Source organism: Quercus robur, chromosome 4, assembly GCF_932294415.1.
Source record: "Quercus robur chromosome 4, dhQueRobu3.1, whole genome shotgun sequence".
NCBI lineage: Eukaryota > Viridiplantae > Streptophyta > Magnoliopsida > Fagales > Fagaceae > Quercus > Quercus robur.
In genome coordinates this window covers 2,785,857-2,846,804 of record NC_065537.1, presented here as the reverse complement: position 1 = coordinate 2,846,804, position 60,948 = coordinate 2,785,857, and the positions used below count along the sequence as shown (strand labels likewise).

Here is a 60,948-nt window from a genome sequence, read left to right as displayed (position 1 = left end):
AAAAAAAGAGATTAATCAAATGGTACAAAGTTTAATAAAACTACACTAACATAATCGTCTAACGTGAATGCTCTTAAATAACCTTTGCAAAAAGGTTTGGAGTTAAATACAACATTATCGTCACGTTGAATTTAATTCTCTCTCGAAACAGACAAAAATTATTTAAATTTTATTAATCAATACAAATATTAAATATATACAATAATTAGGCGTTTGGATTTGATTGAAAATTTGAAACTAGATTTTTAGTGGGCAATGCATACAAGGTTCGTATCTAAGTCAAGTTCTACTCCTAGTCTTTTATATCAAATAAAAGTTCTATCATGTTATTCATAAATTACGTTTCCCAACCCGCCTCAAACTTAAAAAGCCCTAACAAAGCAACTCTCTATTCTCAAAAACCCAGCCGCCTCTAAACTGAAGCCGCCACCCAACCACAATCAACCCTCCTCCTCCTCCGGCGGCGACGGCGAAGCCACCATGCTTTTCTTCACCACTACCATTATTATTATTATTAACTGAACACATCCCCCTTCCCTTTCTTCTACTTTCTATTCGGTTTTTGATTAAATCTCACTCTTTGCAATGGCTGCTTTGAAGTGCAATACTTTGTCACTCAGGGGCCCTGCTCTACAGTTTGCGCGTCCCACCTCTCCCGATAACTATAAGAGGTTTATCTTTTTTTATTATTATTATCATCATCATTATTATTTAATCAAATTGCTGTCACTTTCTTACTTTGTTAACTAATAAATCCATTATTATACTTTTTTTTTTTTTTATAATTATCTGATCTGTGATCCATTTTTGTTGTCCGTGGTGTTTGTTTCTCGCCACTTTAAAAAGAAATAGGAATAGGAAATTTTATGTGGGTTTTAGTTAGCTCAACCGTATAGGCTCTCTGATGATTGAACAAGAGATCTGAGGTTCAATATTTGCATATATCAAAGAAAGGAAATTATATATGTGTGTGTATATATATTAGCTATTAGGGCGCACACACACATTTTGTGCTATGTTTGAGTTTCGCAAACCTGTGAGCTGCATCTGCATTCTAATTGGATTTTTTCAGACTATGGAATGTTTTGTCTAGGTTGTTGCTTGCGAAGCTAAAGTTGAACTCCTGATTCTAGTAGAATGTAAACGGACGTGACAATGAATGTAATCAGTGCAACATCAATAATATATTAACGGAGACATCTATAGTTTAAATTCCCCTTCTCTAACTATCAAATTATAAAATAAGATTTTTGTGACATGAAGACATGTTAATAGCCTCCTCTTTGTTACTTATTTTTGGTTGATTGCATGTCACCCTCTTCAAAGCTGAGCAATTGGTAGTGGGTAATAATGTGTTTGGCAGATTTTTGGATTTTAAATTTGACGGAAATCCTAACGGTAGAGGGCAAAGTGCTTATTAACAATAGCTAAAGTGGAACATTTCTCCGTTTGAAGTTTAGGATGGACATTGTATCGATTTTGAAAAGCATTGTATAGGTTCCTTTGCCATTGTTAATGCTTACTTCAGCTAATTTTTGTTAGTCCAGGATGCAGGAGAAATCTTGTGGCAAGCAACTGGGAAAAAAAATTTGGTTAAAAACTGAAAAGTCTTTGTTTGATAGACAAGCTTTTAGGTGCTTAAAATTTTCATTTGAATTTAGAACATCACTTTATTGACTTGAAGCCTTCAACTGCCTTTTTTTTTTGGTGGGGGGGGGGGGGGGGGGGGTGTTAGTTGAGGAGCTAGAATGACTGCTGTGTTAAGCTTTTGTTTTAAGAATCAAATGAAATACAATTTCTGCTCAGCCACATGGTCTTGTGTACATTTGATTTATTTTTGCAATTAATTTCTCTTGGTTTGTTACTTTTTTACTTAGTCTTTTAGACAAATAATTGATCTTTGTAGATCAATTTATATTTGTATGGAGGGCTGTGCCTTTGCTGAACTCTAATGCTAACAAGTGCTGTCATGAAACTTGAGAAAGGGGCCAAGTCTTCTTGCCAAAAACTCTGTTTTGCTAATTTTGCTAATTTCATTTTCTCTGTTGCTATGAGGTAGGAATGCAAAGTGGAGGTCTCCGCAAGCGGCTGTAATACCTAATTTCCATCTTCCAATGCGCAGTTTGGAAGTTAAAAATAGGTAAATTATCGAATGACATTTTCTCCCTATAGATGCATCTTTATATCAAATATCTGGGCTGTTGTGCCATCTGTAGTGCCTTGTATTTAATGTTTTAAATGTCTGGCGTGTGAGTGTGTATTGTACTTATAGTTTGTCAGAGATCAGCTCTGCTTTAATTAGGTTCTGAAAGAAAAGCCTATATATTCAATATTTCTTTCATACCATCTGCATTTATTGTCCCTAGACTGAAGATATATACACTCTCGTAATTTAAGAGGCTGATGTTGGTGCATTCTCTGTATACCCCCTGTATACTTTGAAGTTTTTTGCTTTAATAAAAATTGTTGCAATATATTTGTATATACTCTCCTCCTGAATTGTTCAAATGGAGATTCTAAGTTCAAATAACTGAGGCACCACATGAACAGTATCTAAATCTATGGCCAAATAGCCATTGCTGGCTTGTGAGTATTGGAGTCATTTGTCTGGTATTGTGAATTGATCAAGTAAAATAAATTTTTTTGGTTGTCTTACTGACTGCTGGTAGTGTACTGGTCAGTTCATACAAATTACATTATGTTGTGCATTTGTGCTGGTGTAAGTGTGTGGTTGTGTTTTAACAAATCTAACATCATTAGTAAATAAAATGATGGAACATTTTAATTTGTTTAAAAAGAAATAGTAGTACTGTAGTGGTTGTCCTTAGATATACTTTTTTTTTTTTTTTTTTTTTTGTAGTGAGAATTGGTGCCTTAGATATTATTTATTCTCTTACTGTTTTTTCAGGACATCTACAGATGATATAAAGGCTCTTAGATTGATAACAGCCATCAAAACTCCATACCTACCTGATGGTAGATTCGATCTAGAAGCGTACGATGACTTGGTGAACATGCAGATTGTCAAAGGCGCTGAAGGTATTATTGTTGGTGGCACAACTGGTGAAGGCCAATTGATGAGCTGGGATGAACATATAATGCTTATTGGCCACACAGTAAACTGTTTTGGTGGATCAATTAAGGTTATTGGAAACACTGGAAGCAATTCCACGAGGGAAGCAATTCATGCTACTGAACAGGGTTTTGCTGTTGGAATGCATGGTGCCCTTCACATTAATCCCTACTATGGCAAAACCTCCAAGGAGGGAATGGTTTCTCACTTTGAAAGTGTTCTATCAATGGGTCCCAGCATCATATACAATGTGCCTTCGCGGACTGGCCAAGATATTCCCCCACGTGTAATTCACACTATAGCCCAGAGTGCTTACTTGGCTGGTGTTAAGGAGTGTGTTGGAAATGATCGGGTCAAACAGTATACAGATAACGGTATAGTAGTGTGGAGTGGTAATGATGATGAGTGTCATGATTCTAGATGGAGCTATGGAGCGACTGGGGTGATATCTGTTACTAGCAACCTGGTTCCCGGATTAATGCGGGAACTTATGTTTGGAGGAAAAAACCCTTCACTGAATGCAAAGCTCATGCCTCTGATGGAGTGGCTTTTTCATGAGCCAAATCCCATTGGCTTAAACACGGCTCTTGCTCAACTTGGAGTTGTGAGGCCAGTTTTCAGGCTCCCATATGTACCTCTTCCTCTGGCAAAGAGGGTAGAGTTTGTTAATTTGGTGAAGGAAATTGGCCGGGAGAATTTTGTAGGAGAAAAAGATGTTCAGGTTCTCGACGATGATGACTTTATCCTAATTGGTCGGTATTAGTTTGTTTTCCTAGTTCTGGATATTTGGGGGGTGTTTGGTACATGTGCTTAAAAATGTGTTTTGTTGTTTGAAAACATGTGTAAAAATACGTGAGAGAAAAAGTATGTGAAAATGCGTGTAATATTGTTTAAAAACTGAAAACATGTGTTTGAAATTATGTACCAAACGGCCCCTTGGTTTGGGTTTTGAAGTGCCAGTTTGAGTTTGTCTTTTGCCTTTCTCACCCGTTATAAATTCATAAATAAAGTTCTTTAGATTTTTTTTTTCAAGCTTAAGCTTATTTAGGCGATATTCCATAGTATCTTATAGTATATATGTCTATATATATAAAAAAGGTATGAGTACAATTTCTATGGAACATTTCCACTGATTTCCTTTTTGCAGGTGAGTCTGTTGATTTTGTAGGCCCAAATGTTTTCTGAGTTTGTTTTGCTGCTTCTCATTATAGTACGGATTATCATAGATTTTGCTAAAATGCTGGAGCATAGTCATTGAGTTAATTGCAGGTTAGATGGAATGCACATTTGAATCCAGCTGGCTGAATGTAACTCACATGCGCGGACACTATTAATCTTCAGTGCTTTTGGTTTTTGGAATATTTATTTGCATTTTAAGAGCTCTGTACTCTGTCAAGAGTATTGTGGTCTAGTGATACCTTTCGGTTCTCACACAAAGGAACTCAAATTCGAATATCTCTCCATCCTAATTCTAGAATGGCTCAATCAATACAATCTTATTTGGCATTGTAGCATTTAGGCTTCATATGGTTTCTCAGCACTCTCTATTTAGACAAACATTCCAGTAATGTAAATCAATATTTTCCTATTCCTTCTTGCTTCATGCCCCTCATAATATTTTATGGCTGAATTTCCTCGTCCGCTTGTCATTGCGTTTCTAAATATTGCTTCCCAGGTAAAGGGTTCTGTTAGAGTTTGAAATACAAGAGAATGATGAATTAAATGACAAATTGGCATTGGGTCGACGATTATTTTAACACCACTCACAAATAAAATACACATGCTCTTTATATCCTATATTCCTACGTGTAAACTTATTTTGGAGTGGATTTGAGACGCTCTGGGACTTATGTTACTACCTCATCCTCCCCAAAAAAAAAAAAAAAAAAACTCTCTGTGGCTCTTTCTCTAAAAACTCAAAATCACAGGTTTATATATATAATTACATGCATAGTTGTTGCATTCTACATTAAATTCCATGTAATACTCATAGAAGGACTCAAAAGTTGTACTATTATACATTATAATCCATGCATGTATTACTCATAAAAAGGCTAACAACCCATTTTTCCTTTATTCATTCCCCACCCTAGTTAATTATTCAAAGAACTTAAAGTCAACTCCAGAGTCCAAAGATCAAAGAACAGAGACCCCTATTCCTACCTATTCTTCTAATTAGTTTCTGCAAAAAGCAGTACATATTCATTTTAGTGATTGTTGTTGCTGTTTCTGTTGTTGAGAGAGCTTTGTTTGGAGCTGGAATAACAGGGCCTGATTCTCTTGGTGAAGCAGCAAAGCTTTCTGTCTCAGCTTCTCGTTCTCTTCCATGATGCTTCCGTTTACCATGAACAGTTTCAAGTTCTTCATTTCCATCTTCACTACTCTCACCCTTTTCTTCTCCTTTGCTTCTTCTTTCAATACTCTTCTTCTCCTGTTAGTTTACACAACTTTGTTGTTAGAGAGAGAGAGAGAGAGTTTACAAGGAAAGAACCTGTTAAGCCGGCGAACTCTAAGGTTGTCTCTTTGACAGCCTTGGATGTCGATAACTAGAATGGGATAGACGAAGTGTTAGTAAACATCTTGTTTTTCTCTCTGAAACTTCGTTTCTTGACTTGAGAAAGAGGTACTTCGATTCTACAATAAAAGGAGAGGGAGAGAGTGAAAGCTATAAGAGAGAAAAAAGTGGTTTGTAAGAGAAGGGCTTCTTGGACTTTAAATAGGAGAGTCGTTATTAGTAAGAGTCATACAGCTCATATATTGTGTTTGTATGGGCACATGGAGAGAGAGAGAGAGAGAGAGAGGCTTTTCGTAGCAATGATGGCACAAAGACTCATGATTACAAAGGCCATCAATAGGTGTAGAATGCAGAAGAAGAAGAAGAAGGTGAAGAAAAAGGCTCCCTATTCTTTGGCCTTTTTCAATTACTTTAACTTAATTAGAAGAAGAGAAACCTGAAGGGCTGCATCTTTATCATGTAAGAGTGTAATACATAACCTTTGTTACAATGAATTATAACATGAGTATATATAGACGACTAAACCCTAAACTATTCGTACAAATAGGAGTGAGCTTGGGCCTATTACATTGGACTAATATGTCTAATACATCTCTATTAGTCTCCAATGCCAAAGATTGTGTTGCGAAGTGCCGAAAATAAAATTTCAACATTCTGAGAACAACAGTCAGTGCTGACATTAACATTCTACCTGTGGTTCAGTTCCAATTTCATTTTCAGTTTTATACTGAGAAGACTACTTAAGACTATAAACAGAAATCACAAATGGATGAGAGATCCAAGAAAAGCAGAAAATGAATATTGTGAAAAAGGGAAAACTTACTTCTCAACCAATTGTACAAGGTTCACCAATTCCTCTTCAGAACAAACAATGTCAAAGAAATCATCAATCACTGTTGTAAGAACCCCATTTTTGGCCACGATATTCGAGCTTCAGAAAGTTCAGGGGAAACAAAGGTTGCTGCACCACAGAAGTAACAGTAAGCTCGCATCTGCCTAGCAAACTTTAGCTTTGTCTAATCTGCTCTGTGTAATCCACCTGCTTACATGAGAATGGAAATTTTACAAACAAAAGATGATATTATGTTTCCTTTTATTATCTAAAGCAAGAAGCTATCTCAATGACTAACAATCAAAGAAGAAAAAGGAAAACCACTGGTTCCAGACTAAGATGATTTTTAGCCAAAAATTTGAGAAAAAAAAATGGACTAAAAGTTGCTTCCAGTTCCATACGCCAATGAAACAATGAAAGTAGCTTCTAGTTTAGTATGCCTAGTTAATTATCATGTTACATGTGCCAACCTTTGACCCTGCTATAATGAATATCCCAAGAAATCCCAGTGACAATATCATGATAGTTGAAACTACACAAAGATATGCACCTTGCAAGATGTTTGAGTTCTTCGCGATGTATTGATTGGCAGATGTATTAAGAAACATTGCCGAAATTTGAAGAACATAAAAACAGTACAAGGATAAAGCAATTGTTCAAACTATGATTTAGTCTTCCATCAATTTTTTCCTTTAAACTATCATTTTTCTTAGAACTATCATTTTTCTATCCTTTGTTGACTAAACTATCTTCTTTCTCTTTCCTTATCATGTCTCTTTCTTTTTCTATGTCTTTTTCCATCTTCTTACATATAGTTTGTATTGAACTAGTTTCTTTATTGCCCTGTCTTTCCATTCTTTCTATCATTTCTTTTACTATTTCTTTCTTTAACATTACTATTCCTTTGTCTTCATCAATTATGTCTAGTTTGTCTTGCATTATTTTATTATGACCACTTTCTTTCTTTTCCATAAAAAGTTGTCTTTAAGTCTTTTAAGTCTTTCAAGTCTTAATTTTTGTTTTCTTTCTCATCCATCTTCTTACGTATAGTTTGTATTGAACTAGTTTCTTTATTAGTTTGTCTTTCCATACTTCTTTCATCACTTGTCTCTATTAGGCTATCTTTATTACTCTTTTGTCTTTCTAATCCTCGGAATACATAATGAGTGATAGCCCATCCCATAAACTCATATTGTTGGCCTCTTAATTTTGAACACAGATGAAGGTAACACCATGTTTAAAACTGAAACTTGTATCACATAAAAATTAAACAATCTTTTTAAATTCTGAAAATCTGCTATAATGCAAAATGAAAGGTTGAAGTCTTAATCTTTATTCATTAATCTCCAGTTTCAAGGTCAATCTACATTGCTTATTATTATTATCTACAGTTCCATCTTAAGAAGATTTTGGTCTAGATATTACACACACACACACAATATTTCATGAATGCAGTAAAAAAAAAAAAAATATATATATATATATATATATATACATATATTATGGATTAGGACCGGACAGACCAAATTGGACCAGTTTAAAAAAAAAAGAAAAAAAAGGACGGAGTGTAATTAGTCTCATTTCTTTCGTAAAATATTTTTACTTCTTCATTTTATTCAAGGTATGTGATAGATATGGTTTTTTTAACTCTAAATCCCAACCATTAAGAATAATTGCAATTTTCCAAAAAATGTTGGATTTATTTTTTAAAGAGTTTCAATCTATGACGTCTGCTTCTGATGATAGCTCTTTATCATCAGACCAAAACACCAATCAGTTTTTGGTATTAGAGACGATTGAACCTCAAATCTCTTATTCAACCATCAGATCTCTTAAACAATTATTTTTAAAATAAATGGTTTTATTTTTATTGGATGGGAGAATTGCAGAGGGGGACCAAGGCCCATGCCCTCAATTATTCAAAACCCTCCCTTTACATTTATTATTATTTTTTAAAAAAAAATTAGGAGCAAATTTTATTTAATGGCCCCCTCATAATTTTTCAAAATCCTCCCTCTCCCCCTATTTTTATTAACAAAAATTATTTTGTAATAGATATAATAGAATTTTAACTTATAACGACAACAAAATTTATCAATTAAGCTAACTAGAACTCATAATTTAAAAAAAAAAAAATTAATCTAATTTTATTAATGGATCCTTTATTTGTATACATATATACACACACACACTCATAAAAAACCATTTCTATCACAAATTTTAACACTTATTTTTCATTTATGCTTTTGTTTTGAAGAATGTGGTGGGCCTTTTTGTAATTCTAGGCTAGATTACTTCCTGCCGCTTTATGGCCCAATAGTTTTGGGGTAGGAGAGTCCGAATTGGCTTGACTAAAACTCACCCCAAGCTAGCTTGTGCACAAGCTAGGACCCCTTTGTTGGAACCTTGGTCACATGCCCACGGCAAAAGATGCTGTCACAAAAATGTTATAGCAGGAAGATATAATATGATAAAAATAAGAAGAATATGCTTGCTATCAGCCAAAGACAATGATTAAACCATTCTCTTAGTAAAAGGGGGAAAGAATACAGTAATATGAGTACGGCAAAAATAGTTTAATAACAACAATAAAAGAAAAGGAAAAAATGCTAATGCTTGATAAAGAAAAGAAAGAATGGTTAGTCTGCTGTGTTTGGTTTCTTAAGAGATTTAAGTCCAAAAAGGGAACCACCCTTCAATGTGGGCAATCTCACGAGGGAAATCTTGCCACAGAAATTGCTCACTTTGAAAGAATGTGCCTAGATGGCTTATCTCCAAATTCTTACTAAAGAGTAGGCTAATGAGAGTGAGAGAAGGGAGTAGCCTATTGGTACATGTCTTTACTACACTTCTTGTTTTCTCACTCTCTGTTTTTCCTTTCACTCTCCATTTTTTCTTTTTGATTTCTATGTTACCTCTTTTCTTTCTTATCATTTTGCTTCTTTTCTTTCTCGCTTTTTCTTACTTATTTCTCTCTATTATCTCTTATGCTTACCTTCCTCCCCCTCACTGTGCATAGCCAATGCCTTTTTATATTGCCTACTGTGATGGGTTTTACTGTTTTACCTCTCAACTACTTTTGTTTGGGTGTGGGTGTCCTTCCTAGACCACCCACTAGTTTGTCAGTTGCCTAGACATCACCACTTCCCTGTGCTGGCTGTGCCACGTTCCATTCCTAGACAAAAGAGTGTCGTTTTGTTTTCTTACTCTCCATGACATTCCCATCCGGATAAGAGTTGGGCATTCTCTCTTACTAACTCATATGGCACGCACCTAGTGATTCTAGCTCATCTTTCCCTCTTTTGGGTGGTATGTCATTCCAGCAGGACATTTCCCCCAAAAGAGTTAGAGCGGGAACCCCATAATGGACTTCCCCTTCTCCCTACTACCAGACCATACCCTCTCTTACCTCTGACCCATGGCACACCGCTCCTGTATTGGCTGGGTACAAGTGGGTGGTGCTTGAGCCTTGTGCGTGTTGCACTTCCATGTGATTCTAAAGCTTGTCTGCTATTCATGCGTTTGCCATGGCCTGGGGGCTTGTCTGGACTTTGCTGCTCATTTTACCACTCATTCTTAACCTCTTGTGGCGTAGGTGAATTATTGGGTTTTCGTTCTTTGTATCTTGCTTTCTCCCTGGGCTGGGTTTTGCTTGGACATAGGCCTTTCCTTCTTCAATCTAGCCCTTGTCTTCTTTGTAGGTCGACTGACACTTCTGCCATGCCGCCTCATTGCCTTTGCCATGTTGCATTTTGGTTTGTGTTCGCTGGGCCTCCTTTGGGCCTACTACACACTTTCCCTTTTACTCAGTTCATGTAGCCTAATACTACTGCTGGGCTTGTTCTCATACTATTTTGGGCTTCCTTGGCCTATTTTATTCCTTTGGGCATCCTCGGCCCACTTCATTCCTTTGGGCATCTTCGGCCCATTCTAATCCTTCATTCCTATGGGTTTTTGCTAAATCTTTCGGGCTTTCCTGACCCAATTACCATATCCTTTACTTTTAGGGTTTATTGGCCTTTTTACCAACCCTATTTACTAGTTCTTTCCTTTGGGCTCCTTTGGCCTATTTTTGCTTACTTTCCATTTTTCATAATTCTCATGAGTTTACTACTTCTTTCTTTGAGCTCCCTTGGGCCCGCTTGCTTTCTTTGGGGCCTTTTGACTATCTTACAAGCCCATGGACCATTATTCCTGCCATTCGGGCTTAATTGTTTGTTTGCATGTAAAATATGGTTAAACTTGTAAAATATTTTTCTTTGGCAGTAAAATCCTTTATCAAAAGTTGTTAAACATTTTATCTTTAAAATTTTGGTAAAACATTTTACAAAAACACATCGTGACTTCACTTCACCCCATATGATTGCTAGATCATCGGTTTGGTGGGTTAGGCAGTAGGTGCTAACATTCCAATGGTTGAAGCCACTGCTCCAATGATCGATGTCTTCGGCTCGGTGACCAGATTTGTTGTTCCAACAACTAGTGCTGATGGTTCGGTGGCCAGAGCCACCGTTTTGGAGACAAGTGCCAAAGGTTTGATAACCAAAGTCGTTGTTCTAGCCACTGGTGCCGATAGTTCTATGGCCAGAGACACCTTTCTAGCGACTAGTGCTAGAGGTTTGATGACTAAAGTCACTATTCCAATCACCAATACTGGCAGTCTAGTGGCCAAAGACACCGTTTCAACTATCGGTGCTTGCAATCTGGTCACCGAAAACGCCACTCCTATTGCGGTCATCGAAGCCACTGTTCTTGTCACCAGTGCTAGTTGAGCCATCAATTTTTGTGGTTTGCTTGAAAAAATTTACTTATCATGCATACAAACACCTGAAAATATTTTACTGTAAAAGTTTTACATGTAAAATATTTTACTTCAAAACAAACTAAGCATTAAAGAATAAGTAGTGAGTGCTAAGGGTACAATTGTAACTACCGAATTTGTCAAAAAGCAAATTACAACAAAACTCTCATGATTAATATTGTTTGCTTTTATGTTTTATTATTTACATTAAACAAAATCATCTCATTTTTAGTATTATTCAAAACTTTGATTTTTATATATAAATATTTTCTATAACTCAGATGATTTTTTTTTTTAATAAAATATTTATGTTGCAATCTGTAGGGGCCTTTTTTGTATGTATGGTATATTGGGCTGCCTCCTGCGGTGATGGGCCATAGTGTTTCTGAGTAAGGGAGCTGGGACCAGTCCAATTGTAACTCAACTTGGGCCGGTTTGTGCACAAACTTATGCCTCGTCTGCCAGGAGCAAATTTACGGCAAGCAGAACTGTTGCAGACGAGTTACGGCAGACAGATATAATAATAACTAAAACAGAGTACTTTGACTATTTAAATAAATGGCTATGTATTCCTTGCTAATAAAGCATGATTACAGTCATAATGATATCAATCACAGAAAAATGAAGAAAATAATATTGGCTATTCAAATGGGCATAAATTAAGTTTTAAGCTTAGTCTGCCACAGCAAAGCCAAAGAGGAGAGAACGCCTCTTCTCAATGCAAATAATCCCCCAGGAAAAAGATCCTGCTGTGGGGATTAATGGTTTTGAGGGAGTCAGACCTGAATGGTTATTGCCCAAAGAGAAAGAGTTCTTGTTTGCGTTTTGGAAGAAAGTAAGATTTAAAGGGGGAGAGAGGGAAACCGATCTATTGGTGCATGCCCATTGAACTAACTCTTTTTTTTCTTAGTTTCCTTTCTTTTCGTCTTTGTTTTCTTTCTTATCTTTTTTCTTTTCTTCTTGCTCTGTTTTTTTCTTTTCCTTCGTAAAATATACCCTGTTTTTCGATCCCCTCTTCAGGGCACAGCAAGGGCCTTTTTATAGCGTCTGCCGTGGCTAGTGTTTTACCGTCTTGCCCCTTAACTGCCTTTGTCTGGTCTGGGCGTACTTGCCGACCACCAGGACTGTGCGACATCCACCCTTGCCAGACAGAGGCAGGTTTGTTTTGTTCCTCTGTATACCATAACATTTCTTCCTGCCACGGTATTAATGCTTTCTCTCTTACTCTCAGAGCATGCACCCAACGGTTCCCCCTCAAACTTGCCTCTTTTGGGTGGTCTATCATTCCAGCAGGACGTACTTCCCAAAAGAGGCTTGGGTAGGAGCCGCAAATAGATCTTTTCCCCTCTCCCCACCACCAAACCATATCCCCTTTACCTTTTACCTCTGGCCCATGGCCCCACCATGTCCTATATTGACTGGGTACAGGCTGGTGGTGTCTGGGCCTTGCGTGTGCTTCTCTTTCAAATTTGTCCAAGAGTCTGTCTGCTGCTCATGCGTCTGCCACGACTTGGAGACTCTCCGTTTGCGTTTCCTGGCCTTTCATGTGGGCTTTCCTTTGGTTTTTCTCTCCATTCAGGAACTGGGTTTTGTATGATGATGGGCTTTACATTTCTTTGGCCCACTTTTGATTTTCTTTATTGCCTGCCACGTTGAATTGTTATTCATGCCATAATAACTTAATCTTGCTGGACCTCTTTTTTGGGCCAGCCGTTTATCCCTTTTCTCAGTGGCCTGTCATGGGCACTGTTTTACTTTTACTCATGGGCTCCTATGTCCCTTTGGACTTTCCTTTGGGCATCCATGGCCCGATTGCTTTCTTTGGGCTTCCCCGGCCCGTTTGCTAATTCCACACTCTCATGGATTTTTTACTAACTTCATTGGGCTTCTCCGGCCCAATAACCTTATCCTTATCTTTGGGGTTCATAGGCTTGCCATAAACCCCTTACTCTCTTAGTTTGCATTGTCTTAGGCCTGCGGCGGCCTTTTCTCATTTTTCTACCTCATACTCTGCCCATGGGATGCTATTTCTTTCTTTCCTGGCTTCTTTGAGCCTGCTTGCCTCTTCAAGACCCATTTATTTATTTGTTGGGCCTGTGATCCATTATTTCTGCCACTTGGACGTAATGAGTTTTTTGCTATTTATCTTGTCAATTCTTTGTGGCCCTCATTATTGGGCTTTTCTGTCTGCCTGGGCTTCCACAAATGGCCCTCAACACAATCAAACATGATTTTTAGTACTAGATAATCATAGTTTGGTTTTTGTTACTCATAAAATGAATAAATTATTACAATTACAACCATATATAGTTAGCATTTATGCATAAACTTTAGAGTTTAACTTGAAAAGGTTTCTCAGGCGTGGTGATACTTTACAATCTGCTTATGAATACTTGATAAAAGATACTTTACGATCGGCTTATGGACACGTGATAAAAGATAGTTTAGTTTTTTTCATGTAAACTCTTCACAGAGTTGTTCTTTCTCTCATGTTTATCAGCAAGTAATGTTGTTGCACGTGCCTTAATTAAGAGAACAATTTCTTTTTTACCTTTAAAAGTTTAGATTGAGTCTGTCCTTCAAACTGTCTTCCATTTGTTATAGCTGATTTACCAGCTAATTAAATAAAATCATCAATGATCTTTTTCCCAAAAAATAAAAAACTTGAAAAAGATACCAAAGAGGTTTATTGTACAATATTTTTCCAAATTTTATTACTAACTTGTTTTTATAAAAACAATCAATATAAGTGGTAAGGGAATTCTAACCCAAAAAAAAAAAAAAAACTATTTGTGTATTCTCAAAAACATGCAGCACATTTCGGCGCGCTTGATAAAGTCTCTATCTTTTTCTTCAATACCAGGCACCACTCTTCAAGAAATTGCTTCTTCTCGACCCAAAGGTTTCTCTCTGTGTCCTTCTAGTTGATTGAGCATCTGGGTATTTTTAAGACTTTTTTTTTTCTTTTCTTTTTCTATGTGAATATCTGCAAATTTTGGCTTCTGGGTTTGTCTGATTTTGCAGTATAAATACATGTAAAAGCCAAAAGAAATTATGCATAAATTTTGTTTCTTTCTGCAATGTATGAAAACAAATGGGTCATTGGAAACTTGGAAACTGTAGACGACCTTATCTTCTTCTTCTCCTTTTTTAGAATTGGTTGCATAGTCCTTCTGTATAATGACAATGGCTTTTACTTTCTTTTTAATGAGCCCAACAACTTAACTGGCTAGTTTTACTTACCATAGTAGGAAAAAAATTTTGGAAGAAGAGAATATGGGAAAATGAGGGGGACTGACAGTCAAGGCAAGTTGCTCTCTAAAAAAAGTTGATGATTTGGCTACATACAATTAACACCAACACAACATATTTGGATTGAGGTCATGACTAAGTTCAGGGTTTAAGGAACGCTCTTTGAAATATTATACTTTGTTTTTATTACTTTCACTTGCAAGTTTTTATTTTATTTTTTTAACTCTAGGGTGTCAATGTATTAACTTTGATTTATATTAAAATTTGAAGTCAGTGCGGTGTTGTGTCCATTATTTTAATGACTTCTTGAAGGGTTTGTATTGTTAGACCTTCAGATGATTGAACAATTCAATTCCCATGATATAGTCAATTTGTGCTCTTTCCTTTCATTTTCCTTTAGGGTCCTGAGAGTGTAAACGCAATCTGTGCTCATTTTGAGAGATTTTATTGGTGAGAATTCTTGGCGTGTTAGTACAAAAATCTGTTGGTGTCACAATTTTTATGATGCTATATTTTTCTGCTTTCTAAGAGGGCTGGTCTTGGTGCAATGACAAGTGTCTTCCAAACAAAATGACATGTCGCGGGTTTGCATCCGAGAATCAGCATCTCCTTTAAAAAAATTGGGGATTATGCTTCCTACCAATCACCTCTCGTAGACCCTGTAGAAGTGAGAGCTTTGTGCATTGGGGACAGCCTTTTCTAAATGGGACATTCATCCTCTCTTTTACCCTATGCTATAGATATTTCAAGCCCACTGCCTCAATTTGAACTTGAGCAAAATTGCAGTTTGGCCCAGTTGGTATCTTTGGTTCTCTTAACCTTTCATGTGGACGATGTTGGAACCTTACATCATTATCATCTTCTTTTGTGAAGATTATACTCTAAATGCTAAAGTTTTCTTTCCTTTCCCTTATACAGTGTCATTGCATTCTTTTTGCTGTGTCTATCTTGAGTAATGTCTTATATGGGAAATTCTTGTCTAAAATGTTTTAATGTCATTTAAGTTTGAAATCTTATTGTAATTGGTTTTTGTTTGGTAGGTGTTGCAAAGGTTGTACTAAAGAAGGGGAAGACACAGCTCTTTAAGGATGGTAGCCCAATGGTGTATAGTGGAGCCGTTGATAGAATAATTGGTAGACCACCACCCAGGACTGGAGATATTGTGCTGGTAGCTGATGGGACAGAGAAACCAATAGGGTGGGGATTGTATAATTCAGTTTCCATGTTTTGTGTTCGGCTAATGCAGCTAGAAGAGGAGGCAACGAGGTATTTACTTAAAAAGGGATTCCCCTTTCAGTTTTATCTCTTTCACAAGGATGTTAAGCTGTTACTTTATATGAAACAGAGATCCTCCGTGTGCATTGAACATGGAGAAACTGCTTGAAGCAAGAATTGATGCAGCTAGAGAATTACGTAAGAGTTTGGGGCTTCCCTCGGCCAATACAAATGCATATCGTTTAGTAAATAGTGAAGGAGACAGGTATTGACGTGATTAGTTAGGTGAAGTTTTTATTGGTGGCCTTTTTTATTTCTTAATAACATCTGCCATGTCCATAAAATTTACTATTTGATTTGAGGTTGAGATAAGAAATTGTTCATGTTCTTTATTCCCTTGCTAGTCATTAATTCATGTGTGTATACATGCATCATATACAAGCACACATGAAACTAAATAAGGTCTTGATTTCCAATCAACAAATGAGGCCATGGGTATAGCTCTCTAGAAAGTAACTACATGGGCAATTGACTTATACACTTTTCCCTCTGCTAAGAGACTTATAGACATATAGAGCTTTGAAAAGAATTCATATACAAACATACATATATGTGCTCAAAAATATATAAATATCATTGCTAAATCAATATAAAGTAAGCTTGTGGAGCGTTATTTTTTTTTTTTTGGGTGGGGGGGAAGGGGTGGGGGTGGTGGTGGTGGTGGTTAGAAAAGCTAAATGTAAGTCCTATGTGCACAGAACAAATGGTATTATCAGAACCAGAGTCCAACATATGTCCTGCATCCAGGACGAAATGGTGTTCCCACATTACCCCTCCTATTTGTAAATTAAATTGTTCCTGGAAATGCCAATACACTTAATTGATGTCAGTTCTTTATCTCAGATTGTCAGGATTAATTGTTGATGTTTTTGGAGATTTAGCTGTAATAGCATCATCAGCTGCTTGGGTTGAGAAGTACAAACAAGAAATTGAGGCTTGTATCAGTAGAATTGATGAAATTAATCATATAAACTGGAGACCTTCTGTTGAGATTTTAAAAGAAGAAGGAATAAATTTATCAGATTTGAAGGAAATGCGTCCATCTGCTTGTCCAGAAAGAACGAAGGTAGAAAATCCTTTGAAACATTACATTTTGCTCATTTCATTCTTGGCCTTTACCAATTTCTTTGATCACCATGGTGATAGCTTGACACTCCCCCACCAAAAACAAAACCCCGGGACTCCCAAATCTCATCTGGTTGCAAGCACTCACCTACTAGGGATGCATGCCTCTTGGTTTGTAAAGGTTTTCTGAAGCATTGCTGCTCTTGAAATATGTTTTCAGTGAGGAAACTGCCAATTTCAGGGACTATGATCCTTGCTAATCTGAAACAGTAAAAATATTGTCTGGATATTTCTATTTCTTACATGAATCAACTACAATTTCTTTTTTTAATTCCATTGAAATATTTGAAATAACTTAACTCAAAGTCATTGTTGCATTTATTTCTACCCTTGTGAATCCAAATTTGGTTCGTGTCTGGTAATGATTTTAATTGGCATGTATATTTTTAGGCCATTTCATCTTCTGTGGGCCTTCTAATTGACGCTAATGAACTCCAATTCAAACGGAACTTCCTCCTTCCATAATAATGAGATGGAGGGTGAGGTCATGGGTTTGATAACCATTGGGGTGTGTGTGTAACTTAACTATAGCAAAGGGCCTTCTGATTGAAGAATTCTCCTTTCATGGAATCTAAAAGATCTTTGAATTTGAACCAGAGTGATAAAACCTGTACTATACCTGAATATGAAGTTCTTCTTAGCCAATGTGGAGCTGGGTTCATATTCATGCAACTTGTATATAATTTGAACCTGTTCCACGAATCCAATTTGATATAAAATCTTGGAAGTGCCTTCTGGCTGAATCTTCTTGTCTTATGCCATTCTTTATGAGATTTGTTGAATGTCTTATGCCAACCTGTAATTTTGTTATGCTAGGTTATGGAAAATGGGATTTTCTATGCAATTTCATTGGAGGGCCAAAAGACAGGATTTTATGCTGATCAGCGTGAAAACCGTCAGTTCATATCAACAATTTCAGATGGTCAAAAAGTCCTTGATATTTGCTGCTACAGTGGTGGTTTTGCTCTGAATGCAGCACGAGGAGGTGCTGTGAATGTCACTGGTATAAGTTCATTGCTGACTGTCATTTTTCCTTTTCAATTCTTGCTGGATATGACTTATCTGTGATTCTTATTGTGGGGCTTTGCTTCACCATCTTATGTGTGACATTCCTAATTAAGATCTGAACTTCTTGAAGGCATGATTGACTAATTATGTGAACTTTTCTTTCCAGATCTTTTGTGTGTGTGTGTGTTGTGATTAGAATTTCATCTATTTAAAATTTTGTTTGTCAAAATCTGTTTAAAATGAACTTTGTAAAATTTAGCCATTGTGCATATAAGATCTGACAAATATTGAGCAAAAATTAATATACAATGCAAAACGTCTGAATGTAATATTTGGTCAAAGAGCCATTAGATGTTGTGCAATGCTTTTCTTATGAAACTTTTAGAAATCTTCCATACTTAACAATTAAATCATTATTATCAATACACGAGTAATACATAACCTCATCCCCTGCATTCTCATTGCTATCTCATATAATATTAGGCTTAGGAGATTTCATCACATGAGATTTTCATTATTATTTAACTTTCTCTGTATTGGTTCTTGAGAGTACATCAAGAATATGACAATGTATATTCTATTGGTTCTATTTGAGGTAGACATGTTAAGATTGCATGTATCGTTAAGCTACACGTGTTTTTTAAATATCTAGTATTCTTTTAGGTGTTGATACATCATTGCCAGCTTTGGAGCTAGCAAAAGAAAATATTGTTCTAAACAACATGGACCCTGGAAGGATATCATTTCTCAGAGAAGACGCAGTGGAATTTATGAAGGGTGCTCTTTCTAAAAATGAATCATGGGACGTAATCATTGTTGATCCTCCTAAATTAGCACCACGAAAAAAGGTATTTGAACATTCATGTTAAGTGATTCCATACAATTTTTTTTACTCTCTAATTCTTGTGCCATTTTCTGCTGATAACTGGGTCATTATTTAATTCAGGTTTTACAAAGTGCATTAGGCATGTATAGAACTTTAAACTCATTAGCAATGCAATTAACAAAGAGAGGTGGTCTTCTCATGACCTGTTCATGTTCGGGAGCTATGACCCAAAGTGGGATGTTCTTGCCTACTCTTCAGGTATTTTTTTTTTTTAGTACTCTTCAGGTAAATAATTATCTCTGACTTCTTCCTTGAGTATAAGTTTACATCGGTAATCAACTTCAAAGTACATGGATTTTTAACCAAGAATGATTGCTACAATCTGTACCATGGATGACTCTTCAATCTTCACTCTTTTCTTTCTCTTTCAATAATAATATATCTTAAACAGACTTGCTATGATTACATAATTTAAGAAATATTATCATGGCTTTACATTGGGATGGGAACATACATAATACATACCGTAGAAGGCCTGTCTGTTGAGTCAAGCTTATGCTTTTTTTTTTCTTTTTTTGTATATATATTTTTTAATAAGTTACATATGCACCAATGGCTCTTGAATCCATGACATCTTCCAACCAATTAGCTACAATGCTTTACTTGATTTCTCTTAATACAAGTTTCCTATTCCTTTCATTTGACTGGAATAAAGCAGTTGGTGAATTGATGCTGCTCCTTTTTCAGTGTGTAAAAAATATGCTACTTCCAAAAAGTTGTTGGTCAAAAATTAGAAATTTGAGGGCAAACATATAGCTAATTCTAATCTTAATTGGAAGTAATTAACACATTTCTCTAATTAACTTTGAAAATCATTTTCTTTGTGATCAGGGTGCTGCATCAATGGCAGGGAGGAAAATTACAGTTCTACGACAGGCCGGAGCAGCATGCGATCATCCTATTGACCCATCCTACCCTGAAGGCGCATACCTCGCTAACATTTTGCTAAGAGTAATATAAATGGACACAAACACAATCCCTATTGGTTTTTCAACTAACCTAACTGGAAACTCATCACGTGATGAAAAGAACCGTTAACTATGTTAAGTACTATTTTAAGAATTATACATGATTTCTTCTTCTTCTTCTTCTTCTTCTTCTTTTTTTTAAATTTAAATTGTGAGAAATTTCAGTCAAACAAATTTTAGGCATTTATACAATAGGACTCCAAACTCACCAATACAAATGAATACTTTTTTTTTTATTTTTTTATAAATTTTTTCTTTCTTTTTTTAAAATATTACAGATTCAAACTCTTCAAAATTCACATACTAGTTATTTAACTTGCTGAAAAGGTCCAAATTTTCAAGTATAAACATAACTTGTACTAAACTTGACAAACAAGAATAAAAAAAATATTTTTAGCCAGGATTGAAACATTTTAGCCAGACATGAAGTGATGACGATCATTAAAGTTGCTACTTGCTGCAATCTGCAATCATAATATGCCACAGAGCGGAATACGAATTTAACTTCTTTTTTAAATATAAATTTAAAAAGAATTTTGCACAAAGATGCACTCAGAACCATATAGGCACATAAAAACAAATTAAAAAAATTAATATGAAATACAATTGTATCCTAAGGTACAGCTTGTTCAAAATATGTTGCATCTACTGAGAGCATATATCAACATATCGGTACAACTCACACAAGGGTGAAGTAAGCATAAAATTACATCATGTAAATTATCCACCATGATTAGCTCAAGATAAGCCATCATAATAGGTCCAGAAACTTTCTTAACGCCCTCCTGGATTTCTGTTCCATGACAAGTAAGAAGGATCTCCAAGTCTCCTGAAAATAGAGGGAAACAGAAGTAAAATTTAGTAACAGGAGTTACAGGACATAACTATCTACATATTGCTTTTAAATCCTACTTACCCTCCTTTTGCCTAGGAATTCCTTATGAAAAATGTTTCTTCATAAAGAATTTTTACACCCCGGTGCACAGTATCCTACCCTACCCCATTGGCTGAACTAGGTATTAGCAGATCTTCTTATCTTAATAAGTTAAAAGACTTGATTCTTTCTTCTCTTATCTAACTCAGAATTATCCACAAGGATGACAAGATAAACAAGGACATTTCTTTAAATTGGACAAGAGCAATTAAGTAAAGCTCATCTAGAGCATGATGTGGCATACTTGACAAGTCCAACAGGAAAACTATATGAATCTTGGTAAACTAGCTGTATGATATGTTTGGAGGAAAAGCATGTCTATATAACAAAAATAAATGAATGTGCTATGCTGGATAAGGGGCCATATAAGAAAAATATGTGGATACCCAAAAAGGGGAAGAAATGAGGAAATGAGAGTGTGTCATTTAAACTGATACTCTGGAGTCACTCTAGCAACCAAGAACTGCACGTGCATCAAAAGACAAGAGGCAGGCCTACAAAGATGTTGAAGCCTGGTAGGTAATTACAAGATTGACAGCCAATGGCCAGGAAAAGATTCATTTCAATGACCCCATTAAGTATTATCTTTTTTCTTTTTCTTTTTTTCCCTTTTAATAAGTGAGTGGCCACTGGCCCTAGGCAGCACGGGGAGAATCCAACCAGCAACCCCTACACCATTACGCATGCTCCCATGTAAAGCTACTGATTTAAATAGATCATTCGTAAGGTTTTCCAATAAGTAAAATAAAATAAACACATAATTTTCCGAAAGAAGGTATTGCCCAAAAACTTGGGTCCAGTTTCTTTAAAAATAAAAAATAAATAAAACTTGGGTCCATTTTAATCAATAGACACTAATGCTAACATATACCTAGTTCTTACCACCCCTAAATTAAACTGAACATTAGCTCCACCATAGTCACAAAATTGTGCTGGAACAAGATGATTTTAGGCCATTAGACTAAATAACCAATTATGTAATGCAGATTACATAAACAGGTATAATATTTTCTCAATAACAACAACTATCTTTTGCATTAAATAAATTAATTAAAATAAAAAGCTTAACTTAATATATTATAAAACTTCAGTTTAACTATGTAATAGATCTTATTTAAAAATATTCAATTAACAAGGGTGGGTGTAAATTCTTAATTTACAAAAGACCAAGGGAAATGAGTTATTAAGTAGAGATTTATTTAATATAAATAAGTAAGAGGAAGAAAACTATTATATGCCTACATTTAGCTCACCCATTTTTACTACATAATAATTACACATGCTTGCCTAACAGCAGGTTAAAAGAGAGTAAGTTCCATGATCAAAAGCCCATGTCCAAATCTTTTTGAAATTATATAGAAATAAGACCAAAAGTTCACTTTCTGTTTCACCATGCCAATTAATCAATTTATGCAGGTACCTGGAAACAGAGACAACAAAGCCTAAAACACTAATGTACCCTAGTATGCTTCCCTAGAGTCTGGCCAGACATATTTAAAAGAAATAGGCTGCAAAAATGGAAAGCTCAAACAAGGGCACCAGCTGACAGCCTCACTCTTATAGAGAGTCCTAGATATTAAGAGCAAGATTATTGTGGTAAAGAAACTTACCTTGGCTTAACAAGATATACTAGAGTGAAAACCAAAGCCAAAAAGAAGCACAGCCCGCCAACGGTGAGATAAGCAATGCCAAGAAAGTCATTCTTTCCGCCAAGCCAGCTAGTGGTCGAAAGCACAAGCTTTTTCTTGCCTTTAAAACTGTAAGTATTATAGTTGTTCTGCAATGTGACACTAATGACATCATTTGGCTCGAGATCCACCTCTATTTTCCCATACAACTTTCTAAAGGTTGGCAGAGCAGCAGTTCGCATCCATACAATGAGGTCCTCCTGCTCACTCAACTGTTGCCAAAAAACATATTTGACCAGGTTAGCCACTTGCCTCATTGGCTGAAGCAGTTTTGGATAAGAATGACACCAAACAGCTATTCATATATTAGAGATATTAAAAAAGTGGGTAAAACAGGAGAAGTGAACTACAGGTAAATTTTATGAATTGGATAGTAAAATGAACCCAACTACAGCCATGGAAGATTGATTTACCGTTCTTTGTAGATTTCAAGATTTATTTTGTGGCTCACGTGCAACATCATATTGGGTCAATTCTTACATGGTTTTGAAGGTGAACTCTCAATAAATAAATAAAAATTTATAGGTTAAAACATCTTTAATTTGGGATTTTATTCCTTGAGTTTTGGTTAGTTTTTAATCATTCTCCATTCCAATGTATTAAGGGGATTTTAGTAATCGAGTCGAGTCAAAAACTTACAAAAATTTACGTGTCTTGAGAGTCCAAGTTAGCTTTTATTTGAGTTTTCCTTAGTTTCCAATTAAAATTAGGAGTACTAGTGTTAGTAGTACAAGAACAAGTGTCTATAACATATGTGTCATTGTACTCAAAATATTCCAGACTTTGGTATTGAATATAGAGTTAAGTGTTAACGAAAGATTGCCTATCATGTTCTTATTTTCTATTCTTCTTCACTGTACACTTGCCCTCATTCTCATAACATTTCCAAAACTCTAGTCAATCCTTGAACCTTAACCGTTTCTTTTCAGGTTTTTAAAGCCCTAGATCCACAAATTCTCTTAACCCTAAGCCCATCACAAGCACACAGACAGATCTCCAAAATTTATCCTCTGTCACAGTCAATCATTTGCTTCTGAACTGTTCAGCAGCTAGAGAACAAATGTCTCTGATGGTTTGTGAGAGTTCTCAGAGAGTTGGAGAGAGTGGCAGAGGAACAGCAACGTAGCCTCCAGAGCAGCATACTAAAAATGATGACAGCATCTAGAATAAACAATTAAAATAAAAAAAGAGCAAAGTATTTGACCACAAGGGAAATTCCCATTTATAAATCTCTTTCTCTGCACTTTTTTCTTTTTGTGGGAGATGCAATTCCTATGCATAAACTAATAAAATATTAGTAAAATTTTTGTTTGAAGAAAATATTACTTCAGTTTCCTTTATAGAACTTTTAGCTATTGTAAATTTTAGAATTCAAGAAGTTTTAGTTGGTCTCAATATTCTCCTGTATAGATCTATCTATTGGACATCCCCTTATTTTTAAGAACTGCTTATCAGAAAAATCTAGCCTGACTTCTTTTGTATACATCCTGGGTACCCCATTTATGCTCCTTTTGGATTTATCTCAAAAAAACATTTATCAGAAAAACATCCTAAAATACTAGATAACAGCAGACATCTTTCCTTATTCTGATAATGAGCACAACCGCTCCATTTGGTTTAGTAAGTCGACTATTGTGCAGAAATATGATACTGGTTATGCTTCAATTCTACCAGACAAGAAGTAATGAAAGGCTTACTGGTATGCTGGAATTGAGCGATGCACCACCTATAAGAGTTCCATTTGCTTGAAAGTTCGTAGGATAGACTTTGCTGCCAAACTTGTGGTCCCTATCACTCTTCCATGAAATACCTTTCTTGTTCACAGTTAATGTTGAGTTGTTGCGGGAGAAGCTATAGGTATCATTAAACAAACTCCAAGCTATAAGACCACAAGGAACAATTGGTAGTGATGCATTCCCATTGACTGTATCTTCAGGCTTGCAAGTGCTTGTGTCAGAAGCACTTGAGTTCTTTCTCAACTGCGCATCACTACGGCTCTTCACATACCTGTATCATACAAAGTCATGGTGACACTTGATTTTCACCAAGGAAACTTCCATTTTTTACAAAGTATATTTCATATATTTGTCAATGACAGTAAACTATTATTAAAGCAAGACAAAGAAGAGTGGGGCTGTGCCCATGTGAATACCCAATCTATAACTTGTTATATATTTTACATGTCATTTTAATTGACTAAAAAACCAAATATAGTTGGTAAGATGCACATTCTTACGCTCCAATAGTTCTGTGATGCTATTTTTCACGAATTAATGAATGGAATCACATCCCTGTAGTACAAACTGCAGTGATTTTTACCTACCAGGAAGCAGGCACAATATTGTGTTTTCAAATGGTAAGAAAACCATCATTAAAAAAATTTCATGTTACTGCACCCCCAATTCCAATAATCCTTTCTTAAATCATAACGTGCAGCAACAATTTTAAAAAGGTGCACTCTTCACCACATTCCATTATTGACAGGATTAACCATGTTCTATTGTCTACCCGCCTGCTCTTTAGAGATCTAAGTTTCAAAGGCCACCAAAAAAAGAAAAAAAGGATGCCATATTTCATGAAATAGTATCTTACATTAATCATATAGAAAATATTTGGAGGGTATGGCAAAGGCAGGGGAGAATACCTGCGATGATTCTGGTAGAAATTGTCAAGCTGATAGTACACATATATAGGCTGCTTCATTTGCTTTGGTACCTTTCCAGATAAACAAGAAAATAGAAGTTTAGCCATTTTGTAAACTTAGGAACTAGGAATTTCTTTTAAATTAAAACAGTCTATCACCTTAAAAACACAGTAGTTATCAGAGAATGATATTGCTAGAGATGTTACAGTAGCTTCCAAGATCCCCTCCTACTACTCAGCGTAGTCAAAGGTGAGCCAAGTACTCAACTCGACACTTAGGCAAGGTGAGGCAATGCACCACTAAGGCACCTCTGAAGACCTAAGGGAAGGTGCTTTTAGTGAAGCACTTGCCTATAGAGCCTAGGCAAGCACCTTACACTTTGTGAAAGGTGCTTGAGGCAAGAGTCTTAATGAAATTTAAGAAAAGGACCAAAGAGCTAATTCCATTAAAAGGGAAGTTCTGTTATTTGCCTAAAATAATTTGGTTGTGACAAGTTTGTCATAAACATTAGCAAAGAGATGCAACTGTTGAAAAAAAATGGTAGATGACAAAGGGCTCAGCAAAGACCCCTCCTCCCCCCCCAAAAAAAAAAAAAAAAAAAAAAAAAAAAAAAATCTTAGTTGACAGGTGTGAACAGGCCAAATCTCTCTCTCTCTAGCCAGCTCTCTTTCTATGATTCTCTCTAAAAAATAGGGGAAACAAAAAATTAAGTGAATATATCTTTATCAATTTAGAAACAGATTTTTATAAAATTTCAACCATATAATCGTTTACAGACCAACTCCTCTCCATTGGACAGAGACTTGATTATAATATTCCAATATAAATTGGATACATATAATTGGAGTTCATTAGGTAAACATCTCGGGCAAACACTTTTTAGCACCTCATGCCTCGTGAGATGCAATGACTTGATGCCTTAAGGTCGCCTTTTGGCTTTGTGCTTTAACTACACTGCTACAGCTTCTACAGCAATTGATTACTACTGTAGAAATATCCCTCTAATAACAAACAATAATAACATAGATGAGAATTGCATTCAGAGGCTTACTGTTATAGTTCGGTTGCATGGTTTATCTCCAGGGGTCTGTATGTAATTGACCGTATCATTTCTTTTCTCCAGCGGTATGCATTCGGTTTCATACCGGTCAACAATTTCAACAACCTGGTAGAAAGATAGAGATTCCAAATCAACTATATGTGGAACTAGAAGTAAACTGCAAACATTTGGGTCATGGTTGAACATACATCTCTGGAAGCAAACAAGGAAGCAACTCCAATGGGAATAAAGACAACACTAACAAGCAAGAATGCTGAAATCACCTGCACATGGAGATAGAGACTAATTTATTTTTTTTCCTTGAATACCGAGAACGTCACCTAGGAGAAACTAAAAATGAGCAATTATAAAGCTTACCCATCTTGGTGTGAGAATTGGTTTGCATGCTGGAAGTTCTTGCTGAGTAAACCTAGAATCTGAAAATTTTGTAAAGGCAATCTGCTTTAGTCCATTTAAAATCCCATGAAGTTTCATAGAATTTGCAAACAAGTTGCTAACATAATTGGAGCTTCTAAAGAAAAGTCAACTTTTAGCTGATTTATGTTGTATTGGATAATACAAAGGGTAAAAGGGAAAATCGTGGACAGCTTCACTACATGGTAAAAGCTAACTAATGCTCACCTTTGTGTATTAGACAAAAGTGAGCATCTAGATGTCATATCAATTGACTTCCTAAATTCTAGAATGCATAACAAAGAATACTGAACATAACTCTACAAACACCTGATTAAACACAAACATGTATTGAGATCAAAAGGCATGCCTGAAACTTGACCATAACTCTTAACACATAAATCACATACCCCTCCTAGTAGGGGCAAGGCACGTGACTATACCCAATAAAGCCACCCAATTGTTATCCTACTCAACTTTTCATTCATTTCACTTTAGCTACAAAAAACCAAGCTAAAAGGCTTAAAGCACTGGCATCAACATTGACAACACATTTAATTATAAACCAGAGAAACAATTTTAATTAGTATCTTACAAGGTTCTAGTAGTGACAAGCAAACTCAAGTTGTTATAGATAATAAATGAAAATCTCAAAATTTTGAGCAACAAAAATAGTAAAAATCTATATAGGTAGAAATAAAATCTGCTATTGTTCCTGAGATCATGACCATCCATCTTGTAATCTACAGATATGTTATTAAGACAAAAAGTCAACTCTTGTTAGAACACAAAAAGGCAAACAATCAATTAATTGTAAAGTTGTAAACCCTTTATTAACAAGTTACATATCAAGTACAAAATTGCATACCAAATCTATAACAGATTATTGTTAATCTAACAAAAACCAAACTCTCAGATGCACACAGATCAGCCAAAAGTAAAAAAACTCAGCTTTACAATACAATCAGAAGCTTCACACACAACATGAAAACAACCACAAAGCATGACAATCAGAAATTCATGAACAGTAACCAAAAAAATTCATCTGGGTATCTCTGAATTATTCCCAAAAGAATAAAAAAGTCAAAATTTTTAGATTTTGGAACTAAGAGTTACAACTCAAAATCTCAAAATACAAAGAAAACAAGCAAAACCCATGTGAAAACTCAACAAATTAGCAAGTGGGTACTCATGGATAGAACCAAAACTCCACAAAAAAAAAAAAAAAAAAAAAAAAAAAAAAAAAAAAAAACCATAAAAATCAAGTCTTTTGAGAAGAAATTACATTTGGGTTTCTTGGAATTTCTTCTGGGAGCTGCAGAATCAGCCGATCCAGCGACTCCTGCGCTAGACGACGCCGTATTGGAACTCATCATAGACGAAAAGATAAACAAAATAAAAAAGACACTGCTTTTTTTTCCTACTCTGTTTCCGTCAAATAAAAAAAAAAACAAAAACAAACCCACCAACCCTCAGAGTGAATTTGATTAAAAATCGAAGCCTTGGAATTTCAGAAAGAGAGAGCAAAAGGGTATTGGGCAATTTTGTTGTTGTTGTTGTTGTTGTTTTGAACTGGGTATTTGTTGCTTTGTTTTGTAAACGTTTTGACTTTTCAGGGGATCAAAAAAGACTGTATTTTTCTCTATCCCTATAGAGGCCGGACACACACACACTTATTAATATATATATTATTTTTTTCTTATGTTTCTAGAGAGAGAGAGAGAGAGAGAAACAATCAGGTCAAAGGGGAGAGAGAGAGACACGGTTGGACAATTGGACTGGGTACTAGTATTTTGATTTCAAATATGGTGTTTTTTGATTTTGATTTGAATAAAGAAAGAGAAAATTAGAAATAATTGGGCTTGGTTGGTGACTTGTGGTCTTGAACCAATAATAGTAAAGGGAAGTGAATGAATCCACACGTTTTTCCATTCTCTTTTTCTTTTCCTTTTTTTTTGTATTTTCTGAGAACATTCCATTCTCTTTCTTAAATGTATGGTAACTACTATTTACCTCGATGATAACAAGAGTGGCATTTTCTACGTAATCATGCTCAAGGATACAATATCCCCTAAAAAAAATGGCACAAAGATTTTCATAATGGTTAAGTGGAATATTGTGTTGGGGTTGCGTGGTGACTCTCTCTCCCCTGTAGGAGCGTTTCTCTCTCTTCTGAGTGCTCTCTCTCATTTTGAGTCTTTCCTCCCATGAGTTTGCCTCTGGGTGTTTCTCCCTAGAGTTTGACTCTCTTTCTCTCTCGCCTGAACTTCCTTTCTCAGTCGAGATCGACTGGTTTTCTCTCCTGCTCTTCATCGCCTAAGCTTCTTCGCCGACTGGGTTTCTCTGTTCATCATCTGGGTTTGGTTCTTTACCGACTGGGTTTTTTCTGCTTCCATCAGTTGGTTCCATTTGGCTGGTTGGGGTTACGTTAGTGAGTTCGGTGTCCTTCTCTTCCATCACTGCCATGGACCAAACGGTGGTGGAAGGGTTGCTTAATCTGCGACTCACCAAGGAAGAAGAAGAGGAAATTTCAATAAAGACAAGGTGTAAGTCCGATCTGCTTGAAGAATGCTCCCTTAGTCTTTTTGGTCGCCTCTTGACGGATAGACACCAAAATCAGAGGGCATTGAAGAACACAATGAGGGCGGCATGGAAGATGGGTTCGGACCTTCAAATTGTGGATGTGGGAAATAATATTCTGCAGTTCAAATTTGGGTCTGAGTATCAATTGAAATGGGTAGAACAAAATGGGCCTTGGAATTTTGATAATAATCTGTTGTTGTTGAGTAGATGGAGAAGAGGGCTTTCTGCTGCAAATATAAAGTTCACTCATTCTCCCTTCTGGGTCCAAATATGGGGTCTCCCTTTTGAGCTCATGTCAGAAGAGGTGGGTAGAGAGCTTGGTAACAGCATTGGGAGATTCATTGAAATGGATAGGCGAGCAAGGCAGGCTGATCAGGCCAAATTCATGAGAATCAGGGTTGATCTTCAGCTGGACAAACCCTTAAGGAGAGGGGGCAAAGTGGCTAGTGTTGAAGGGGAAAAATGTTGGGTAAGCTTCAGGTATGAAAGACTCCCAGTTTTTTGTTTTCAGTGTGGTAAATTGGGACATGATGAGAAGCACTGTTTGGACCTCCCAGACCAACAAAACCCCAGACAATATGGTGATTGGCTCCGGGCCCAAGGTAATACTAGACTGGGATGGGAGAAATCCAAATCAACCAGCAGTGGAGAACGTGATGGAGGTAGTGAGGATAGGATTGATGGAAATACAGATACCACAAGAAATTTCTCTGCTGGTTCAACTTTCATTGGAGGTGAAGGTCACTCCGGTAGTGCAGAAAAAAGGAAAAATTCAAATTCAAAAGAAGGGAACACAGAGTTGCATGACGTCAGAGGGGGTGATGGGTTTCAGAGTGAAGCAGGTGATCCTACTATTCTAGTGGGCCAGAGTGCTACAGGGATGTCAGGGTCACATGTGATGGGTACTTTCCCCACTTCCGGCACTCCACGTGAATTTGGGGAACTTAAGGGCTTAGAGGATGCAAATTCGCTTGTGGGCCAACAAGCCCAATCAGCAAAGGAACAAATGGAAGTGACTAGCCCAATTAAGTTCAAGGCTGGGCTTAATGAAGAAAAAGAAAATATGCCTGAGCCTACGGGAAAGGAGACAGTAAGGAAAACAAAGGCAGAGGCAAACTGGAAAAGAATTGCTAGAGAGAAAGGAAAGAAAAAAAGCCCAGGCTCAGACGTCCAGACTGTAAGCATTGGTTCAAAGAGAATGGGGAAATTAGTTTTTGAAGAAGAAGATATTGATGATACACATAAGAGGCAGTGTATGGAAATAACTACAACTCAAAATCATTATGACGAGGGATCGGCGGTGGCTGCAAGGCAGCACCGCCGGGAGCCATGAATCCCTTAAGTTGGAACTGCCGGGGACTTGGGAACCCCCGGTCAGTTCGAGCGTTGCACGATATGGTGCGACGATGGAATCCCAAAGTAGTATTTCTTATGGAGACAAAAGCTAAAGTTCGACGAATGGAGAGAATAAAATGCAGAATTGGTCTTGCAAATGGCCTCATTGTTCCCTGCGTAGGCAAAAAAGGTGGTCTGGCTTTGCTTTGGGCTAGAGAGGTAGACTTGGAAATAAAGAGCTACTCTCAGTACCATGTAGATGCAGTAATTAATGACATGGAACACAGTTTCAAATGGAGATTAACGGGCTTCTACGGCCACCCGGAAACGCACAAAAGGTATGAATCTTGGCATCTTCTTGCCTTTTTAAATAATCAATTGCATCTCCCATGGTTATGCTTAGGAGACTTTAATGAGATACTGTCTAACACAGAAAAATTAGGGGGTGCTATTCGATCTCAGCAACAAATGGATAGTTTTAGAAAAGTTGTAGATTACTGTGCTTTCCAAGAATTGAGTTACTGTGGTTCTGACTTTACATAGTGTAATATGCAAGGGGGGGAAAACAGAATATATCTAAGATTAGATAGGGCCTTTGCCAACCTGGAATGGGTAGAAAAATTTAGGGAAATGAAAGTTCAGCATTTACCTGATTCTACTTCTGATCATAGTGCCTTGCTGGTTTCGGCCCCTGTTTTTCACCGTCTAGCCCAAGCAAAGCGGTTCCACTTTGAGGCCATGTGGACAAAGAATGCAGACTGTAAATCTATTATTGAAAACTCTTGGGGAATGAACCTGGACCTTAGTACTCCGGAAGGGGTAATGGCTAATCTTAGTAATTGTGCTGCGGAGCTGTCGAAGTGGAGCTCTAGTGTATTTGGGCAAATTCCAAAGAAGATTCAAGCAAAAAGAAATGAGCTGAATTCTTTGACGCTCCAAGACAGAGATGGGGCCTTTAGTTCTGAAATTAGCCGGATAAGGAGAGAAATCAATGACCTCTTAGATGATGAAGAGATCTATTGGGGTCAAAGGGCTAAAGCACTTTGGCTTAAGGAGGGTGATAAGAACACAAAGTTTTTTCATGCCCAAGCCTCTGAAAGGCGTAAACAAAACACCATAACGGGGATATGGGATAGTCACGGCAATTGATGCATTGAGCGAGACAGTATTGCTCAAGTTGCCATTGATTATTTTGAGGATATATATAAGACGGTTTCCCCAACTAAGATCCTGGAGGTTACTGCTGCCATTCCTACAAGAGTGACTGAGGAGATGAATGAAAGCCTAAACAAGAACTTCACTAGTGAGGAGGTTGCCACCGCCCTCAAACAGATGCATCCCACAAAAGCTCCCGGCCCGGACGGTATGTCTGCCATCTTTTTTCAGAAATACTGGAATATAGTGGGTGGTAGCATTACTAATATGGCTTTGAATGTTCTTAATGATAATATATCTTTGTCTAGCCTAAATAGAACCAATATTGCTCTCATTCCAAAGACTAATAATCCCAAAAAGATGGCTAATTTTCGGCCCATAAGCCTGTGTAATGTTGTTTACAAGCTCATATAAAAAACCATTGCAAATAGATTTAAGGCCATACTTCCTCATATTATTTCTAAAAACCAAAGTGCTTTCACCTCTGACAGGCTTATTACTGACAATGTACTTGTGACGTTTGAGTTAATGCACTTTCTAAACCACAAAAATGCAGGCAAAGAGGGCTATATGGCTGCCAAACTCGATATGAGTAAGGCGTTTGATAGAGTTGAGTGGGGCTTTGTTAAGGCGGTTATGGAGAAACTAGGCTTCAGCTCCAAGTGGGTGGATCTTGTTATGAGGTGTATCACCTCGGTATCATATTTTGTTTTAATAAACGGGGCTGCTTGTGGGAATATTACCCCTTCTCGTGGGCTCAGGCAAGAGGATCCTCTCTCCCCAACTCTCTTCCTTATATGTACTGAGGGGCTTTCTGCTCTTATTCATGAGGCAGCCCGAAACCATAGTTGGACAGGCATTTCTATATGTAGGGGCTGTCCAAGAGTCACTCATTTGTTATTTGCGGATGATAGCATCCTCTTCTGCAAAGCTAGTGTTGTGGAATGTCAAGCTTTGAAGCAAATACTCCAGAACTATGAGGAAGCCTCGGGCCAGAAAATTAATACCGAGAAATCCTCCATTTTCTTTAGCCCCAATACATCTCAAGAAGTCAAGGATGAGATCTTTGCTACTCTTGGCCCTATGCAAGACTCAAGACATACGAGATACTTGGGCCTCCCATCCCTCATTGGTAGATCGAAGAGACAAATCTTCTCTATTCTCAAAGAGAGGATTGGCCAAAAGTTAGCCAGGTGGAAGGGTAGACTTCTCTCTATGGGGGGTAAAGAAATCCTTATAAAAGCAGTTGCCCAAGCCATTCCCACATACACTATGGGGTGCTTCCTTCTTCCCCAAAGCCTATGTGAAGAAATTGAGAGTATGATGAGAAGTTTCTGGTGGGGCCAAAAGCAGCAAGAAACAAAGATGTGCTGGGTGAGCTGGAAAACTATGTGCAAACAGAAAGCAAGTGGTGGAATGGGGTTCAGGGATCTACAAGCTTTTAACAAAGCAATGTTTGCTAAGCAAATATGGCGAATTCTACAAAACCCAAGCTCTCTTGTGGCTAGGATTCTCAAATCAAGATATTTCCCTGCTGGAGATATCCTAAATGCTAAGCTTGGCAACTCCCCATCATACTCCTGGAGAAGCATTCACAGCAGCCTTGACATTATTAGAGAGGGAACTCGTTGGAGAGTGGGTAACGGGAAACTAATTCATATATGGGATGACAAATGGATGCCAAACCCGTCCACTTACAAGGTCATTTCCCCTCCTAATGTCATCCCCGAATTCCCAATGGTCTCTTCTCTCATAAACCCAATGACAAAATGGTGGAATGTGGATTTGGTTAGGGCAACCTTTCTCCCGTTCGAAGCAGAAACAATCTTGAAGATTCCTCTAAGCCGCACCCTTCCAGAAGACAAAATTATCTGGATTGGAAATAGACGTGGAGAATTCTCAGTCAAAAGTGCCTATCATGTAGCCCACGGCCTGAGGAGAGCAAATGATCATGGTGAAAGTTCTAATGGGGATCCTTGTAAGCCTTTGTGGAAGCGGCTTTGGCACCTTCACTTGCCAACAAAAATAAAGGTGTTTGCTTGGAGAGCTTGTGTCAATGGTCTCCCTACGATGGAAGCCATCTCTAGAAGAGGGATTTCTCAAGATATGGTCTGCCCTGTTTGTGGAAATGATGCTGAATCTGTTGATCATGCTCTTCTTAGATGTGTTTTCTCTTCCTTGGTTTGGGACTTTTGGCTTGAAAATCCTCTTCACACTCAAGGATTTAAAAACTCCTTCCTTGACTTGGCTTTATCTATCCTCTCTCACTCAACTCTTCAAGATTTGGAGATCTTCTTTGCCACGGCTTGGGCCATTTGGTCTAACAGAAATAATATTCTGCATAGGGATGGTGGCCTTTCCCCTAGCCAAGTTTGGCATAGAGCAAGAAATGTAGTGGAAGAATTTATATGCTCTGCCAGCTGGGATTTTGACTTTGTAAGACCTGCCTCTTCTAGATGGAGCCCTCCTCCTCCTGGAGCTTTTAAAGTTAATGTTGATGGTGCTTCTTCAGAACAAGAAGGTTCTTCCAGTGTGGGTGTTGTTATTAGAGACTCAAATGGTCAAGTAGTGGCTGCTCTGTGCCTGCCGCTTCAGTCCTATTTTTCTGCAGAGCTTTCGGAAGTTTTTGCTTTGGAGCAAGGTGTCCTTACTCAAGAGCTTCAGCTGCCTCGGATTATTGTTGAATCTGATGCTCTGACAGTCATCCAAGCGGTTAAAGATAAAGCTACAGGGAGCATTTTCGGCCACCTCATTCAGGGAATTCATCAAGTTTGTGAGTCTTTTGAATCTTGCCATTTCAAGTACTTGAGAAGAAGTTATAATTTAGTGGCCCATGAGCTCGCTCAGCATGCTAGAAGAACTGGAAATTGTCAAATATGGAAGGGCGTTGCCCCTCCTTTTATTCTGTCTTTTCTGCAATCTGATATGCCCTCTAATATGTGTAGCTAATGTCCTTTGTCTTGCTCTGCAGACACTTTGTATGTTTTCCTGGTTGGTTTAATGAATACATTTCCATTTCAAAAAAAAAGTGGAATATTGTGTTTGCGTTAATATAGGCCCAGTTAACTATTGAATTAGGATATTTGTTAATGGATTATTTTAAGAAAGTTTTGATACTATTTTTGTAGAAAATATAAAAATTATAAAAAAAATAGTTTTTTTTTTTTTTTTTCATAAAAAAGTTTTTAAAAGTATTTCTTAACTCACAAAATCTATTATTTATATATATGAATCGTGTAAAAGTGATATTATACTATCACCGCATATTCTTAGTCTGATGGTCACCAGGGCCGGCTCTATGGTGGAGCAAAAAGTGCAACCGCCTAAGGCCCAAGTAAAAAAAAGGCCCCTAAATTTTAACCAATAGGATTATTTATAATCAATAAATAAAATAAATTTTTTATTAGATGAAAAAAAAATAAAAAAAATAGAGAAAAATGCAACGTCGTCCACAATATTTTTCACAACACTTGTACAACTAATGCTAAGTAGCAAGTTATTACAGCCTATTGTTGATGGCAAAAAAATAATTATAGTGATATTTTCAAATAAAAAACAAAAAACAGTTTAAAATCTAGGATTTTTTGTAAAAAATATTGTGAATGTTGCACTTCTAAAAAAAAAAGAATAATAATAAGAGTTTAATTAGCAAACTTTTACTAGTTTTCATCTAAATCTACCACTAACACCACTGTTTTACTTACCACTATCAATCTACCACATCAACAAGTAAGAAAAATTTTGTCAAATTTTTTTTGTCTTAAAAGTTCAAAAAAAAAAAAAAATTCTATGTAGTTCATGTTAATTAGTAGTAATTTTGCATCTAAATAAGATGATCAATTTTCGCCTTAGGCCCCCAAATGCATCAAGCCGCCGCTGATGGTCACTCTATAAGTATAAGTACTTGTGAGGTGTGGAGAATAAGGATCGGAGTTTAAGTCTCTAGAAGGAAGCTTCACACATATACACTTAGACTAGGGTAGAATAAAATTTCTATCTTGTATTAAAAAAAAAAGTGATTATACCAATTATAATTTGTCACATCAACAATTGTGTAAAAAGATTTTGACATTACTTAATCATATTGCAAACCCTCATGTCTCCTTGTTGCATATGAGTGGGTTTTATTTGCTAGATTTATAGGTAGAACCCATCTTTATATGAGAGGAAAGCATATTATATTGATTAAGATTCTTGGTAGAGTTTGGGTAAGAGTATCCAAATATATAGATACATTCATTTTGAGATTGATGAATTAGACATGTAATTAAATTGATAATAAAATAGTGAAAGTTAAACCTTTGTTTAAATCTCATTTTAAAAAAGTGATGATGACATGACAAAACCTTTGTCATGATGATACAATATCCCCTAAAAAAATGGTACAATGATTTTCATAATTGTTAAGTGGAATATTATATTTGAGTTAATATAGGATCAGTTAACTAGTGGACTTAGGATATTTGTTAATTAATTATTTTAGAAAATTTTTTATAACATTTTTATAGGAAATATAAAAACTCAATTTTTTTTTTCTTTTCACACAAAAAGTTTTTAAAAGTATTTCTTAACTAACAAAATCCATAAAAAAAATTTTTGCGGATTACGTAAAAGTGATATTATACCAATTATAATTTGTCACATCAACAATTGTATAAAAAGATTGTTTCTTTAACATTATTTAATCATATTGCAAACCCTTATGTCTCCATGTTACATAAGAGTGGGTTTTATTTGCTGGATCTATAGGTAGAACCCATCTTTATGTGAGAGGAAAGCATATTATGTTGATTAAGATCCTTCGTAGAGTTTGGGTAAGAGTGTCCAAATATATAGACACATTCATTTTGAGATTGGTGAATTAGACATGTCATCAATAATTAAATAGATAATAAAATAGTGAAAGATAAACCTTTGATTAAATCTCATTCAAAAAAAAAAAATGTTGATGATATAACGAAATCTAATTCATTCGGTTTAAAATGAATTAAAATGATTTTTGCAATGTTATAATGGAAATTATGGAATTACCTTATGAAATTTAGAGGATCCTAATCTATAGTATATTAGGTGTAATGAATAATTTTGCAAGGAAGAGAGAGAAAGAGATGTGTTAGATTTCATCTTGATTTGATGATATGTTATTTCTTGCTAACTTTCCTTTCTGATTTTTTGTTCTAGTCGTTTTTATGGGCAGGTTAAAATCCAATAATCATCTCTCTCTTGTGTGTGTGTTTATTTTTCAAAAAAAGAAAAAAGAAAATTGAAAATGCCTCAAGCATTGATAATTTCTCTTTTTGGATTCAAAAAAGTCCTTGTTTTATAGAACAGTCCTTCTTCATGATGTAATTTCTCTTTCTAGTTTTTAATGAAGTTTTAGTATTTCCATAAAAATAAAAATAAAATAAAAAAAATTAAACATAAAGATAAAATTTTAATTTTAATTTTTTTATGAAAAAATTTTGATTAATACTGTGTATACTGGAACTCTTTGATAAAATTTTGATAATCTAATTTTTAGTTTCTAATTAATATGACTTGATGATGTGTGTGTGTATATATATATATATATATATATATATGAGGGGGTGGGGGACGAGGATCCAAAGCAGTTAATAAAATAGGCAAGGGCATTTCCGAAGAGGGGAACTTCACAAAATCTCCTTGGAAAGGACCTATTTAATTCATCAAAAAAAAAAAAGGAAAGGACCTATTTAACTAATAAGGAGTTCGAAATGTTGCAGTTGACGAGGGTGCCGAGGGCTCCTACTTAACCTTGAGAGGTCGAGAATCAGGAATGAAGGGAGCACAGTGCAATTCCCAAGGGATAAAGGTAACTTGGTATTGAATAAGGAAGAGAAGAAAAAGGAAGGACAAGGCAACCATCCCCTTTACATTAAATGCATTGCAACCACTTAGCTGGCCGCATTAATGGGAAAATGACCATGAACAGTGTTCCCCCAGCTCATATTATGGTGTAAAAACCTTCTAGTAAGGTCTTGATTGGACAAGTATCAAGAAAGTCTAATCATGACCCTCCAAATGTAAGATTCAGATGTATCCTTGCTAAGTTATATAAAGCCAAGAAGCACCTAGATTAGAGGAGGATCTAGTTTTGGGAGAAGAAAAAGAGAGAGAAAAATCATCCAATTGTAAAACCATCCACGGATTAAACCCGAGAACGAACACTTAGCCATTTCTAAGCTCTATTCAATCGAATATTAATCACTACGCATGTAGCTTTGGTTGGACTTTCATCTTTTGTCTTGTAATGGGTATTTAAAGGTTTATCTTGTATCACATCTCTATAAATTCATTATGTGAGCAAATAGTAACTGGATCACAATACAATCATTAATCCTCTGTTGCACCTTTTTGCCTCTTTTCTTGACTGCTGAATAAAATTTTGCTGATTTTTCCAATTGTTTGACCAAATTTACATAACAATCACAATTTACCCTTTTGATAAATAAATAAAAATTCAATGATGTTATCAATTTTAATTTTATCTGTGGGATTCAAAATTCAAAGTGTTATCAATCACAATTTACCCTTTTGCTTTCAAAGTTATATTTTATGGGATTAAAAAAATAATTTAATGAGAAAATAAACATTAATCAAAGTTATATATTCTCCATCTTTGTAATTCCTTTAATAATAAAATTTCGTTGATTTTCATTGTGACACATTATCACAATTTGGACGAGTTTGATATATTTTTCTTATTTAGTTTCTATAAACTTAACATAGAAAAAAAAAGTTTTATTGTACACGACCTACGCTTGCTCATTTTAAATTCAATTCATGCAATTTTTATTTTCCAATTAAGTATATTTTTTAAGCAACAAATATATATATATATATACACACACACAAAGGAAAGAGAACGAGATTCTAATACTAAAGCATATTCAATTAAGTATTTGTTTAAATGTTAAAGAATTTCGAATTTTTGATAATTCTAGTTTTATAAAGAATTTAAATTATGTAAAAATGTGAGGTATGGGATTAGATATATTTAAGGTTTTTATTTTATTTCATTTTTTTTCAGTTTGACTATTTCATCCATTAACTTTTAATTTTATTCCAATATTTCTTTCAACCATTCTTTGAAATACTTTGTTTTTTTAGAATACTAAGTATTTTTAACACACACATACAGGGAGATGGGAAAATATCTTAAAAAAACTGACAGTGATATATATTTAAATGGACTTAACTCTTGGATACACAGCACAAGATTTAAACTTTTTAAACTCACACTCATTTTTTTGAAATACTTGTTTTGTCCTTAATTTGTGTTTTTGGAAAATCATTTTTTTTTTTTAGAGAGTGTTCAACCTATAGCGTCTGCTCCTGATAATAATTATTTATTATCAGACCAAAACACCAATCGGTTTTTGGTCTAGACGAGAATTAAATCTCAGATATCTTATTTAACCATCAGAGACTTTACCAGTTGAGTTAACTGAAAAATCAATTTGAACTAAATAGCATGGGATAGTTTAAGAAATATTGAAAAATGGACACTAAAATTTTTATTTCAATTATATATAGAGAAGAGATAGAAATCAAATGTACATTTAAAGCAAGTACTTGCTCAAGATCCATGATTTTAGCGTGCAACTTGGTCAGGTTCTACATTTTTATTTTTTATTATTTATTTATTTATTATTTTATTTTATTTTTTTATTCTTTTTGGAGAACCGGTCGGGTGCTACCTAGCAACGTGATTACTTGGTGTGGTTTTGTTTAATTTGCTCTAATTTGTTTGCCACTTCTGTGAGATATGGCTTAACTAACTATGATGAACCTACACAATTCTGGATTTTTTTTTTTGGCTGAAAAAAAAAGGGTCTCTCAAGTGTGGACTTATCAACCATACATCTCATGACGACAATAAATAATATCACGTGTACTACTGGAGATTTGATGGGATTATCAGCGTGGGGACAACACACGCAATTATGGATTTATGCTCTATCATCACCCCCACTGAAAATTTGAAAGTTTTTTTTTTTTTTTTTTTTTTTTTTAGGGTTATGTAATATGCAGTGTGTTTTTTTAGCTGTACTCACCTAAAAGTGGGTTTATAAAATTCAAAAAATGGATTGATTACATTAAAAACAAAAAATTAATGTATTTACATCCATGATGGTGGGAGATTAACTATGTAAACAAGAATTGTAACAAATTGGCTTAATGTCTTGCAAGATCTACTCAGTATATGGGAAAATCAAATGTATGTATTAAAGAAAAACCAGACTTTCTTGTAATATACACTTTACAAAGATGTAATACATATGAATGAATGAAAAAAGTATTGTTTTCCTATAAACAACTAATTAGCAAAGCATATGATAGGGTGGAGTGGTCTTACCTTGAATCTGTGATGAGATGGTTGGGTTTCACTGAAAAATGGATTAATATGATGATGTTGTGTGTCAGAACAATCTCCTATTCTATTCTTGTGAATGGAGAACCTAAAGGGTTGATCAAACCTTCCAGAGGGATTCGCCAAGGGGACCCACTTTCACCATTCCTTTTTCTGTTGTGCACTAAGGGTTTACATGGCCTCATTACTAAGGCGGTAGCACAAGGTGATATCAAGGGTTATTCTCTTTATAGAAATAGTCCCAAACTAACCCATCTCATTTTTGCAAATGATAGCCTAAAGTTTTGTGGGGCTACAATTCAGGAATGTCAGTAGATTATGAACATCCTTGAAGTATATGGCAAATGCTCGGGTCAACAAATCAATAGAAATAAAACAACCATCTTCTTCAATAAATCCACTTCTGAAGAAACCAAGAACCAAATTAAAATTGCCCTGGATGTACCTGAGATTGTGCAATATGAGAAGTATTTGGGACTGCCATCATTAATAGGGAGACACAAGAAAGCCAGTTTTAAGTTCATAAAAGAGAGAATGTGGAAAAAACTTCAGGGGTGGAAGGAGAAACTGTTGTCTTAGGCAGGTAAGGAGATACTCATCAAGGTAGTGGTTCAAGCAATACCAACTTACACAATGGGTTGCTCCAAACTCCCTTTGGAACTTTGTGCAGACATTGAGAGCCTCACTAGAAAATTTTGGTGGGGGCAAAAAGGAGATAGAAGACAAGTACATTAGGTGAAGTGGGACACTCTTTGTAAACCCAAATTGGAGGAGGGTATAGGTTTCAAGGACCTAGCCAACTTTAATGATGCACTTCTGGCAAAGCAGGCATGAAGATTACTACACCAAAAAGACTCATTATTTTATAGTCTTCAAAGTGAGGTTCTTTCCCCATTGTTCCATCCTGGAAGCCCATAATTCAAACACTGGTTCCTATGCTTGGAGGAGTATTCTAAAAGGATGGGATTTATTGTTGAAGGGGGTCAAATGGAGGGTTGGGTGTGGAGAAGACATAAGTGTGTGGAATGATGCATGGCTGCCCTCACCAACACAGACTCAGGTCAATTCGCACGTTGTACAAGGTTTTGAAGACATGAAGGTCTCAGAACTCATTGATCCAGTCACACATAAGTGGGATCAAAACCTACTGCATAGACTATTCACACCCCACGAGGCAGAGCTTATGGCAAGCATCCCTCTCTGTTTGAATAAGGTAGAAGATGTAGTGGTTTGGCCTTTCACTCCTTCAGGATGTTATACAGTGAAGTCAGGTTCAAAGTTCCTAGCCGAGGAGCAATTTAGATGCCAGCAACCAAGTTCTACCCCCAATGATAACGGATTGTGGAAGATGATTTGGGGTCTCTCTGTGCCACCCAAGGTACGTAACTTCCTGTGGAGGGCTTGCCAAAACGCCTTTCCTGTTAAGTACAACTTGAGAGGGCGGCACATATTGATTGAAGATACATGTGAAGCATGTAAGGTGGAGGTGGAAGACATATACCATGCACTATGGGGATGTAATCAGCTCTCACAGATATGGGGTTCCATTCCTTCGTTCTCCTTTAGACAATCAAAAACTTTCTCATCAATCCGAGAAGTGTTGATGTTCACAAATGAAGAACAGAAGAATGTGGAGTTAATGGCATCGGTTATGTGGACCATTTGGCACCGTCGAAACCAGATACGAACCTCAGCTAAAGATTACCCGTTGTCACAAGTAATCCATGCAGCTTCACAGGCCCTTACCACATTCCACGACTCTGTTTCTGGCGCCTCAAAACAGACCCGACACAGCCCACAAACTCAGATCAAGTGGTCTCCTCCTCCGGCGAGAAAGATCAAGGTAAATTTCAACAGGGCCTTATTCAAAGATATAAGGAAAGCTGCCATCGGAGTGATTGTTCGTGATAGCAACGAGCAAGCAATAGCCTCTCTGTCCAAGCAAGCTAGACTTCCTTTTTCCTCGGAGATAGTTGAAGCAATGGCTGCAGCCAGAGCATTATCTTTTGTACAAGACCATGGTTTCACTTCATTCATATTAGAAGGAGATTCAGCTAACGTAATAAACACCCTGAACTCGGAAGAGATGTCCCTATCTACCTATGGACTCATACTCAGCTCAGCAAAGTCCATGTTAGTGGCAAGCAATTGTGTTTCAATTTCCCATGTTCGCCACTCTAGAAACAGTGTAGCGCATAACCTAACTAAACATGCTAGACATGTTACAGGTTTTTCAGTGTGGACTGAGAATGTTCCTCCACACTTGAATTCTGTATTTCTTGCCGACCATGGCTAATTTTTCTTAATAAAGTTGATGTCTTCTTTCTATAAAAAATGTTTGCAATCTTTTTTCTTTCTTTCTTTTGTTGAGTTACATTGTAGGAATGGATTGCCTTTAGACCAACTTGGCCAAAAAAAAAAATCCAATACACTTTAAAATCATAGAGAATAAAGTTATGTGAGGATCATAAGATAAAATTTTATAGGAAAATCAATTAAAATCAGCAAATATTCATTACTCAAAGCTATATATTCTCTCAGATTATCTATCCTATGATAAAATGGGACTCTTTTTAATTTACTCTGGGCAACTGAGCTTCATCCAGTTTCACTAGAGCAATATGATTATAATTTGATAACTTCGATTTCTATGATATTTGTCAGTCTTGAAGATTGATGTAAACAATGACATGATATGAGAATACCATTACATTGCAGTATTAACTATTAAGTCAGTGTGTTCATACAAGGGGGTGATATCTAGTGCATCCATTCTATGCAATGAAATATACCATTGACTAGTATTATATTGGTATGATATTCGTTTTAACTTTTAATTAAGAACTAGTAAGTAAAATAGTAATCAAAACGGTGACAGGTGTCCACATTATTGAACACCAAGACCTTTTTTTTTTTTTTTTTAATCTTTTGATAAATGAACACAAACACTCACATGCAAATACACACTCAAACACTAAAAAAATATATAATATTTTATGTCATCAATCTATAGTGTCTTCCTACTTGGTAAGTAAGTTCACACATGTATCATGAAGACCATTTTTCTAAGACTATTTGGAGATTCCTGTCTTTATGCAGTTCCGTTAAAAATTAAAATATCACAAGGTAAGACCAACCCAAAAACTTAAACTATAATAGTTTTTTAGACCAACCTCATTCTTTTTAATCTCCCTCCTTTTTTGCTTTTAATCTACCTTTGTTTTTACTCTTTCACTTTGTGTTAAAACCTTCCACTACCAAGCATGTGAATTTCGGTCAAAAATTCATTAAATAACTTATTGCTCCACAATTGATTTTCCAACTTCTATAATTGCAGTTAACACCTTCCTTTTATATGAGATCAATAGACAAAAGACCCAAAACAATAGCAATTTTATTTTTTTGTACTTCAAAATGTATTATGTATATAACCATGTTTTGAAGCTTGGCCTTTGGTAGCAATTATTTCACAGAATGGACCTCATAAGAAGACTAAATTACTGAACTTTTTTGAGAATCAACTAAATTATTGAACTTAATGATGTATATAAGGCTACATCTAGGAAATAATTAATTAACCATGTTCTAAGGCATCAAGATGGTTGTTGAAAAATGTTGTAGACACTAATCTCAATGTTGATTTCTTTTTCCTTAGCTCATCGTGCTTAAATAGTAGTGACATGACATAAGAGGCATAGATTTTAAAAAAAGTATGCAGTTAATTAAAACTTCTCAATTTGAGGAAAATATTTCATCAACTTCAAAAATTCTTGAAAAAAATGTCCACTGAGTGATTTCATGATAACACATCTTTGTCTTTTTACACATATATCTCTATATCCTCATCAACTTCAATATGGAAATTTTCACACCTCAGCATAATCACCTAAATGTACAACTTGCCCTCAATATGAAAGATTTAAATAGTAATAAATAAAAAGCAATGACAAACAAACAGAAAATAGTGTCAAGGTTTTCTTGAGAGAGAGAGAGAGAGAGAGAGATTGAAACAGATATTATATAAATCACAATCTAGTCTTGGATTTTGACATGATTTTTTATTTGAACCCTTATGTGTTACAGTGGCTAAAAATATTAACTCCATGAATCTTCAACAAAATATTTGTTTACAATCACAAACAAATCAAAGTAACCCCACATAGTTATAAAAATTTCACCTTCAGAGCATTGGGGTCTCAAAGGTCAAAAAAATTGATTGTATCATCCTTAAGAGGTCCACAACACCACTTGCCTCTCTGAAATTACAAAACGCATATATCAAGTTTCATATGCTTTTAACTATGGCATTTATGAAATCAAGAACAGAGGACATTCTGTTGATGACAAATTAACACAAACCTTTGACTTTGATTAAAATTTTGGATGACAATTTTCTATTAAATTGAATAGAGTCAAACTAATCACATAAAATGAATTAAACAATTGTGCATAAGCTATATATCACGTGGCTAGATTTAGAAGATTCATCCTAAGTGACACTTCCAGTGTCATTGTCATTGTTAACTTAAATTATCGAGTGGCTAGAAGATGCATTAGAAACATGTACTGCACTATCTGTCAGACATTTTATTAGATATTTTGCATTCAAATAGGCTTCATAAAAAAATTCTTATACATGGGTAGGAGCTGTTAGTTAACAATTCAACCATGGATACCTTTAGTTAATTTTTTGTGAACACATGGAAGAAGAACAATTGAATGTGAAACCACATGACAAATCCAATTGAAACTTCTAGTTTTGTTGCTGATGCCACTACTAATGATTATGGTTCTGATATTATGATGGTTTTATTGTTCTAAAATGCTCTGAAATTTGCATGAAATAAAATAGATTTGCGATGCAATCCTCCACTCTATCTAGCATTCTAGCTATCCAAAACAATTCCATTAAAATTTTATGAATAGGAATAAAATGGATAGTCCATCAATTAATCCAATTCAAAACACACGCTAAATTATAAACCAATCCCAAATCTAATCTTATTATCAATTATCATGGCTAATTTAGCACTTAGCAAACTTTATTTTATTTTTATTTTTTATCCTTTAGGTAGCATTCAAATTTGGCTTGATAGTCCTACAATACACCTACCAATTTTACTAAAAAATACGTTACAATTTTCCAGAAAGCAAAACATAAAGAACATTATAGTATTGCATCCCTTCCTCATTCTGATTGTGCGAGGTCTTTCATTGATCAAAACAAAGATAACATAGTCTTCATCCCATACCCACAATTATGAGAGGGGGAAATGCCACAACAAATAATTGTATGATCACATATTAATTCAACTTTTGGTTGTTTTTTCCCTTTTGAAATCATCCTATAATGACCAAGGCAATTAAAATAATAAACCCTAATTCAAGCATATTATAGCAACAAATACAATTTCAAAGACATAAGATTAAAATTCACTTTGTTAGAGAAAAAACATACAGGCAGCAAACCACTACTACCAATCCATATAAATCAAAAGACAAACTACTGGCAGTATTGCTGCAGCTTCTGTCAGACAGTGCACCAATTAAAAACCACTGCAACCATAACAATCATCCACACCATACCACGAAAGAGGCAGTAACAAAATGCAAAAAGGGAAACCAAAAACATCAAGCAAAATAATGGAGCACAAAAAGAACTGGGGTTTAGAGATACCTAACTAAATCAGCCAGGTTCCGTAAGTATTTATATATTGTGAGGAGAGGAAGACAGCAAGGAAGGAACTCAGATAAGCGGTCGTTACTGTGAAACCGTAGAGCAGGAAGGTGGGGAGATTTTCAGTTGTCCTTGAAACCGTTACTATGAAACCATAGAGCTGAAGCGTATTATGCTGTGCTTCTCACGCACAACCCTTCAAGGTTCCACGGTTTCAAATCTTTCCCTTAAGTTGAAAAGGCCTTGGGCTGGGCTTTATGGTGGAAGTGAATAGATAAAGAGTGGGCTGGGATTTATTATACATATTTATTATAGGGCTGGGATTTATTATTCTGAAACTTGTAAAAATTGTTTTAAAATTGTAGGTAAAATAAAAAAAAAATAAAAAATAAAGGATTGGGATGACATGGCCGCTGACGTGGCTCAACGTGAGCGTAGCAACACTAAATGTTACTTTTCAACTTTTAGTGATATATAGATTATAAATAAACTAAAGAAAATACTTCAATAACATAATTATGATTAAATAAAAATAGATAGTAAAGGAAAATACATAAATTTGGTTTTAAGTTACGTGAAGAATAGGTACGATACTTAGGTACTGTTACGTAAATTCTTTTTTTAAGATTCAGCCATATGGTTTTTTTTCTCATGGGATGGAAGTGTATTTTTAGTTAAGTATAACTATATAAATTTGGTTTTAAGTTACGTGAAGAATAGGCACGATACTTAGGTACTGTTACTTAAATTCTTTTTTTAAGATTCAGCCATATGGTTTTTTTCTCATGGGATAGAAGTGTATTTTTAGTTAAGTATAACTATATAACTGAATCTTAAAAGGAGAATTTAAGGAACAGCACCTAAGGAACAACACCTAAGTGTTGTACCTAAATTTTATCATTATAATAAATTATAAAATTATTTTAAAGAAGCAATGAAGCACCTTTATATATCTTAAAATTATGGTAATACAAGTCAAACCCTTATCATTAGTACCAACCCTATTTTTCAAGAGAAAGCCAAGTCATTATATTACCATTCAATTCAATTCAGATAACACATTTGAAAAAATCAGACTTTTTCACATCTTACTTATATTGCATTTGAGATAATGCTCTACTAGACAAAAAATTATTGTATACTCTCCTCACATTTACAAAGGAATTTATAGGGGGTGGGTCCTACCCATTATGAGGCCCACCCGTTTGTGAGAGGGTAGGAGCATACTCCCTGCCCATGAATAACAACCCCTACTAAACCCACCACAACACAAAAACACATTGATAATGTAAAAAGGTTGATGAAACTCTTAGTATCAAGAGATTTTTCCATTACCATTTGCAAACATTGACCCCTCTATCTTACTCTCAAACCTTTTTGTTTTTTGGTGCAAATTTCTACAGAAAGGGGTTGTATTGTCATACTCTATGCATCTTTGTTTGAACAATCCCTAACATTGCAACTGCATGGATTAAAAAATTGATTTTTAATCAATTGCAGAGACGGCCCTTAAGTGCAATAATTCATAACAGAATTTTCATGGTAGTTGACTTGATTGGTGAAATATGATTTTTTGTGAATTTTCTTGAAATAATTTCTTATTCCATGTTCTGTCTACTTCATGGCCACATTTGCTATCAATCCTGCTACGGACACAAAAAAATTTACCAAAATTTTCACACTGACTCACATATTTGCCTCAATTGAACGGCACCACAACACAAATGCAAAGGCAATTATGTGAAAAAATTAGTGAAATTTTCTGCAGCTACAGATTTACTCATTTGCTATTGCTGTATATTTCAGTCTCCAAGATCTTCAGCCTACTGCATCTTCTGTCAAAAAAAGAAAAAGAATCTGTTGTCTCATTTAATTGCCTTTCCATTTTCATAGGCTTTATGCATCTTTTGCCTCTTCTTTTGTCTTGCTGCACTAGCAGAGTTCTGAACTCCAAATGTAGGAGTTGAATAATGCTGCAGACCCTCCCCAAGCTAGAATGTGAGCCAAAGGAGTCCATTAAGCAAAAATCTTCAAGATCAAGGGTTTTTTAAGTAACTTGAGAGCATATAAGGAATTTAAGAGCCTAATGATGCAAGTCTTGCAATTTATTTAAAAAAAAAGAAGCAACAAATTAAATTGATACTAGTTCATCATATGAAACAAGTGCAACAACAATCCGGTCTTAGTCCTAAAAATTTGGGATCAACTATGGATCCTTCATATACTAATAAGGGGTCAACCATGTGTATTATTTATCGTCATTCTATCCAATGTAAAGTCATACTCTAAAACAATGAACTGTAAAATTGACCATGCTGCTACCTATCTCTCATGTGGCGGTAAAATTGGGTCTCATCTAAGAGTTTTTGCACATATGACAACTTCATTAGATTCTTATGCAGGGGATTTGAGCAACCTTGCGCCATTCTTTTCCTTTCTTCCTTTGGCATCATACCTCAACAAAGACTTCCATAGATCAAGGATAAGTAAGGGAGATATGAGGCCTATTTGTTACCATTGCTTGAGCTTGGCCATTGAAAAACTCATGCCTGAAACCAATGCCCTTTCCATATAACTGAAAACTATCAATGCCCCTTCATGGTTGCTCAACTAAAGGTTATTCAGCCAAAAATACATTAAAAAATTTCCTTTACAATCAGAAGGGAAAAAAAAAAAAAAAAAAAGGTAAAACATTCAGCACCAGGGATATCCCAATAGTCTACCCTATTGAATTGAAAAGCAAACACAGCAAGAAACTAGTTAAGATGTTGGGCTAAAACTAAAAGAACAGCACAAGAAATTGATACTTTTCAGCAATAGAGAAAACTTGTGTTTGTGTGTTTACCTTGTGCTATTCAGAAGTTTGCAATAGAGAAAAACTTTCAGCTGTACAAAGTTCTTTTCATCATTTTGAAACAGGTAACATGTTAAAGAGAGAGAGAGAGAGAGAGAGAATTCAGCAGCTACTAGAAGGTACTGAAGCAGCACTAACTTTCATCTGCCTTGGTGTCCTCCTGAGATTAAACTTTTACAGTAATTTGACATGAATGGACTCTTTGACATGAATGAACTTTTACAGTAATTTGAAAACTACCAGACAATTAGGAGTTTATACATGATACAAAAGGATCAGCAGTTAGCAGTGGCATGAAGTTGATGCTGGGTGTGTGAGCACTAGTTATTGACCTCTGAAAGTGACACTGCAAAAGAAAAGGCAAACAACTGAGCATATACAATGAAATTGCCAGATTGAAAATCACCAAGTTTTTAAAAATTATGGTAACCGTTACATAAATTAATGATTCCTTTTTTTTTCTTTTTCTTTTTCATTTTTAATTTCCTGAGATCGAAAGCTGCTTCTTGAAAAATGGCATCTCTTACATAAGTGCGCTGAAAGTATTTTACTAGAAAGCTTTATTTTTTAATTTTTCAAATAAAAAAAATCTAAACTTTCTTATGTATATTTTGAAGTTTCTCTATCAGCTATATTTACGAGAGTTAACTAAAATGATGGTATCATGACATATAATATGTAGACTCAGTGGTTTAAGTCGTGTGATGCCTTTATAGAATAAGGACAAGGGATATTTTGACCTAAAAGTTCAGGAGTCCCTAAAAAAAATTGAGCAAAAGAAGAATGGTAATATTAGTGCAGAACAAGTACCTGGGCATGCAAAAGCACTTCTCCATCACAACTCATGTGATCACTTCAAAGTTAATCTCTATGAGGGGAATATGAGCAATCTTACGCCACTCCTTCCCCCTCTCTCTTTGACAATCTTGCTCTAACAAAGGGCATTGACGGATATGTAGAAAAGAAAGAGAGGTTGGCAAGCCTTCTTTTGGTAAGCACTGAAGCTTATAGCAAGAAATAATCTCCAAGCATTTGAGAGAGATGAGTTGTTGAAACCCCTTATTGTCAAGTGATTTTAGATTAGGAAAAGATGAGATAGAAAGAGAGGTAAGAGTTGCAGGCAGCAATGCCTCCTCTGGAAATGTCAATACTTCTGTGTCTTTAGTACGAATGTGGAAGCTTCTAAGAGAGTGAAGACCTTGCAAACCCCATTCCAGGCGATGGGAAAAGAGCTTGTCACAGAAGCAGATGGCAAGTGCTTTTAAATTAGAGGGCAAACCATCATCAGGAAATGATTCGAGTTCTGGACACCGTGATAATCTCAAAGCCACAAGAGATGGGAGGAGAGCATGCATCCTTTCAGGTAGGGACTTTAACTTTTTACAATTGATGATGGTAACCTGTGTCAAGTTTGGTGCGCACAGTCCTCCATTGGGAAAGGACACAAAGTTAGGACAATTCCTGATTTCCAAAAGAGTGAGAGAAGTAAGATCTAGGTGAGATCCCTCTGATACAGAAAAAGACTCAAGATTTTCACATCCATACATTTCAAGAAATTTGAGCTTTGGATAGAACTCTAACGGAAAAGACCAAAGTGAATCATGGCCACCTCGTAGCCTCAATCTTTCAAGTGATGGATAGCAATGGCCCCTTGGCAACTGTAAAATACCACAGATTGTAAGTGATTTCAATGTAATGAGTAGGAAACCTCGTGGAGGTGATATCATTAGCTCAACAAAGGACTGTAGTATGTGGCATCCTTCAATTGTGAGACTATGCAGTTTAGGTGGCAATTCTTTCAATAGTACCTTACTACAATCTTTTAAGTTTAATTCCTGAATGGCCAGAGATAGTGGAAGTGACACAAGAAGTTGTTGACATTCTTCAATGGTAAGGTGGGTTAAAGAGGGAAGTTGGTTAGACAAGCTACTGCTTAGTTTGGGACATCTAATTATACAAAGCTCTTGGAGAGTAGAAAAAGCTCCGCCTACATCTTCACCTTCAAATAAAAGCCATTCTTGCCAGTTTGGCATCTCTGCAAAGCTTAACTTTTCAAGGGATCTGAATGGCTTAACTGTAGAAGAACTATTCCCATAGAACTCACGGTCCACATGTGATACTTCATGAAAACCTGCAATTGAGAGCTCCTTAAGGGCAGGAAGCTGTCCAAGAGGAGGTAAAAGGGAGCAATATTTACAATTTACAAGATTAAGGGACGCCATATTGGAGAATGAACAATCTCCTAACCAGAATGGAAATCTTGTACCCCCATAATGTTCAATGGTGAGAGCTTTCAAGTTTGTATGAGGACAGAACTGTTCAAGCACATTTCTTTCATTTTGGGAATCCTTACTATCATCACCCCATTGCAAAACCAATTCAGACAAGAACTTCTTATCCTTCAATTTAGCCTCCATAGCATCTCTAGCACAATCAATTTCTTGCAAGTTAAGTATTGACAATGTTCCAGAAAGATGTCGAAGCTCTCCTAATTCTCCAATGCTGTACCCACTGTGTTCACCCACAACAAAAGCAGTTAATTTTTGAAGATTTCTCAGTTGACGCATTTGCAATGGCATCTCTTTCAACTTTGTTCCAATTATATCCAAATGGCGTAAGTTGACTAGTTTTCCCATTTTGGCAGGCAACTCAATGAGGAAAGTACATCTGAATAACAGTAAGGTTTGTAAATTATACAAATTGCAAATAGAATCAGGTAAGCGCTTGATTGAAGTGCGGTTGAGATTCAAATAACGTAGATGCTTTAAATTGCCAATAGAATCAGGTAACTCTCTTATGTTATGATAGCCAGATAATGATAGCACCCGTGCACACTTAAATGTCTGCAATAAATCATGAGTTACTGTGTTTGCCAAATAATCAAATTGACTCAATGAAAATGGCGAGGATTCTAAAGCCAACAAGGTGCGCAAACCCTTAGCTTTGTAGGAGACCTCAAATTTCTTGGAGGTGTCAAATTCAGCTCTAAAATATGACAAATGCCGTGTCTTTGCTGTAGCTTCATCTGATTCTTCAATTTCCAACCTCAAACAGAATTCTCCAGATATAAACTTTGCTAAGTCATTGACAAGGTCATGCATTACAAAAACTGATTTGTTGTCATCTGATCGTTGAAAAAATGACCTTGATACTAGATCATCAAAGCACTGTTCACCTATTTCTTCCAACCTCCCATTTCCTTTGGATTGCTGCAATAAATCTTCTGCCATCCACAATTGAACCAAATCCTCCTTTTTGAATTTATAATCCTTAGGAAAGATTGAGCAATAAGCAAAGCATCGCTTTAGATATGATGGGAGATAGTGGTAGCTCAATCTTAGAGCTGGTAGAATATTACTTTCACCTTTTGGTAAGTCCCATATATCACTTTTCAGAATTTTATTCCACTGTCTTGGTTCTTGTTTAGAGTGTAACAAACCCCCAAGTGTTTTTACAGCTAAAGGCAAGCCTTTACATTTCTGGACAATTCTTTTACCAATTACCTCAAGGTTTGGATATTCATGGGAGCTTCCATTTTTAAATGCATGTTGTGCAAATAACCACCAGCATTCTTCATCTGACAATTGCTTTAAAAGATGAGTTGAAATAGGGTGCATAATTGCTGCTACTTTTTCACTGCGTGTTGTAACAATGATTTGAATCTTTCGTGCCCCACATCTAAAAATTCTGAGTAACTCGTCCCAATCAATATAATTCTCATTCCAAACATCATCTAATACGAGAAAAAAATTCTTTCCTGTCAAGGTCTCTCTGATTTTAATTTGCAACAAATTCAAATTTTGAATGTCACAAGCAGATAGAGTTACCTCCTCAAGAATAGTTTTTGCTATCCTTAAACTATCAAATTTTTCAGAGACACAAACCCATGCTTTGAGATCAAAACTCATCTTTACTCTGTTGTCATTGTATACAAGCCGAGCAAGAGTTGTTTTACCAATCCCACCCATACCAACAATGGGAACAACACATATTTCATTGCTACTACTTGCTTCATCTGATTGCAACAACTTAAATATTGCCTCCTTATCAACATCTCTACCATACAAACCATATTCTTCTGGGCAAGAAGTTGTTAATTGTCGTGATGGTACTCCACCAGCAACTTCTTTCAGACCAAGGACACCCTTTTGTTTTGTAATATATTCTAATCTTTCAATAATCATTTTTAGCTCTGATTTTATCCGTTTGTCAACTGGAATAACAGAAAGAGAGATGAGGTCCCATACCTTACTTGTGCAGGTTTGAGATTTAACTTCTGACTTGCATTGCAAGGCTTCAGTGGCAATCTCATCCAAGACATCCTCTGCATCATAAACAGCATCTTTAAGCTCGTCCAGCCACTCTTTCACAGCTGGGATTGTAATTTGCTTCTCCTCTGCATCAGTGAGCACAGCATTAGCAGACAACAGCACTAGCTTCAACTTTCTTAGCAACCCATCAAGCTTCCTTCCTTTGAAATAGTCTAAAACCTCAGGAAAAGCCACTCTTTCTACCACCACCTCAATGATTGCAGATACAAGCGCTTCTCCTAGGAAGACCCCTGCCATAATTTCTTCTTTGTGTAGATGTGAATTGTGAAAATTAAGTTTAAGACAAAGGCAAGAGAAAGCAAACCGGTGAAATGAACTCCACACAAGAAACAGATATTTTGTGAAAATGTTTGTTGTAAACTCTTCAACCGCTTCTTTGTTGACTATTAAGCGTGTGAGGCAAAAGTCATTACCTTTTTCTTTCTTTTTTGTGTGAAAGAAAACTTTTATTACCAGAAAGAAAAAACAACAACACAGCCTAGGCAACTTCCACCAAGATGAGATTAGCAAAACTAGGTGGGCTGAACCCCTGATCAAAAGAGCCAAAAAAAGAACTATCAAGGGACCACCTAGCTAGAGTATGAGCAGCATGATTAGCACTCTACTGGAGGGTTTGAAATTTTGATCCAATGTGCTAGGTGAGCTGAGAGTTATAGGGCACCGCACCTTCTAGGAAGGAAGCACAATAAATACGTGTCTCTTCAGTCTTTACTGATGGCTATGATGGTTCCCACGTGCTGTAACAGTCTTTTGAAAATTTGGCTCTCATCTTGAGCATTCAGAGCATCTCGATAAGATTGCTAAATTGACTAATTTCAGTATAAGTGAATTTAGCAACCAATTCCCTAAAAACAACTTCGGCAAAGTTAAAACAATTTGAGTTTGAGCTCACTTGTAGTTAAGGTTCTTTTTGGTTAGAAGAGTGAAAAAATGGAAGGATAACAAATGATACGAGAATGAAAAAGTGGGATGATAGAAAAGATTTTAATTTTTCTCATTTTTATTTGATTGGGAGTGAAAAAAGTGGAGGGATGGAAAAAGTGAGTTTGGATAAATTTACTCTTATACCCTTGTTATAAAATGATGGCCAATTAAAACAAAAAAATGACAAAAAAAGTAATCACCCAATTTATTAAAAAATAAAAATCATGTCTAGTTAAACCAAAAAAAAAAAGAAAAAACTATCACATCCACAGCCTAGGAAATCAAAAAAAGAACGTAAAAAAAAAAAAAAAAAAAAAAAAAAAAGCAACGTCTGGGAAGGAAAAGAAAAAAAAGAAAGAAAAAAGGAAGAGGCAACATGCACAAGAAAGCACAAAAAAGAAAAAGAAAAAAAGGAATTGGTTGAATTGCTCATGTGCAACAATGGAAATGCACATGGCCATTTTCGTCCATTGAGCAACCTATTTTCTCCCTTCAGTTTTCTCCCCATTTTGGGGAGAAAACTTTTTGGTAGGTTTGGAGAGAAAACACTCAGACCTCACCATTTATTTTCCTTCCTCTCCATCCAATTAAACACACTCCAAAAAAGTTTTATTTTTTATTTTCTCTCTAAAGTTTTCCATCTACCCTATTTCACCTCCAAACAAACACACCCTAAAACTCCAAACAAAAAATAAATTTTAAATGTGGAGTGTTAAAAAAAAAAAAGTATTTTAATGTGTTGATGATTGTGGCATCTGTTGTTTATTGTGTTAGATATATTATTTTATTATGTTATTTATATTATTTTAATATGTTGAATGCTAAAAGAAAACTTTTGATATTGGGTTTATTATAAAATAGAGTGTTAAAATAGATAAAGTAGTGTTTTGATTTGATAAAAACTATATTTATTAGCTTTCTTACCGTGAATATTAAAAGCTAAAAAAAAAAAAAAAAAAACTATTTTTTAGCAACTCATTCCAAAAGCACATGCTAAAACAAGAGTGCTATTGTTAAAATTTTTGACAACTAAGCTATAGTAAAGTGTTAAAGATCTCCAAAGTTATATATATATATATATATATATATAACTATTTAAATGTGTTGATGGTTGTAGTTGTTGTTTATTGTGTTGGATATATTATTTTATTGTGTTGTTTATATTATTTTAATATGTTGAATGCTAAAATAAAACTTTTGATGTTGAATGTATTGTAAAATGGGGTGTTAAGATAAATAAAATAGTGTTTTGAGTTGCTAAAAGTTATAATTTGTAAGAACCTTATCGTGGACATAGCACTTCTTTGGTAATACAATACACTGGATCTGGATGGGATAATAAGGTGTTATAATAACGGCCTGAAAGAATAAATTATCACTATTATCTAATCATAAATAATTAATCAAATACTTGTGGTTTTGTTTCTCCAAGCACAAAACAAGGAAAAACACTCATTTATCACACCCAACTGATGTGAAATTTCCTAGATTGTAAGCCCCTATCTCAACCATGCCTATCCACATGGCTTACACCTCTTGGCCTTTTTGGATAAAAATGACATTGCAATGTTTTTCATGTGTGCTTGGTTTATATATATGGGTCATGCTAACAGGGGCGGAGGTAGGGATGGCAATAGGGCGGGGTGGGGTCGAAGGATGGGGTCTTCGTCCCCTCCTTGCATGGTTTTGTCTTGCCCCATCTCCACCCCGCCTCCCATGATGGGGAAAAATTTCTCACCCCATCCCCACCCCTTAGGGCCTTGCGAAGCCCTGCCCCACCCCGTAAAACTCTACTTTTTGTTAATTTGCCCTACAACTAGTGCAATTTTTTTAATGAAACCTATTTCATTAATAAAAATATACTTGAAATTACAACTAAATTTATCCCATCAAATCAAATCAATTTTTAGAAAAAATTGAATAATATATCTAAGTGTTTAACAAGACAATCATAAAAATAAAAAAAAATAAAAAAAAATCTCATAGTATAACACATAACAAAATAAAGGCAGCCAACAAGGGCTGGGCTCAGCTGGTAAGGTTCGTTCGCTCCGCCTAACCAGCCCAGGTTTGATTCCCGCTGCCAGCGGGCTCTTGTTGGTGGGCTGCTGTGTGAGGGATTTAAGGGGAACATAGGTTTGAGCCTTGGTGGGTACCTCGGTGGTCCTTGTGGGTCCTGTCCCTCATATGGTCTATACTAACTCGAGTGGCATAATACAACCATAAAGGCCCCCATTTTTTATTATCAAAAAAAAAAAAAAAAACAAAATAAAGGCAGAGAACCACATTGGGTAGAATAAAATAGACTAATATTGATATGTTTGTTTAAATAGTAGGGTTTTAGGGTATGAAAAATTTACAATTATAACCCTTAGTAACATGAGGTGGGGCGGGGACGGGACGGGGAAGAGCGGGGCGGGGCGGGTCTAAAAAGTTTAAACCCATCCTTACCCCGCCCCGTGGTGTGGGGCTAAAGCCTTGCCCAATCCCCACCCCACCACCTTTGCAGGGCGGGGAAAACCCGCGTGGGGTGAAATGGGGAGGGGAGGGTTGAGCGGGATAGGGAAAAATTGTCATCCTTAGGCGGAAGGAGAGGGGGGGGAGGTACCCCTTGAACTTTCAAATTTTTGACTAATAATATTATAATAACCTGAAATACCTTATTTGCCCCCTTCCCCCGACACAAAAGACAAAAAAACCAAAAAAAAAAAAAAATCCCAATTCAGTGAATTCACGGTACCTTTCCTAGTAGTGGTAGACTTCTACGCCTACTACAATTCTATATATAAAACCAATGGGTCCCACTTAGTAATGATTAAAAAAAAAAAATCTCTACATTGATTCATTGAATAGTAGTTTGAACACAAAAACGTACTACAAGTCTACAACTATAATATAAAACCGTGGGTCCCACTTGGTAAATAACAACTTTGCTACATCTACACGGAATAGAAATCAGTACTAGCATAGAACTTTGAAAAAAAAAGAAAAAAAAGGTATATATAATGCAAACAGAGTATGCCTCCCATCAAAAAGAAAAAAAATTTCTTTTTGTACCAGTCTCTTTCTTTGGACTTCAGAGTTTTTGTGGAGTTTTTAAAAGCATACAAGTTGGGTTTTTAATTCACACATTCAAATATTCATAGGTATGCATACTCTTAATACTTTTGTTTTGATTGATTTATTTATTTAATTTTTTGAAGAATCAAATTATATGTTTAAACTGTTTATATTTAGATAGATATCTTGATTTGACTATTTTTAACCATAAATTTATAATTCAAATTATATGTTTAAACTATTTGTATTTATAATGATCTCTTAATTTGATTATTTTTAATCATAAATTGTAATTTTTTTCTTTATTTTAATGATATGACATATATATTTGTAGTTAATTGACATATAGTTGTTTATTTATTTTGTTATTAATGTTGATTAATTTTTTACTTTCAATCTTGCCCTCCCAACCTAAATTCCTAGCTTCGCCACTCCTAACAGGTGCCTTAGGGCAATTGTTAACAATCTATTTTAGGAAAGTTTTAACACTACTTTTATGGGAAATAGAAAAAGCTGTCAAAATATTAAATTATTAACCATTGTCCTAAGGGCATCCATTAGCATTTCCCTATATATATATATATATATATATATATATATGAAGTATGGACACTTTATTTAGGGTGTTATACCAATGTTTGATATAGGATATGCCCTTGGACATTTTTGCATACGAGTCCTAGCTATTTCCTTAAAAAAAAAAAAGATTTGCAGGACATTGGAAGAAGAGAAATCAAATACCCTTTCACAAAACAAATAAAGAATTCATGCTCTAATAGTAACAATGCATTTGAAAATTAATAATTAACAAACATTTTTTTTTTTTGAAATAGATAGAATTCTACTCTAACCTAAACATTTTTTATTTTTTTATTTTTTATAGATAGATAAAATTCTACTCTAGTTTAAACTTTTTTTTTTCTTTTTTGAGAAATATAGAATTCTACTCTAATCTAATCTAAGTGTATATGTGTGTGAAACTCTCTTCTGGAGACTTGAATCCCGACCCTTACCCCCATACCCCGTAAGCACTTATACTTGTGAGGTGACCATCGCGCTAAGGGTGCGTGGTAGTATTAATAAACATTTTTTTTATTTTTGGCTTGTATTATACAGTAATTTCTAAACATTCTTTAATAATCAAGAATTCACTTTCTTTCATTTTTTGAGAAAAAATAGTCCTTAATTCATTTTATTATCTATTATTGGCTTATTGCTCTTAAATTTATATATATTTCATATTTTATGAAATGCTTAACAATATATAGAAATATAGATAAAAATATATTTAATAATTCTTTAATAGATACATCCCTTACATGTGTCTTTTTTTTTTTTTTTTTTTTAAATGTGTTGTTGTGTCGTATTTGTACAAGTGTCTGTGTTCATAATTTTTAGGTTTATATGGACCAACCGGTGGAAAGTGTGTTATGGAAGGCAGATGTGAGATCCAAATGTTCTCAAAACTATTTGCAATTAAAGCGTTAGAGGATTATAAAGATGCGCAGGACATTCCACATAGACAGTTTTTTTTTTTTTGGGTGAAAAATGACAATGCATTAAAATTTAGCCGACTTAATCAGTCTGGAGTGTAGAAAAAGACTGGGGCAGATCATCTTCCATCTAAACTAAAAAACCTGGCACATGAACAGCAAACCAAGCCAGACAATGAGCTATCTTATTGACCTCTCTCTTAACATAAGAGTGTTGGGTTTTGTGGAGCCTAGTTTTGTTTGATCTAGTTTGACGACCCGACCCGACCCGAATAATATTGCCTGGTTTTTAATGGGAGATTTACTGAGACTTAGTCCATGAAGCGGAGGCTTGGGTTGATAAGCCCAAGCTGAGGTGGTGTTAATTTGGGGTGGTGTTGCCGTGTTTTACATAGAGAGAAAATTGTAGCCGCACATTGTAATTGTACTTTTCCCTGATAATAGTGAAATCCCTGCAACTCCGTGGACGTAGGCAAATTGCCGAACCACGTAAATACTATTTTGTGCGTGTGATTGTTTTTCTTTGACGTTTGTTTTCTCTATTTTTGTTTCTCACAGGTTGGAAATTCGTTTGAATTCCCTACAAAGAGTAATGCAACTGACAACGGAGTAAAAAATCTAAACCTATACCGAACATCATACAAAAGTAAACCACAAGCTTGAATCAGCATTTGGGAATCACCTTCCAAAAAAGCGCGAGTAATTCCTAACTTGGCAGCAAACTCCAAAGCCCTTGCAGCAGCTAAGGTCTCGACCTTCATGGGAGCAAATGCTTGGGAAAAGTTTTGCGAGAGAAAGGCAATTACTAGACCTTGATGGTTGCGAATCACCATTCCAGCTCTTGAGCTATTTGATTTTGAGAAAATAGAGCCGTCGAAATTAATTTTCAGCAGCTCATCAGGTGGAGCTTTCCATCGAACACAGGGATGCTGACTACGCGATTTTGGGCTAGGAAGAACCGCCTGAAACTCTTCAAGACACTCTTTGGAAGCCTGGGCTAATAGGTGAACTAGATTGATGAAGCCGAATTTGATTTTGCTGGGACCAAATCGACCAAACCATTACTGCAAATAAGTCCATCTATTTCGGCCGTTGAAAAATCCATCAAACCAAATAATATCAAGCTAAGGTCTCGACCTTCGGCCGTTGAAACGAAAGTGGATGTCATATGAAAACCCCAGGCAGAAGCATCAAACCAAATAATATCAAGCTCCAGACAAGGCCAAAGGGCATGTATCTGGTCTTCTGACGCTGATTGACAGCGGTCACACATTGGATTATCGTTAACAGTCCGACGAACCAGATTCGTTTTTGTAGGCATGGACTTTCTGCAAGCTCTCTACAGCATGTTCTTCACCTTAGTCGGAACCTGCAGCGACCAAACTCCCCTCCATAACTCCTTATCTCGATTCGGCTCAATCTCAATAGGGGCCAACGCAGCTTTGGCTTTCAGAAAATGATACCCCGATTTACAAGTATAGTGTCCATCATATGTGAAAGGCCAGTAAAGGATGTCCTCAGATTCCTTATGTGATAGTGGGATTTTCTTGATTATCTCAGCTTCTTGGGGAGCAAAAATACCATCAATCAAGCCATGGTCCCATTGCCTTAACTCAGGATCAACCAAACTTGCAACTGTATTCTCTTCCATAGACGTCACAATTGGAGAAGAAACTTTCGGGGGGTGCTTCCTTGGCAGCCAGTGATGCTGCCATATCTTCACTGAATTACCATTCCCAATTTGCCAACGGGAGCCTCTTTGAACAACATCCCTACCTCTCAAAATACTTGTCCAAGCATAGGAACCAGCTCTAGTATTTTTAGCTCCCATAATAGTACTATTAGGAAAAAAAGAGCTTTGAATACCTTATAGAAAAGGGAAGGTTTATTATGCAATGACTGCCATGTTTGTTTAGCTAGCAAAGAATCATTAAAAAGAGCCAATTCTCTAAATCTCATACCTCCTTCCATTTTAGACTTCATCATCTCATCCCACTTAAGCCAATGGATTTTCCTTTGATCACCATCACTCATTACCCTCTTTCACAGCTGGGGTTTGTCAACCTGAAGGCACATATAAGATAAACTTTGATGGTGCCATACTCCGGGCACAACACTCTACTGGTATAGGTGTTATTGCAAGGGAATTTTCCGGTCTTCCAATTGTGGTACTTAATTAGTGGAAAGACTTGTTGTGGTGTGGAAGTTGCACTGGAGATTGAGGCAAGAGCTGCTTTGAGGGCTGTTATTTTTGCCTAAAAATGAAAATAGTCTCAGACGGATTGTGCTTGAAGGAGATTCAAAACATTTAATTATGAGTCTGTTGCAGGAGGAGGAGGACTTGTCTTGGATTGGCCACATTGTTGAGGAAATTAAAATGCATCTAAAGGATTTTGAGGCTGCATACTATTGACGGCGAGAATCTTAATCTCGCCGCTGGATTCGGACAGTTGATTGTCATGAGGACGAGGATGGATCTTGTCGCCATAGCTACACATGAACTTCGCTTTGTAGTTCTGGTGAGGCTGATCGTCCCACAGCGGCGGATTCTCAAAATCTATTTCACGTGAGCGCGGCGAGGATTCGCCGGAGTCAGGGTATGAAGTGAAGCAGTAGTTTTCTATTGTAGAGAGAGAGAGAGAGAGAGAAAAAAAAAAAGAGTGGAAGAATTTTTTTTTTTTGGAAAG

General features: G+C 35.8%; 4 protein-coding genes and 1 long non-coding RNA gene across 6 annotated transcripts; 2 read left to right on the top strand and 3 right to left on the bottom strand.

The window, feature by feature from the left end:
* The first annotated feature begins 299 nt into the window (after positions 1 to 299).
* LOC126720346 (4-hydroxy-tetrahydrodipicolinate synthase, chloroplastic-like) lies at positions 300 to 4,105 on the top strand. The gene is made up of 3 exons (XM_050422687.1): positions 300 to 671; positions 2,060 to 2,140; positions 2,909 to 4,105. Exons 1-3 carry the CDS (start codon positions 586 to 588, stop codon positions 3,834 to 3,836), a joined length of 1,095 nt encoding a protein of 364 aa, XP_050278644.1. The 5' UTR covers positions 300 to 585; the 3' UTR covers positions 3,837 to 4,105.
* Positions 4,106 to 5,079: 974 nt separating this feature from the next.
* On the bottom strand, positions 5,080 to 5,876 carry LOC126724341 (uncharacterized). The gene is made up of 2 exons (XR_007654937.1): positions 5,565 to 5,876; positions 5,080 to 5,504 (listed from the first exon to the last, which is right to left on the bottom strand). It is a non-coding gene; the product is annotated as an uncharacterized LOC126724341 (long non-coding RNA).
* Positions 5,877 to 13,891: 8,015 nt separating this feature from the next.
* LOC126720344 (uncharacterized) lies at positions 13,892 to 19,854 on the top strand. 2 transcript variants are annotated; one of them, XM_050422683.1, is made up of 8 exons: positions 13,892 to 14,123; positions 15,514 to 15,739; positions 15,819 to 15,953; positions 16,592 to 16,814; positions 17,690 to 17,876; positions 18,545 to 18,729; positions 18,828 to 18,965; positions 19,599 to 19,854. In XM_050422683.1, the coding sequence occupies exons 1-8, from the start codon at positions 14,030 to 14,032 to the stop codon at positions 19,725 to 19,727; spliced, it is 1,317 nt and encodes a 438-aa protein (XP_050278640.1). In that variant the 5' UTR covers positions 13,892 to 14,029; the 3' UTR covers positions 19,728 to 19,854. The 2 variants fall into 2 exon arrangements, with proteins under 2 accessions (XP_050278640.1, XP_050278641.1); XM_050422684.1 differs by having other exon boundaries at positions 14,016 to 14,161.
* A 371-nt stretch (positions 19,855 to 20,225) lies between these two features.
* On the bottom strand, positions 20,226 to 28,120 carry LOC126720345 (ALA-interacting subunit 3-like). Its single transcript, XM_050422686.1, has 8 exons — positions 27,740 to 28,120; positions 26,419 to 26,477; positions 26,250 to 26,324; positions 26,053 to 26,166; positions 25,002 to 25,072; positions 24,055 to 24,364; positions 22,280 to 22,569; positions 20,226 to 20,564 (listed from the first exon to the last, which is right to left on the bottom strand). The coding sequence occupies exons 1-8, from the start codon at positions 27,828 to 27,830 to the stop codon at positions 20,510 to 20,512; spliced, it is 1,065 nt and encodes a 354-aa protein (XP_050278643.1). The 5' UTR covers positions 27,831 to 28,120; the 3' UTR covers positions 20,226 to 20,509.
* A 20,341-nt stretch (positions 28,121 to 48,461) lies between these two features.
* LOC126720343 (putative disease resistance protein At3g14460) lies at positions 48,462 to 53,371 on the bottom strand. Its single transcript, XM_050422682.1, has 2 exons — positions 49,264 to 53,371; positions 48,462 to 48,799 (listed from the first exon to the last, which is right to left on the bottom strand). The coding sequence occupies exon 1, from the start codon at positions 53,019 to 53,021 to the stop codon at positions 49,296 to 49,298; it is 3,726 nt and encodes a 1,241-aa protein (XP_050278639.1). The 5' UTR covers positions 53,022 to 53,371; the 3' UTR covers positions 48,462 to 48,799; positions 49,264 to 49,295.
* Positions 53,372 to 60,948: the final 7,577 nt, after the last annotated feature.

Coding starts and splice junctions, on each gene's coding strand:
- LOC126720346 (XM_050422687.1), top strand. CDS start 586: ATGGCTGCTTTGAAGTGCAATACTTTGTCACTCAGGGGCCCTGCTCTA. Junction 672..2,059: donor TCTCCCGATAACTATAAGAG/GTTTATCTTTTT, acceptor GCTATGAGGTAG/GAATGCAAAGTGGAGGTCTC. Junction 2,141..2,908: donor AGTTTGGAAGTTAAAAATAG/GTAAATTATCGA, acceptor CTGTTTTTTCAG/GACATCTACAGATGATATAA.
- LOC126720343 (XM_050422682.1), bottom strand. CDS start 53,021: ATGGCAGGGGTCTTCCTAGGAGAAGCGCTTGTATCTGCAATCATTGAG.
- LOC126720345 (XM_050422686.1), bottom strand. CDS start 27,830: ATGATGAGTTCCAATACGGCGTCGTCTAGCGCAGGAGTCGCTGGATCG. Junction 26,325..26,418: donor CAATTCTCACACCAAGATGG/GTAAGCTTTATA, acceptor CTCCATGTGCAG/GTGATTTCAGCATTCTTGCT. Junction 20,565..22,279: donor GTATATCTTGTTAAGCCAAG/GTAAGTTTCTTT, acceptor CTCTATTTTCAG/GAGACTTGGAGATCCTTCTT.
- LOC126720344 (XM_050422683.1), top strand. CDS start 14,030: ATGCAGCACATTTCGGCGCGCTTGATAAAGTCTCTATCTTTTTCTTCA. Junction 16,815..17,689: donor CTTGTCCAGAAAGAACGAAG/GTAGAAAATCCT, acceptor TTGTTATGCTAG/GTTATGGAAAATGGGATTTT. Junction 17,877..18,544: donor AGGTGCTGTGAATGTCACTG/GTATAAGTTCAT, acceptor GTATTCTTTTAG/GTGTTGATACATCATTGCCA.